Source organism: Bidens hawaiensis, unplaced genomic scaffold (assembly GCF_021521415.1).
Source record: "Bidens hawaiensis isolate Kalapana, Puna unplaced genomic scaffold, B.hawaiensis_p1.1 tig00021044_1, whole genome shotgun sequence".
Taxonomy (NCBI): Eukaryota; Viridiplantae; Streptophyta; class Magnoliopsida; order Asterales; family Asteraceae; genus Bidens; species Bidens hawaiensis.
This window is the reverse complement of record NW_027493259.1, coordinates 20,255-91,206: the sequence shown is the minus strand read 5'-3', so window position 1 is coordinate 91,206 and position 70,952 is coordinate 20,255. Positions and strand designations below refer to the sequence as shown.

Here is a 70,952-nt window from a genome sequence, read left to right as displayed (position 1 = left end):
TTTAATTGGTAGATAAGTTGGTTTTGTTGTATACAGTATGCTGCTCTTGAGAAAGGTTTGCAAGATGACGAGATTGAAGTGCTGGTGGTGAAAGGGGATCATTTTGAAGTCAATTCGTCAACGTCTTTAAAGCCTGAGCATGTTGTTATAAATCCTTTGACGGATCAGTTGCAATTGCTGGAAGAGCAACAAACTTTGTTGGATGTTGCTAAAAGTTCTGCTCAGGAGGATCTGGTAAGCTCTCTTTAACATAACTAAGTCATGAACATGCATAATAGTATTTAGTTAAGCAAAATATTTTAAGGAGGTCTATGTTAGGAACAAAAGGCACACACGAACAAGAAATCAAAGCGATAAAGAACACGAGAATTTTACGTGGTTCGGTTGCGGTGTACAACCTACGTCCACGGGGTAATTAGGTTTGTATTATTTTGGTGATATATAATAACAAGTACAAGAGACTATTTATAGACCGCATATTAGGGCTACTCCCTTGCTAAACAAGCTAGAACCCAATTGGGCCCAATAGGGTTAGGGCCGGCTAAAAAAATAACCTCCCTAACTCCTTTAATATGCAGTTGTCTAAATGTGGGTCCGGGGATACCACATCGCCCAACAATCTCCCACTTGGTGTCTTCGGACCTAGAAATGCACCATCTCTTCTGTACTTCTGTAAATGAAAATCCCTCCTGATCTTCAAACCATCCTAATTACCCTTGTCTCCTCAACATTATTCCTGGAGACCAGCTGAAGCTATGCAAAGCTTCAGCTTATCCAGCACCACACACTTGGTAAACATATCAGCTGGATTTTTAGCACCTGGGATGTTCTTCAGACTGATTGTTCCTTCACTGATCAACCCCCTCACGAAGTTATATCTCATCCCTATATGCTTTGTCTTTCCGTGATACACTGGATTCTTTGCAAGTTTAACTGCACTCTCATTGTCACAGTACAATGAGTAGTCGGGTTGTTGTTTTCCTAATTCTTTAAGAAAAGTCTTCAACCAAACTAGTTCTTTGCTGGCCTCTGCAACAACCATGTATTCTGCTTCTGTAGTTGACAGAGCCACACTTTTCTGAAGTCTAGACATCCAGCTAACTGCTGTCCCTCCCACTGTGAAAACATACCCGGTAGTGCTCTTGAACGTCCCTTTACAACCACCCAGATCAGCATCTGTGTAACCTCTGAGTATGGCATCCTTTTTTCTGAAACATAACCCCATCTTCTGAGTACCCTTCAAGTATCTAAGTATCCATTTGACAGCCTCCCAATGTTTTTCTCCTGGATCTGACATAAACCGACTAACAACCCCAACGGCATGAGCAACATCTGGTCGAGTGCAAACCATTGCATACATTAGACTCCCGACTGCTGATGCATATGGGACTTTGGTCATCTTCGATCTTTCTTCTTCAGTTTTAGGAGACTGATCTTTGGTGAGCTTCAAATGACTTCCCAATGGAGTATTCCTAGGCTTGGTTCTTTCATCATTCATCTTGAACCTTTCTAACACTTTCCCTATGTATTTTTCCTGGGATAGTGTTAGAGTACCTGCCTTCTTGTTTCTAGTGATGTTCATTCCCAGTATCTGTTTTGCTGCACCCAAGTCTTTCATTTCAAACTCTTGGGACATCTGTTTCTTCAACTTGCTTATTTCCTTCATATCAGATCCTGCAATCAACATATCATCAACATACAACAGTAATATGATATAAGAGTTGTTGAATTTCTTCAGATAACAACAATGATCCATCTGGCATCTTTTAAACCCCGACCTCTCCATGAAATTATCAAACTTCATGTACCACTGTCTAGGCGCCTGTTTCAGACCATACAAGCTCTTCTTTAGTTTGCAGACCCAATTTTCTTTCCCCACAACCCGAAACCCTTCAGGTTGCATCATATAAATGTCTTCTTCAAGATCACCGTGTAGAAATGCCGTTTTCACATCTAGTTGCTCTAGATGTAAATCTTCTGCTGCTACAAGACTTAAAACAAGTCTGATGGTAGTCATTTTCACCACGGGAGAGAAGATTTCATCATAATCAACTCCTCTCTTTTGTTGAAAACCCTTGACCACTAAACGGGCTTTATATCGTTTAGACCCATCATGTTCTTCTTTGACCCTGAAGACCCATTTATTTTGCAACGCTCTCTTATCCTGCGGAAGCTTGACTAAGTCCCATGTCTTGTTCTTTTCTAGAGAGCTCATTTCATCCTTCATAGCATTCTCCCACTGGCGAGAATCCTTCATCTTGACTGCTTCAGAGTAGCTTTCGGGTTCACCGTTTTCTGTCAAAAGAATATAGTTAACTGAAGGATTGGAATGACCGGGACTATACCTTTCTGGCTGTTTAGTAACTCTGGTGGATCTCCTGACCCAATTTTCAGTCTGGTCAGGCTGTTGTGGGATCTCCTCGTCTTCAGACTCTGAACTCCCACTGTCAGAAGTTTCTTCTGACTCATTATTTCCACCAGCTTCAAACTCAGGAACTGTGTCGACTTCAGTTTCTGTAGCGGGTTCCTGAACCGGTTCGGGGATCGGTTCAGATCTCTGGTTTTCAATTTTGAATTCAACCTGTTGCTTCTGAACCCTAGAGTTTGGATTTATCACATCTTTGTACAACTCAGCCTCATTAAATGTAGCATGTTTGCTGCGGACTACTTTTCTGCTTTTCGAGTCCCAAAGCTTGTAGCCCATCTTGTCTGACCCGTAACCAATGAAAACATACTTCTTGGCTTTTGAATTTATCTTGTCAGCATTCGGATCTAGGTCATATGCACTGCACCCAAAAACCTTTAAGTGCTCATAATTAACCGCTTTCCCCTTCCATTCTTCTTGAGGTGTTTTGTAACCCAACGGAACTGATAGACCTCGGTTGATAAGATAGGCAGCAGTTTTAACAGCGTCTGCCCAGAACATTTTAGGGAGCCCTGCATTTATCCTCATACTTCTGGCTCTTTCATTTAACGTTCTATTCATCCTTTCTGCGACTCCATTTTGCTGAGGAGTACCTGGAACTGTATTTATCATCCGAATGCCATGCTCAGCACAAAAGCTAGTGAACTCTGAGCTAATGTACTCCCCTCCATTGTCTGACTTCAAGCACTTTACCTTCAGATCAGATTCAAGTTCAACAGCAGTTTTCCATTTCTTAAAAACATCAAATACTTCAAATTTATTTTTAAGAAAGTAAACCCATACCTTGCGTGTGGCGTCGTCTATGAAAGTCACATAGAATCTCGAGCCTCCCAAGGATTCAACACGTGTTGGTCCGAAAACATCTGAATGGATAAGCTCTAATTTCTGAGCTTTAGGTGCTTTCCCTGTCTTCACAAAAGATACCCTCTTCTTTTTTCCAAAAACACATGGTTCACAGAATTCAGATTCAACCCTTTTAAGATCTGGAAGCTTTCCTCTGGCGACAAGCATCTTCATGCCCTTCTCACTCATGTGGCCGAGTCGTTGATGCCACAACTTTGATAGACTCGGTCCACTCGTTACTGCATTAGCACTACCTGCAGAAACCTCAACCATATACAAAGTACCCCGTTTCTTTCCCTTGGCAATTACCATGCTACCCTTGACGACCTTCCATTGTCCTCCCCCGAATGTTACATCATAACCCTGGTCGTCTAATTGCCCAATGGAAATTAACATTTTTTTCAATTTTGGAATTACCCTGACATCTTTCAATGTCCAAATTGTTCCAAAACTTGTTTTCAAGTCAATATCTCCCAACCCAGTAATTTCCAAGATTTGGTTATTAGCAAGACTTACAGTACCAAAATTGCCCCGTCTGAAATTCATCTTTCTCGAGCTTGAGATAGCATGAAACGACGCACCTGAGTCCATAATCCAGGACTCGACTATATCCTCAATGCAGCAGATCAATGCATCATCAGAATCTGATGCTGTTGAGGAGGCAACATTCACTTCTTTCTTGTCTCTGGGTGGTTCTGTACATTGACTTCTGAAATGACCATTCTCATTACAGTTCCAACACTTTATGTCGTTTCTTGTTTTTGAACTCCCCTTTCTGTCTCTTGATTTTGATCTTCCCCTGTTACTTACCCTCTTATCTTTCTTTCTACCTCTTCCCTCAGTACTTAGCAAAGTACTGGATGATTCACCTGCATTCTTTCTCCTGATATCCTCTCCTAGGATCAAGTCACGAATACCCTCGAACGTGAGTTTGGTGGTTCCGGCTGAACCACTAACGGCAGTGACTGTTCCTGACCAACTTTCAGGTAACGAGGACAATAATAGCAAAGCTTGCACTTCATCATCAAATTTAATATCAACAGATAATAACCGGGATATGATAGAATTGAACTCATTTATATGAGAGGTAACAGACGCACCTTCCCGCATACGCGTATTCACCAATTGTCTAATTAAGAATACCTTATTAGACGCGGAAGGTTTCTCGTACATGTTTGACAACGCGGTCATCAAACCCTTAGCAGTGGTCTCATTCACTATATTGAAAGCAACGTTCTTAGCCAACGTGCATCTGATGACTGCTAGGGCTTTCCTGTCTAGATCGGCCCATTCTTCATCCTTCATATTCTCGGGTTTTTGACCTCTCAAACATGGAAGCAAATCTTTCTGGCATAACAAGTCCTCGACTTGCATCTTCCACCATCCAAAATCCTGCCCATCAAACTTCTCGATTCTGATCTTACCGTCCTCAGTCATTATCTTTACCGAGTTTCTAACGGAAGCAACCTGCAATACTGATCAGAACTGTTTGACCTCTTCTGGTCAAAAGACAGATTGTACTGTAGCGCGCACTGTTCACACGCCGGAAACACTGTAGCGGCGGCGGTACTGTAGCGGCGGCTAGGGTTTCTGATTAGGGTTTGGTGGCGACTGGCGGCTGGGGTTTATAGTGTGATCCTTGCTCTGATACCAGTTGTTAGGAACAAAAGGCACACACGAACAAGAAATCAAAGCGATAAAGAACACGAGAATTTTACGTGGTTCGGTTGCGGTGTACAACCTACGTCCACGGGGTAATTAGGTTTGTATTATTTTGGTGATATATAATAACAAGTACAAGAGACTATTTATAGACCGCATATTAGGGCTACTCCCTTGCTAAACAAGCTAGAACCCAATTGGGCCCAATAGGGTTAGGGCCGGCTAAAAAAATAACCTCCCTAACTCCTTTAATATGCAGTTGTCTAAATGTGGGTCCGGGGATACCACATCGCCCAACAGTCTATGCATTAAATTTAAAATACAATGTAAGTGACTTTTTGACCCATTTGATTTTTTCTTTTTAAGCTATTGTTTTTACCAGTTTACACGTTAGAGATAAAAACATAACTAGATTGACTCATTATGCTTGGAGGCTTCATTTACACCCTTTTTTCGAAGTTCCATTCAAATGACGAACACTTCTATAACCGTGTACAAGAGTTCCATCATTTCATGAACAACGGATTACACCCTTGAAATGAAGCTTTAATCAATTCATGAACGATTCTTTAACTCTGTGTTGCCACCAACCAAATCTTATTATATTTATCAAGAATAATAATTTGATGTATAAAGCCCTTGAACACGTATTTCACGTAAGCTCCCTTCCAGTTGCACATTCCTTGCAAAATCATGGTCATGACAAAAATCGTCATACATTACTATACTTTTAAAACTTTTGTTTTCATCAAGTTACATCCAATCGGTCATGTTTTTGTCACCTTGAGTAACTTTAAACTCCAACTTCTCCAAATCAGTTTTTTCAATCCAAATTGATCTATTTGCCACTAGAATCATCAAATTTTGGTTTATCTTAAACCTTCCACACCAAGTTTTTAGTTTCAAAACTGTCTTAGAAAGAAGTGTATGAAACATTTTAAAACCGCAGCCAATCAAAATCATCATTTGGGTTACCTTGACGAAAATTTGTATTGTTCTCCAAAATCACAAATTACCAATTTTAATTCATTCAAAAGTCAAAACACTTTCAGCGGGGATTATAATCCATTTTAAACTTATTTTTATTCCAAACACAGTTTATCTCAAGAACCCACTCTTGGTTAATTTGAGTATTTGACCATGTGTGGCAAGAATTCTTCACACGCATCACCAAACCGGTTGCTTACTAATTTGTTGACTTTAACATGTCTTGCAACTTTAAAGTTTAACATTCCATATATCATCGCTAAGCTTTTCGAATTGTACATTTTGGTCTAGAATAAACGTTGGGCCAGTATCTACGTCTAGCAATAGTTTAGAGGATTTTTACAATAGCTTACGTGTAATTTCTCTAAAATAAAATAATAAAAATGTGGATTTGTGGGTTGTTACATGTAATTAGCAAATAGTTAGGTGATAAGGCTATTTAAGCTAAATTTTTGATAATTGTGCATGCTAAACACAAGTGAATAACAACATTCATCAACTGAAAAAGTAGTGTGGTAGATTTTACGCATTAAAAGTTCTCTTCAAGCTACTTCGAGGCGTTTGACTCACTTTTGACTTTGTTTTCAGACCCTTGCTTACAGGAAGAAGCTGTGTAGCCTGTAAACTCAGTGGACAACCAAGGAAACGAGTGGTTGGTTGGTATGTACTCTCATGAGTGTTTAATCTTTTAGTAGTTAAAAGAGATTGGTTTAAATATATTAACAATTTGTCGGCATTTTCTTATATTTACAAAAAAAGTTGGTCATGCGGTAGAAACCGGCCAGTTAACCTATACTCTATTATAGTACATTAAGATCACATTGCCATACAATGTAGTGACAGCTGATCTATCATTTATGTATCGAAATTGTTGGAGAACATACAACATAGATGAATAATGCACAAACAATGGTATGTGAAACACAGCACAAAGTTAACTAGATTTAAAAAACGGATCGTGTTCTAGTTAACAAAAGAGTAAAAAATGTACAATTTGTAAGTGCATCCATTCCTGCAACCCATTTACGACCTTATATATCTGTCATAAATTTATCACAACTCATTGGCTTGTTTAAGACTTTATTATAAGACCATGTCTTGTGTTTACACTTTTAGGGATGAGCAGAAAACCGATTTAACCGAAAAAACTGAATAGAAGCATTAACCGACGTTTTTTTTTGAAACACTTAATTTTGGTTCTAGTTCGGTTATCCATTTTTAAAAACCGAAAAAGCAGAATCGAACCAATTGACAGTGATGAAGATTGTTAAGACTGGGACTAAACTTTGAAGATGAATAAGATTATAAATGAAGATTAAGACTAATTTTTTAGTGTTTTTTGATTAAGAACTTTATTGAATTATAAGCTCTATTACTCCGATGATGCTCCTCTAGACTATTGCTCTTGGCGCCAATGAACTTGGTTGAGCAAGCATGGGGTGACATCCCCATATACAAACACAACAATCAATCTATAAAAAAAGACAATCTTTTTATCTTTAATAGTTCAATACTACATTTATATTGTAAGACCCTACGTCAAAGATGGATTAGAGCATTCACATCCCATTCCATATATTTTCCTTATAATTTAGCTAAAAAACATCATTCCATAAATTTATTTATCATTTTTCAAAATTCTCTTTTGTCTTATTATATAGTAAATGATGATTGGGAGATATGTGATATATTATATGGTATGGATAAAAAATGAGTCCCTATATTTAGGGATTTACTTTAGTTGCCATATAACTCATCCATATAATAGGGAATGGATTGGAGATGTGATTTTGATGGTTTTCTTAAACTTTACCCTAAATTATATGGATTTGACAACTTTAAAGAATGGGTTGAGAATGCTCTTAAACGGTTTAAACCCATAGATAATTAAGATTCCGCCTCAAGATTTATAAGGGGAAATATGAGCAATCTAAATAAACATATAAGACTTAAAATTTCATTATTGATTACAATTTTTAAATGAAGTCTATTATATCAAAATACATGGCCTAAATGATAAGAGTAATCATATTGTTAATTTTTCCACCTAATTTTATTATCATGTCCCAAGTTAGACTAGAATGTTTTTAGTGAATAGACTTAAAATATGACACTTTTAAATAAACCAAAATTTATAGTTTATTTGGCCATGTGAATGCCAACTGAGAATGCGATTTTTATTCTCCAAAAACCAATTTGAAGGGAATATTTTTGGATTATGAAAGTTTAGTAAACAAAAATGTATACTTTCTTCACGAGGATGACATTTTAGAAATTTTCCTATGTTTTATAAAGTTATAGGCTACCCAATAATATTAAGATAGAGAAACCCGAAATACTAAATTAATGATTTCTTTTATAGAAACACTATTTTAGTAAGTATTTTCCTCCACAACAATCATTTTAAATAAACTCAAATAGAAAAAGAAGACAAGCTCCATGCCTCCATGAATCAAAACTTTACAAAATGCAAACTATCAATTGTCAACTTGGATGACTCAAAAGTCAAAAGTTTATGACTTTCTAGCTAAGATTATTTTCCAAATTTTGGTATAAGGCTGAGGGGTGTGGGGTGTTTTAATGGGGGCTCCAACCAATAATATTATGACGTGTGGCAGAGAGAGAATCTGGATAAGGGGGGTGTTGGAGCCCCCGTTGGAGCCCCTGACCCTGGTGTGGAGGGGCTCCAGCGAATTTTTTTTTTATTTTTTTATAAATATATTCAAACAACGTATTATTAAAAAACTCATAAATTATTAAAAAAACACACATTAATAAAAAAAACACATTAATATATAAAAATAAAATAAAAATTAAAGTACTAAAAAAAACATTATTCTTATTCTTCGGCTTGGTCTTCTTCGATCAACCTCTTTCGGATACGTTCCTTTTGCTTTTCCATTAGCATTTGATCGACCGGATTTAGGTTACTGAAGTCTCTAGTAAGAAAGTCCAAATCTCTCATTCGACTTTTTTCTTTTTTGTCATTAGAGACCACCTCCATGGTTTTGTTGAATTTATTGAGGGATTCAACAAGATTGGCGATGTTTACGGCTTCCCCCTCAGCCGGTTTTTTCCCCTTGGCGTCCCTTCCCAATGGCCGCCTCCTCGGCGGTGAAGACGTTTCCTCCTCCGCAATGTTTAGGTCGAATCCAACGCGGCAATCCGACCCGGTTGAAGTGCTATACGCTCCAGACGAACTAGTTTTAGTCCGTTTCGCCCTTACTTCCGCATCAAAGTCCGGCGCCACCAGCTCAACCCACTTGGAACACCTTTTCAACCTCTCCCACAACAATAAATCGTCCCACGTCTTCACCATCCCATACCTCCGCAAACACTCTTGCTTCCACTCTTCGACCGTGAAATTGTAAACCGCCAAATCATCACTGCCACTTGGTCTCATACGACCGCTGTTCCTGTTGAAAAGATTAGTAAACAAGCCGACAAATTTTCTGATTTCGGACCACCGACCCGAAATCATATCGGCGTTCCGCTCTGTACTCCCAACGAGCATGTAGAACGTCTCCCTAACCTTTGTCCAAAAAATCTTGCTCTTTTGGTAGTCGGCTGCAAAATGAATAAATAAATTAGATTTCCATTTAACTTTTTTATTTAACCTTTTTATTAAAAATCATTTTTAAAAACGTTAAAACAATTACCGCAACGCCGATCCTCAGAAATGACTATCCAAGCCCGACACAAGGCTTCCTTCTCATCCGATGACCACGGAGTGGCTTTCCGTTTCGTCCTCGGAGTCGAAGCCGGTCCCGACCCGTCCGTTGCAACTTGTTTTTTTCCGGTGGACGCGTCTTTTTGGTCCCGTAGCTTCACCGTGTGATTCTTGTGTCTCCGAAACAACAAAGTTAGGAGACGGTTGTGTGTTGGATGGTTGAAAGCCGGATGATTCTTGCGGCTCCGAATAAAACATCGGTTGGTCCGGTGACGACCATAAATCATCGTCAAGATAATCTGAATCAAGGTTTGGGTACCAATTTCCAGCCATTTTTTTAAAAAAAGTTGAGAAGATGAATTGATTTTGGGTGAAGGTTTGAAGTTTTGGTATAAAAATGGGTGAAATGGGGTATAATTATATAGGAAAAATAAATTTTTTTTTGGGTTTGTTCGGCTCCCAACGGTCAAAAAACCCTCAAATCCCGTGCAGCCCTCTCTCTTCTCCCGCTAACCGGCTCACGCCTGCATTGTTTTTCGCGTTAGCGCCCCCGCTAGCGCCTGGTGGTGTGGTGTTAGCGCCTGGGGGCGCGAGCGGAGAGGCTCTAGCGCCCCCGTTGAAGCCCCACGCCCCTCAGTCTAACAGCCCACGTTATCTTATAATATATTTATAATATTAATTATTTTATTATTATTGTAACAAGTGGTGGTTAGTAAGTTGGTGGGCCGGCCAGACCATTTAGTTAGTGAAACGAAAATAAGAATCAGCTTCTTTAGGAAGGTCGTTAGTTTGAATCTGAGCCAAAACGAGGTTTTATGTTGCATGCGTAATGTCAGAGTGGCGCAATTGATGTCAAGTGGCATCGATCAACGGAGAAGGTTCATCGTAGGACGCGAGGAAGACCCGAGATACATGGCTTCTTTCGGAAGGTCGTTAGTTTGAATCTGAGCCAAAACGAGGTTTTATGTTGCATGCGTAATGTCAGAGTGGCACAATTGATGTCAAGTGGCATCGATCAACGGAGAAGGTTCATCGTAGGACGCGAGGAAGACCCGAGATACATGGATTGTGCACTTCGGGAGAAGTTCTCTATGGGCTCCAAATCGGGGTCTTCCGTAAAACGAATTGTGATCATCTAGATCTAGTCATACCATAGACAACTGTTGTCCTAAAAAAAGTTGGTGGGTCATTAATTATTTTCTTCTTATTGTAATGTTACACGATTACCATTTTTAGAATATTATTGATTTTATTATTATTATTATTATTATTATTATTATTATTATTTCCTTTATTATAATTGTTATCATACCTTCATATTAATTATCTTATATACCACACGTAATTAAGTACTATGCATCTCCCCAACTAGAAGGGGCCGAGACTATTAAAGTATCTTTAACTTTAAATATGCTCAAAATAAGTTTTTTTAAGGCATTATGACATCCCAACAAGAACAACATGCTTTAAGTTTTTAAGGCATACAGACATCCCAACAAGAACAACTTACAATGAATGATCTAGTCCTAAGTATGGTAATCTTTATTATTAAGAATATTAACTGATGAATCTATTGATTTTATACCATGAATAAGAAATAAATATTACCAACTTCTTTTGCTCAACACCGGGCGAGAGCCAATGAAAAAATGGATGGGGATTACCCGTTTTTCCGGTCCTCACACCCATTAAAATATCAAACCCACTGGCGTGAAAACTGCTTACAAAACCGACTTTTGTGACATAAACATAAACACAATGAATAAGAAATAAATATTACCAACTTCTTTGGCAAGGTCATGTTTTTGCTCATACAACACCGGGCGAGAGCCAATGAAAAAACGGATGGGGATTTTTAGAACAGATGTAATCTGCTTAATCAAATAATATGACATCATTATATTTGCAAACTACTTACTCAGCTCTCGCTCTCGTTATCAAGTTTAATCAGCAAAAAGCGTTGATACGAGCACATCTTGCAGAAAAACCGCTCGACCTGTCGCCTGTCTCCTTCTCTTTTCCCGCTCTTCAGAACTCAATGAAGGATCAAAACTGTGACACAGAAACACACAGTTAGAGGTTTACTTTCTTGTGACCATATCACTAAATAAAATGATTTATTAAAGTAGACTTTGGTGGCTTCTAACCCACTTAAACAAGTTCTTCTTTAGCTGCTAAACGAGCTGAAGGGGCAAATTTATATATATTATACCCTAAAAAATTCCATAATATCATATTCATCCAACAAAATTAATATAAAGAAACCCATTCAAAATACTTACATTTCATATTTACCCATTTCATAAACTACATTATAATATGACCATTATACCCTTTTACTTCCCCAAACACTCGTATCCTCACATCTAGGGGTGTAAATGAGCTGAGTTCGACTAGACCCAAGCCCGACACATTTAACTTACTAGAGCTCGAGCTTGGCTCGTTTCAAGCTATATTTCTAAAGCTCAAGTTCAGTTTGTGAATAGTTATTCGACACATAAGGAAGATTTTTGACAAGATGGCTTGCCACGTCATCAAAAAAACTAACGTTGTTAGGATTACTTTAGTATGGGATAGTTGTGAGAAACTATGTTAAAAGGTGGGACTGTCACTGAACATTTCGTTAGTTAGAATTGTTGCCGGCCAATACGCAATAGTTGGGATTATTTGAATTCAGTAAATCTTTATTATTTATTAAATAACTAATATGATTTTACACTTATTTTTTATATATAACTTAATCAACATAATATATATTATTTAGTTATTCATTTGATAGGTTTATATAATAATAATAATAATAATAATTTATTATTATTATTATTAAAATAAATATTTAATATATTACATAAAAAACCAAATATATGAAAGACTCAAGGTCAAGCTCGGCTCGATTCAACCTTTTAGCGAGCAGATCACGAGTATTTCTTGAGCGGCGTGGCTCATTTACACCCTTACTCGTATCCTAATGCAAGTTTTTAAGTGAGGGTGTAGCGTCTAAAATTTGAAAATGGGTATATTTGACATTATAACTTTTTGTTGGGCTAATATATACCAAGTTTTGAGCTTGGTTTGAAGGAAAAAAAAACCAAGCGATAGGATTAGAAGAACAAACAGCGCTAAATGAATAGTGTACCTTGATTTCCATATATGTTGAGGAGTCTTAATTGAAGTTTGATCAAGATTAGATTTATTGATTTCTTCAGCTTCAGAGCCAGGAAAGTTAAGAACCAATGATGAAAGGAAAGGATCGGATAGTGAAGCTGAGTTGGCGATATTAGATGACAACCTATAACCACCACCACTACCGCCACCATTGCCGCCAAGAAGCACTTGCAGGTGAGCCTCTCTAAGATCTCTTCCCAAAAGGGAAAGTGTCTGACTGTTGGGGACACCAACCCTACGAAGCCGACGACGTCTTTGTAATTTGAATAAGTGTCCATGTTGCAGAGTGATGTGGCTTAACATGTCTCTCGTCACTTTAATCGAACAAACCGGGCAAATCTGTAAAAAGATATTATAATAAAAATGTGAATTCATGTAGATAGAAACAATCGGTAACTAAAAAAAGCACAAGAATTTATCTACGACATTACGCACGGTTAGCAGAAATTGTTTTAACTTCCACTGAATGTCTAGATTACCCCTCAACAGCTCAACATAAGCAACTATATCAACAATTTGTAATGAATACAAGCTCAAGCTTAATATAATTTGGCTTGGCGCCTTGGCTCCGCACATTTACACCTTATTTAGAAATAATTCCAAATAAAGCTACATGGTTGAAATGGTTTTATTCTGTCATATTTAAATAAGGTAATCTTTTACAAAATATAGCATTAATTATCGTTTTACTTAGTCTTAATCTTAATTTTGAAATTTGAAACTGTTATAAGAGGGTAGGAATAATATAATATATGATATTAAAATAAAGTATAAAAAATGAAGCTTAGAGCAAAATCTGTAACAAAGTCAATAATATGATAGGAACCTTCATGTATACCCTACAAAATTGCATAAAATTCTAACCTAATCTTTTGATAAGCACAAAAAAGCCTCTTTTTTTAATAAAAGATTCTGATTTCAAGTAGAAGAAAACAAACCAAAAATCCTATGAAAATATAGTTCTAAAAATAGGAACTTGCATGAACTAAAGATAAAGCATATGATGGATGATGATTCATATTAATTACCAAACAAACATAATCTTTTACTGACTTCTTCTTAACATATAAACACAAATATTACCCAAAAAATAAAACTTTTCCCCAAACTTTGCCAAAAATAAACAAACCCAAATCAAACTTCAAATCACCCATTTAAAAAAAAATAAAATAATAATAATAATAAAATAAAATAAAAATCAAAGCTTTTTAACATCAATTTTCGAGAAACAAGAAAAGTGAAAGAAGATAATTACATACAGTGGTTCTAGATTCACAAGAGTGTTCATCTTCCAGATGAGAACACAAGGACCCGATATCAAAATCCTCATAGCAATACGGGCAAGGGAAATCGGGTCGGATCTCTTCTTCCACATCGAAATCATCAACGTTCAACCGATCTACAAAACCAATCAATAATAAAAATCAACACAAAAACAACCTTAATTGGTAAAAATGAATAATAATAATAATAATAATAATAAATGAAACCTAGGTGAGATGTCTGATGATGTTGGGTCGTGAATTGGCGTTTGGCGGTGGCGAGACGAGCGGTCCAGAAATCGGAATCCATATGGTGTAGGTTGAGAGAGAGAGAAGACGTTGAAATTAATTTTATAAGCAAAAGGAGGATGATTCCATCAGGTGGTTATAAAATGAATGGTTATAAAATGAATAATAATATTTAATTCAATGGATTCTGTAAAAAAAGATTTGAATTTACAAGCAGTTTGTTTTGTTTAGGAGAGGAAGGAGAAGAAATATATAATTTCATTTTTCATTTCTTTCTGTTTCTGTCTTATATGGTGTAGGTTACAAACTTAAATATCGTAATTATCGAATCATTACTTACAATTTTCTTTAACGGCCTAAATAATCAAGCCTGACCAACCTGAAAGGCGCAAACCAATTTTCATATACGTGTTACTTGAACTTAAGACCTCTCACTTTTTAAATTGAAATCTTAGGATGTTTCACCTTAAACACTTAAACGAAGGATTATTAATTTATTATTCATCGGCAAACGATTACTTACATAGGTGGTGATATAGTGTAAACGAGTGAGTGGTTAAAGGGACAAAATAGATATGAATTGTTTTTACGATTCTTAACTTTGAATTATTAGAGTTAGAAAAAGAAAACTTTAAATTAGTTACTTATTTTGTTAATTTTGTATTACCCGTGAAGTAGATAAAACGCATGACATATAAAATTATTTATTATTTACCTTTTAAAAACTCAACTATCCTTTATATTTTTCTATAAGTGTAATATTTTCATCAATCTTAATGTGTTACGGGGGATAGAGTGTTGGTTCTTGATCAGAGGGACTACTTGTCAAGTCACCCTCTTGGGCCGGTGGTCTCATCAATGTAGGGATGAGTAAACTGTCACACCTTGAGAAACCATTTCTCTTTGGAGGTCGTCTTAGGACAACAAAAAGGCAACCTGCAACAAAAGGGGAAGGTCGCCAACATGAGGTTGAGCACGAAAAATGGAAGGTCGTGATTTTTCTTATATTTTTTAATGTAGTTGTTTCAAATAAGAAGACACCCGAGGTTAGGGGAAGGAAAAGGGATGTCATCACTGGTTGATGTTGGCTATTATGCAAGGTATACTACATATAATATATGATCATAATCAATAAGCACTTGACTAGTGGTTGTACTTCTTATCTCTACATCTTAAGCGTAATTATTGACATGCTTTTCACTTCAAAGTGTTGCAAGAAATTGGTTTGAAGAGGGGCAAGAAAAGTCTTGTGCTTAAGGAGGAGAGAGAGAGAGAGAGAGAGAGAGAGAGAGAGAGAGGTGATGAACAAATCTAGAACACTTACAAATTACCATCCCTTGTTATTTTTAATTTGCTCTACAAATTGTTCTAATCTTATCATCCATACACCCAAAGATCACTAAGTAAAGAGAATTTTGTGAGGGTGTGTTCTTAACATTGTCGGGTGAAGAGGTATGTACCCGCCTCAACACCGAGCGAGGCGGGTCAACCCACAAGATATAGACGAGGCTTGAAATCAAGATATTATGAAGGCACAAAGCCAAAACCTATGCGCATGACGCATATAACATATGCTCACGCATATCACATATGCTCATGCGTCACATGCTCAGGCATCACATATGCTCACGCATCACATATGCTCACGCATCACATCTGCGCGTGGCGCATCCGCGCGTGGCGCATATCACATGCTTGTGCATATCACATCTGCGCATGAAACATTTGCGCGTGAGAATAAAGAGAAGACCTCGCGCATCTTCAGGATAGGCGCGCATCACACATGCACAATCAACCTCGTCCTTATCCAAATCAGGATTAGGGCAACCTTGATTGTGCACGTCAGACAACCTTCCAGAAGGTATCTTTTTAAGGAATAAGAATATGCTGATGTTGACAGCTCAGCAAAACCCATGTGCTACCACGTGATTATAACCAATGAAAAAGCACCAGGTGTCCCAAGGACACGTGGCGCAAAGCAATTGGAGGAGGCCAACAAGGCTGAGTCCAATCAGTGGAAACCCTAGCACTATAAATACCACATCAACTCCACAAGGAGGACACACTCAATTACACAGTATTCAGCTATATTAAGCAATACACTCCAATTTCCTTACTCTCATATTATTATCTTCTCCTACAAATTCTTATTCTCACACCGGAGGGTTACCCCAAAGAGGACCCCTCTGTCCCTTTCTGAGGGGTAAGTTTACGGTGCTGTTCATTTTGTAGGTGGAAGAATCCAGATTCCAGAGATCCATCGGTGAGAAAGCATAATCACACCCGAGGAAAGTAGATCGTCTACCAGTGAGTCGATTCACGTTTCTTCATCGGGCATGACCAGCATCCAAACACAAGCCTTGCTTGGTGTGGATATTCTTCAGTTGGAATCACTTGCTTCCCAAAGTTATTCTTGTTAGTACATGTTTGTGTGCCCATTGTTGCGTAAATAGACTAGATATAGTCATGTGTTGAAATGTTGAATGTGTAAGAAGTGGTGTAGCTCATACGCATGAATGTTTGTGTATGGAGCTCATATGTATGAATGACCTTCATATGCATAAATGTGTCATAAATATGACCTTCATATGCATAAATGTGTCATAAGTGTGAAGTTTGCCTATATATAGGTTGTTCACATGTACGGCTTAGTGTGTGACTTTAGAGTGTGTAGAATGTAGATGATAGGCTATCAAGGGGTGCACACCTTGGTGGATCAAGCTTAAACGCGTATGCATGGTACGTATGATAACAATAATTCAATCATGATTAATTAATCATTTGGTTATCATTACATCATACTATTTATTGGGCTCGTTTATCGTTTATATACGCACATCCATCTATTAAGCGTGCTATCAATCCTAACAACGTTTTAACAAACCTCAAAATCTTTGCTCACCTAGTAACATAAGGCCATATACTTTAACTCCTACATAGGTTAAGTGACATGACACTTTAAAGATGGATTAAACCACTCCCCACTTGTGTTAAAGTGTATTAAAAAGGCCCATGGGTTATGCTTTTAACAGGTTAAAATGAACAATATGTATTAATTATGTATTAATTACTAATTGATTTTTTATATTAATTATGCCTTAAATGGATTAAACCATTTCCTTTTCCTTTGGATGAATATAGTGAAAAAGAAAAAATTGATGATGTGGAACTTATGTGGAATTTAGATGGGTTGAAGTATACCCCATAGCCTAAGGTTAAGCTTTAACTTTTGTGTTTTAAAAATGTTTAATCTACCTACATATGGATATTGGTGGGGATTATTGTTTAAAATCTTTAAAACATAACATGCCAAAAACGCTCTTGTTACAAATTATTTTCAGAAATATTTCAGGTACTCCTTCCATACGGCCGCTTTACTACTGTTGGATTAGAAGTTGAATTTGAGCTTTGGGAAGACTTTAAAAACTTCTGTTTTGAAATGAAATGGTTAGACTAGAAATAAGTATTTTCCTTTAGTCTTGTATTACAAATTACAATATCATGCTAAGTTTATATTTTGCTGTGAATGCTTGTTATTAATCAATCAAAATCCTGTCAGGGTAGGGGTGTTCTTCGAGTTATTTTTCAAGTTAAGTTGTTTGGGTTTTGGCTAGGAAAAGGTGACATGATAAGTTGATAACCGACCCACGTAAATTCGAGTTGGTCGGGTTCAGGTTAGTTCGTTTTTTAGGTTTATATGTTAAATGAAAAAAAAATCTAATCACAAAATATCATCACGCTACTAAATAAATATCATAAAATTCAAACATTATACGATAATGTTCAAAAGCCCCAAAACTAACTATAAAACATAATATTTCAAATACTAAAGACTCCAAACCAAGATCAATCTACAAATAAAAGACAATAAATGTTAGGATTATTTTCTTCTGATATTTCAGGTCCAGTTCTAGTTTTTTGTTGTGAAAAAATGACCTGATGATAACTGACTCATTTGAATTCAAGTTAATTGGGTTTAAGTTACGGTTTTTCAGGTCTACCATAATAAATGTAATTTCAACTTTAGGGTTAAAACTAAATATATCAAAATACAAAGGGATAAACAAATGCCTCAAACTATATTCTCAAGGGGACTAAAGTATAAATTACCCCAAACCAAATGTTAATTTCTCACTCGATTTTAAGGTTAGGGTTTTGCATCCACCGACAAACAAAACCTTAGACGATGTCGGACACGGCGGCGGCGGCGGCTGGCGGAGTGGTGAAGAGGAAGCCGGTGTTTTCGAAGGTGAGTGATTTGAAGCCTGGAACCAACGGCAACAATCTGGTGGTAAAGGTCTTGTCTTCGACCACCGTTCTAGACAAGAAGCCTCGTAACACGTCGTCGTTTAATAACCGTGCCCCGACCCGAATTGCTGAGTGTCTTATTGGTGATGAAACTGGCACTATTCTGTTCACTGCACGTAACGCTCAAGGTTTGAAGTTTGATTTGTATGTTTATGTTAATCAATTGTTGTGGGTTACTAGCTAGTGGTTGATTAATCGGATTCGAATTTTATATGTTATTTTTAAACCTATGTGTTGTTAGGGTTGGAGCGGGTCAAATTCGAAAAGGGTTGTTTTTGGTTGGGCCGGGCCGGGTCGGGTCATAAATGGTTAGGGTTGGAATGGGTTAGGGTTGAAACGGGTCATATTCAAAAAGGGTTGTTTTTGGTTGGGTCGGGTCTGAACGAGCCATGGGTCAGAAATGGTTATGGTTGAAACGGGTCAAATTCAAAAAGGGTTGTTTTGGGTTGGATACTCGGGTTCGAAGGGATCCGGGTCCGGTTGGATTAATAAGTATAAAATTTTCAAATACTTAGAAGATTTTGACTGAAATTTGACCGCTTTTGACTGATTAACGATTTAGGGTTCGATTAGTTGAAAACGCATCGGCAGCCCGGAGATTAGTGAGTAATCTGCGATTAATTGCAGCCTTGAACTGATTGTTAAAATACTGAATGTTATGATTATAAGATTTGACCAGTGTTATTTGGTGCAAGTTCATTTATTGAATTTGATAAAGATGATAATGTTATACAATCCAGTGAACATGTGTTTCTTTGCATCGACTGTTGAATGGTTTCGTTCATGTTCAATTCTTGCAATATTCTGTTTATATATTGGTGTTAATGTTGATGCTGATGATAATGTGAATTCTGCAGTTGATTTGATGAAGCCTGAAACAACAGTGATTATCCGTAACGCGAAGATTGATATGTTTAAAGGGTCAATGAGACTAGCTGTTGATAAATGGGGGCTTGTTGAAGTGACTGAGCCTGCAAGTTTCACTGTGAAAGAGGACAACAACTTGTCTCTGGTGGAATATGAATTGGTTAACGTTGTTGAAGAATGATTTCATATATTGTTGGGTTTTTGCCATGCATCTATCTGTGGGTGTGTGCTGCAGGATGGGGTTAGTTTAGTATTTGGTGTTGATATTGTTTATGGTGAACAGAACCATATTTGTCTGGTGGCTTCTTTGTCAAAGGATCATGTTTTGAATTCTCTTTTGGTTTATATGCTTGGATGCCTTTTTCTTGTTTATAGTAATCTGTAAATTATTGTATGTACCTCCTTTGTTTGGTACATCGTCTCCTATGATATACATTTGTTTCAGTGAATATTCTTAGGACTGATTTTGACCGGTTTTGTGCTGTACATTCACACTAAATTTACTCAAAAACAAAACAGCCCAAAGTCATTACAAGTACAACTAGTGCTTTGCAAATGGTCCAGATTTTACTGGTGACAGAAAAACGTGTACTTCAACTGGAACGCCATGTCATTTATGTCGAGTGGTTGGAAGGTTTGGGTTTTATTAATCTTTTCCACCTATTCGTTTGTCTGGTAACAGTGAAATCCATCGTAGCAATGTGACGATAATATTTCTAGGGGCTGAAGTGTCATTTTATTCATGTTTATTTCAGTTAGTTGTACATCTATGTTAGTGGTTTAGTGGCCAAGTGTTTTTGTGGGTCAACTAGCCAATGGCTTCTTGGTCTATTGGTAAATGGTGTTTATCCTCACCAAATTATTGCAGTTTTGAGTCTCACAAAGTGAGCAATATGTGGGATTTTAAGATGTATTTCACTCAGAAAAAAGTTAACACATTCCTAATCTTTGTGTTTTATGCAATGAATCGAGTATTTGTCTCCTCTCTTTGTTGCTTTTGATATGTACTATATCTAATAAATCAACTGTATTTTAGATAGTTATATTCGATAGGCAAGTATCTAATTAAATGGGTCGTGTACGATTTGATAATTCTAACCATTTAGTTAAACATGCCAACAACCCATTTTCCAGACTGTTTATAACCCATTTACAACTTGACTACATTTTGTAAACTTGCTTGACTAATGGTGTTGGATGAATGGTTTACACATTTATGCCAACGGTTACACAATTTTAAGTGTCCAGATTAAGGTTAATGCATTTGGCACACATAAATGAGTGATGTAATGACTCGTCAACTCGATCTGAATTGATCCCTAACGTGATTAGTTATACGGTAGAAAATACAGACGAATGGCTGATCAAATGAAAAGGGAATACCAAGAATTGTAGATGGAGATCATATGGCTCTAATCATGCTTCCATTTTTTCAAGTGACCATTGATATAACTTTTTAATCAAACTTCATAAATTAATTAAAAATAAACAAGCAAAAAAAGTATAACCCACAGTCCCACACTAACAAATTCCTCCTTTTTGACCCATTAAACACTCTCAGCTACATTAAACAAATTCACCTAGTAAACAGGTATGAGACCGATGATAAAATTCAAAGTTATTTATATTTACTTTTAGTCTTCAAGAACAACTAATAGAGATGAGTTTAAATTCTACAAAACCGGTAATTTAATGACCCAAAACACTAGGGCACGGTCTCTTCACATCACATGAAGTAATACAAAATCTTGAAAGAAAAAAGAAAACTATTGAATCAGCATCGAGTTTCGTAACCAGATTCAGAAATAAAAAAAAAGCAGGAAATTACCCTACATAAATCTCTCAGAACAATCCCAGCGTTAAGAATCTGCAAAGTCAATAACCAACTTAATGAGTTTCAGCACAATATATTGTATAGGAGATTCATCTTACTAAACCAGTTACATCAAAAAACGAAAAATAATAATATGTAACTTAATTAACCAACAAGGCCCTTAAATGTATAATCTTGATCAAATCAAGCATAAATTATCAGCCTCTCATAAACCCTGTTCATTGGGTTACTATATTATTGTGTTTATGTATGCACTTGATCTAGATATTAATCCTAAAGCTAAGTTCGTGTAAGCCAAAGCCCCATAAGTTATGACCTAACAGTAACCATTTGCAACAACAAATAGACAGTTAACTTTCAATATATCTAGAAACCATAACAACATATTTGTGCAAAGGATGCAATAATACTTCACTTTTAACACGACAAAGCACATACTCGAGGTAATCTAGAGAAGTAAACTAAAGCACGGTTAGCTTCCCAAACCATCACATCGGTTTGTTGTGACAAAAAAAAAACATCACCCTTGAATGAAAAAAAACATTATATATAGAAGAGTAAGTAGCTTTGTGTGTGTTTTAAATTTCCATGAGTTACCAAAAAGTGTTCATTCTTACAAACTGTAGTTTTTATACTTGTAAAGAACACTGATTGGTTTGCAACAAAAAACCAGGTAACCGAGATTGGAATCAGTTGCATAAAACAAACAACGAAGCCATCGAAATGGCAGTTTTACTTGTATGCAATCTAATAGAATAATATGCATGATTTAAATTCTACCAAGAGTGTGTGTATGTATGTATGTATCTATGATACGACCCAAATCCAAACAATTATAAGAAATAAAAATGATCGAATTTAGCATTGAAGTTTAGAAAATATATATATATATATACCATCAATAAGCCAAGCACAAGTACAGGGAGCAGTAGAAGAAAGCATTGAAGTCATTAATGCAGAAGCAGTGGCTGTGTGAAATGGCAACAATGATTCCATAGCAAAACTACTCATCTCGACTACAGGTGACCTAATTCATTTTCATAATAAAAAGTTTGATGTTAACATTATAAAAGAAAATGATATTGTAACTTATATTAATATTCGGTGAACCAAATAATAATCAGGAGCTAATATGAATCATCAACCATATGTGAAAATTCTAAATTGCAAATATCAAGGATTACCTGAACATGCGATGAGATTGAGTGCGAATGGAGAAGGGTGAACGTGTGGCATTGGTGGAACCAGCATGTTTAATACTGCCGGAGGAGATTCTAGATGCTGATGCTCTGACGGTGGCGGAACGGAGAACGGACCTGGCTATCACGGCTGCCGCCATTAGATTCCGACGATGCCTCTATTGCAGGGTTTCGGAACCCTTCACACTTAAAACGGGATTGATTTTTCTTTTCCTTTTATTATTATTATTATTATTATTTATTTACTTAAGATAAATTTTCAATTTACAAAAAAGAAAAAAAAAACTTTCAATAACCATCAAACGAAATATCACGAATACTAAACGTGTAAATGGTTGCTTACACCATTGTGATACCAATTGTCAAGTTGCTCGAGCGAAACTTTAAGATACGAAAATATGTTCCACTGATTCTTCTGTCTCACCACAAAGTAGACAAATGATCAATGGGACATTCATGTTTCTTTTAGCTAACGACATAAAGAATGATATTATTTCCATTTATGCCCTCCGTGATAGAATGTGAACCTTTTTGGAACCCAATTATTCCTAGAAAACACGTAGCTATATCATATGTTTCTTCATTAAACAAACACCGTTGGCATGTCAAAAGAAGGTTTCTCAACTCTTCTATTTCAGCTAACGTGAATGGTGCTCGGTTCCATGCCCCTACAATCCACATGTTTCACCCCTATACATCACTAGTTGTTTTAATACCTTGCGCGTTTTCACACTCTTGAGTTGGGAGTTGGGACATAAGTGGGCAACATATGTAAAATCGGTCATCCTTGTTCCACCGTTTCGATCCAAAAGAGAGTGATCTTCCTATTCCTGACCACACTTTTAAATGACTTACTTATATCTACCTGCACTCTTCAGTTCCTGTTTTATACCAACACTTTGTTTCCACAAGTTTGGTGTCATAAAATCTTGCCATAATACTAGACCGTGATGCTAATGAGTGGTTACTAGCCCAAACAGTCTTTCTTCAGAGCCTTTTTTTCTCTCATTTTGTAACACCTCGAATTTAGGCATCTCTATATTAAAAGTTTGTATAAATAAAGTGTAAGGCGTGTAGCACCTTATTATCAAACAAGCAATTTGTTAAACCTCGTGAAAACAATTCGTAGTTTTCTTTTAAAACCGTGTGTAGCGAAGTGCGCCGTAAATTCATGGTTATGTAATAAATGAAAAGAAAAACTTAAAATATAAGTAAATGTTTAATAAAATTGATAACACATTAACTATAATAAGAAAAATGAAATAATAGTAAAAAGTGATGCCAGTGAGCTGGTGGTAAAATGGTAAGAGAGAGATTTGGTGTTTCATGTTTGACTCATGCCCCCAACATTTAGTTTCAGAGGTAGTAGGATGATGATGAGAGACTAGACGGGTATGTGGCTTTCACTAGTTGGATCATTGAACTAAACGAGCTTTGCATTTAGGCGAGTGTTAATGAGCGTTGGCTTTAGGTGAGAGTTTTTACCGAATCAAAAGATGATTATATCCCAATATGGTGAATTTAATCACTAGCTCATTCGAAAGATTCGTCGGCCGTTAAATGATGATGATAATAATAATAATAAGGGGCATTTACATATTTACCCTTCCTAACATCCTTAATTAAATATTTTCCCAAAACTAAAAAAATAATTACATATTTCTCCTTCCTAACACATATAAAAAGGGAAAATATGTAATTGATTTTCGGAGATGAGGATATATGTAATTAAGGGTATTTAGCAAAGGGAAATATGTAAAAATTCCTAATAATAATAATAATAAGTGATGGTAGAGAAGAGTAATAAGAAGCACAACAAAGGGCTAATATTGTAACTTCCTTTCACAAAACACCATCATAATCTAGGGTTTCCAACGCCTCATATCACCTCCACCATTCTCATTCTCGTCTCCATCTCCACACCCACCATCCCAAAACAATCACCAACAACCACCATGGTAGGCTTCGAAATCAACGATGTTCCGTTCAACCCCGACGGCTGGGGCCCACCCGACTCCACCGACTCCACCAACGTCCCCTTCGCACCCTTCTCCCGCTCCGACAAACTCGGCCGCATCGCCGACTGGACCCGGTCCAACCCCAACACCCGCCCCAACAACCAACGTCCCACCGACTCCGCCTTCGACTTCACCACCGACGACTCCTTCGGTGGGCCCCTTAACCCCGACGACGACGCCACCTTCCGCCTCGTCGACGGCAAACCACCACCACGCCCTAAGTTCGGCCCTAAATGGCGGTTCCAAAACAACCGCAACCAGCTTCCACAACGCCGTGACGAAGAAGTCGAGGCGAAGAAACGCGAAGCTGAAAAACAACGTGCTCGCCGTGACCGGTTGTACCACGCGAACCGGTCTGGTGGTAATAATAACCCTAGGCGTGAAGCTGCTGTTTTTAAATCATCTGTGGATATTCAACCCGAGTGGAATATGCTTGATCAGATCCCTTTTTCCACATTTACCAAATTATCCTACAATGTCCCCGAACCCGAAGATTTACTCGTCTGCGGTTCCCTCGAACCGTATGACAAAACCTACGATCGCGTTACCCCAAAGAACGAGCGTCGTCTAGAGCGTTTTAAGAATAGGAACTTTTTTAAGGTTACTACTACTGATGATCCGATTATTCGTAGGTTAGCGAATGAGGATAAGGCGACTGTGTTCGCAACTGATTCGATTTTGTCGACGCTAATGTGCGCGCCTAGGTCGGTTTACTCGTGGGACATTGTGATTCAAAGGGTTGGGAATAAGTTGTTTTTCGATAAGCGGGATGGGTCGCAGCTTGATTTGTTGTCGGTTAATGAGACTTCGCAGGAGCCGTTGCCTGAGGCGAAGGACGATATTAACTCTGCGCATTCGTTGTCGGTTGAAGCGGCGTATATTAATCAAAACTTTTCGCAGCAGGTGTTGGTTAGAGATGGGAATAAGGTGAGTTTTGATGAGCCGAATCCGTTTGCGGGTGAAGGTGAGGAAGTGGCGTCTGTTGGGTATCGTTACAGGCGGTGGAAGCTTGATAATGATACGAATTTGGTGGTGAGGTGTGAGGTTCAGAGTTATATGGATATTAATAATCAGAAGTCGTTTTTGACGTTGAATGCTTTGAATGAGTTTGACCCGAAGTACTCGGGTGTTGACTGGAGGAGGAAGTTGGATACTCAAAGGGGTGCGGTTTTGGCAACCGAGTTGAAGAACAATGCTAACAAGATAGCTAAGTGGACTGCGCAGGCGATTTTAGCTAGTGCTGATATGATGAAACTGGGGTATGTGACACGGGTTCATACTCGTGATCATTTTAATCATGTTATACTGGCGGTTGTTGGGTATAAGCCGAGGGAGTTTGCGGGGCAGATTAATTTGAATACCGCGAATATGTGGGGGATTGTGAAGTCGATTGTGGATTTGTGTATGAAGTTGAATGAAGGGAAGTATGTGTTGGTTAAGGATCCGCAGAAGCCGCAAGTGAGGATTTATGAGGTTCCGGTTGATGCGTTTGAGAATGATTATGTTGAAGAGCCGTTGCCTGAGGATGAACAGGTGCAGCCGCCTGTGGAGAATGGTGATCGGGTGGATGAAAACGGAGCGAAAGATGATGCGGAAGCTAAGGAAGTTAAAGCTGAAGCTTGAAAGGTATTACTTTTTTATGTTACTTGTTTTGGTACTGAAGTTGAGTTAGTTTCTTTTGTTATTTGTTTTTGAAGACCTATGAGATATTTTGTTTTTGATATGTAAGGGGATGGATGCGTTATACTTAATTACTTGCTGTTTGTTTATGGTTGTTTTTTTTCTATATAGTTTAGTTAATCTATTTGCATTCGCAAGTGAAAGAATGTTAAAAGTTCTGAATCCGACTCACTCAGTTTTTATTAAACTGAATTAAAACCGAACATTTAATCACATGTAATTTATATGATGTGTGTGTCGGTTTGGGGCTTGAGCTAAACCAAAACCGAAATTATGTTTTTTTTGTTGGTGTAGAAAGTTGATAGGTTTGTTTGTTTTCGGTTTATATTTAGGGTTCAAATGTTTGGGTCTAAAGAAAATTGGTTAGGTTTGTGTTTTAAAACTCTTGCTGTAATAAAATTGGCTCGTTAGGTTCTGAAAAGGGTCAATATGGTTCGGTTTCGTGGCAAGGAACCAAACCGAACAGTAGTTTTTGGTTACAAAACATAAAACTGACCTGTAGTTTGAGTTGGGCATTTTGGTTTGAAATCTTATTTCTTTCTTGTTTATTCGGTTTCAGTCTGGTTAATGGTTTCAAATCTTCCATCTTATTTACACACATGAATCAACATACATGATGGTTTATTTACACACATGAATCAGCATACATGATGCCTTTATATACAAAATCTAACATTTACAATAACAAAAGTTGTATATACAAATCATGAACTAATAAACAAAAAAAAAGCTCCATTCTCCGAATAAAAAATATAGGAGAAACAAGAAGCTAGCTTCATGAGAACCTCGGTTTAGGTGTTGGCGCGTTTATGTGTTGACGATGAATCTTTCTTTGATCTAAATTAGTCGGGTGTGGGTATCGGAAGAGATTTAAGTTTCCTTGTTGAGCAAGTAGCCTTTCAAACTCTTCTAAAACCTTCACAACCTTCATGAATTCAGGCCTCTTGCGTGGGTCCGTAGACCAACATAGCTCGATTAACGTTTTCATTGCCGGAGGACAGTCAGGAGGAATCGTCGGTCTTAGACTCTACACGAATCCAAAATACAAAATGTGTCAAGATCTATATGCGCAAAACTTGTATCTCCCTCAATGCTAGTTTGTGTTCCCTTTGGCTTTAAAACTTTTTTTTAAAAGGTAATACCAAAGTAATGCTCTTGAATAAAAAAAACCAGTTCAAACCGGTTTTTTTTTTTCGTTTTTTGAAACCATAGTTAGCGGTTTGCACCGAAATAATGTCAAACCTTATGCATGACAGCAAAAGCAGCTTGAATGGAGGTCATATCCTTATAAGGTAAAGCCCCAGCCACCATCTCCCATAGAATGAGTCCGAAGCCATAGACATCGACCTTGCGGTCATACGGCTTCTTCTTAATCATCTCAGGCGCCATCCAGCGATAAGTTCCAGGATCATCCAAAACAACATCACAACACCCCTCCTCACAACTTACACCGAAATCAGCAATTTTAAGATGGAAATCCTGGGATAATAGTATGTTTTCCGGCTTTAGATCCCTGTGAATAATACCTTGTGAGTGAACATACTCCATTCCGCGAGCAATGTCTAAAGCCATCTTAACAATCATTTCCAAAGAAAGAATCCCTTTCTCTTGTACTACATTATTATTATTATTATTGTCCTCAAGTTTATGCAGATACGCCCTCAAAGAACCCTTTGATAGATATTCAGTGATAACACAAAACACACGTGGTTGTCTACCCGCAGCTATAAACTATCATTAACAACAAAAACATATGAAATTCGGGTTATTTGATGTGAAACTTGGTCACAAATTACATACCTTAATGACATTTTGGTGGTGGAGACAAGATAAAAGAGCGACTTCCCGAACATACTGGTTTTCTATCCGGTTTCCTAGCTCTTTATTCTCGTCTTCATCTCGTACTCTAAGTAACTTAACTGCGACGGTTTCATCCTTGTACATTCCATGGTAAAGCTGACTGTGGGCCCCATGAGCGAATCTAGATCCGAGAAAAAGTTTTGAAAGATCAACGACTCGATCTTGATCTGTGTCTCCAGATGAATGTTTGCTTCTAACACGTTCTAATAACTTGGACCACGAAGGTGACCTTTTCTTAATCTTTTTGTCATGAAACTTTGTCGAGTTGAAACGTGTAGGAGGAGCACATATTGAAGGAGACCTGAAATCAAGCATTGATTTTCTACGTACCAACGGTTTTCCGTTATGTTCTTGTTCACTTACTACTCTTTGAGGTTGTGGAGTTGAGAACCGTTTTGTCTTGTGTTTTTTTACCTTGAAGTTACTAAGAACATTTGAAGTCTTTGGAGGTGGGGGTAGATCACTATGTTTGTTTGGATAAGGTTTTGTCTCAAAAACATCATTTACAAGTTGTTGGTCGGTATGATCTTCTGAAGATCTAGGTTGCATCCCTGCAATTCGATGTCAATCTATGATTAATACAACACGAAATGCCATGTGAAAAATATGCGAAGTAAATTGCACATTTGATTAATTGAGCATAAACTTAAGAACCATGTCGCATTAAATAATATTATACCGGTCAACTTGTGAATGATGATTTGTCTCAAAAGTATCATTTACAAGTTGGTATGTATAATCTTTTGAAGATTTAGGTGGCATCCATACAATTCGATGTCAATTAATGAAAATAAACGAAATGTCATGTAAAAAATGCGTAGTTGGTTGAACATTTGATCAATTGAGCATAAACTTAGGCAATATGTCTCGTTAAATCAAATTATTATTTTATAATTCTATAGAATACAGGATCGAATTCTCACCAAATCTTTCAGTTATAAAAGATGAAACTTTCTTCCATCAAAGCCTGGAAAATTCAATGAAGTTCAATCAATCATAAAGCAAGAGACTAGTTAGCCATTTTAAAAAAAATAGAACACAAATGGATAAAAAATAAGCCATACAAGACGAACAATCGGTTGGGTAACTGGTCAAAAAAGGTTCAAGTCGAACAACTAGGTTCTCAACCTCTCATGATATTATCAGTGTAATCAAATCCGTACAAATAATATTAAAATTTTAACATAAAGAGAAATTAAGAACTTACAAAAGTCGATTTCCTCTTGAGAACTTGTAACCAATCAATTATTAATTTTTCTTTTGTGGGTTGTTAAAATAAAATAACAATTCCCAATATTCATCTCAACCTCTCTTCTCATTTGAGAGAAAATAGAGGATGAGGACAGAAAAAAACTTCAATAATGCAAGCAAATTCTTGTTGTTATATCAAAATTGTTTATAAAATTATATGAAAACTAAAACAACCCACAATAAAATTTCAAAGAAATCTCTTGTGTAGATGATGATTTGAATGTTATGATGAAAGGGTTCTTGTTTGAGGGCAAAAAGAAATAAACAACCAACACGAATATATATACTATAGCTATTTTTATACAATTAATGTGTTGTCAATTGTCCATTAAAATATCAATGGATGAAAGCTAATTGGGTAAATTGTAACCAATAACTAACATGAATCTTATCCACATGTGGAGAAGCTTCTATTTTAAGAATAAAAGCTAAAGGAAATTGTTCTAGAAAATACAATTAATATAAAATATAAAATAATCTTAATAAAAACCTCTGTTAATTTTTTTAATGCCATTAGTTTAGCTGACCGGTCTTTAAAAAGAAGCTCCTACATCAACTCCCCTTAGCCGATTGCTTTCGCTAGTAAGTGGCATACACTTGTGAGAGTCACACCTAGGACCACCACGTAAAAAAAAAACTTTATTAAAACACTCTTAACCGCCAGAGCTAGCTCATGATAGTCGTAATCTCTCATCTTCAGGCCTACAGAAACATTCAATCTCTCAGGTAACTATTTTTTAGGTATAGTTTTTTCAAAAGATAATAAGATAACTAATTTGCAGTTTGATTACTAAAATAATAACACCACTCATAAATGGATAACTAATTTACAATTAGGTTACTAATGCTTTTCATTACCATATATTTAGCATCAAACCAAAACCAAATGTCTCCAATAAAACAGTTTCATAAATTCAAAATCTATAATGCTGTTGTGATCAAAATCCTTCATAACCATCATCACCATAATCATCATCACCATAACCTCCATTCATTTGTTGTTCATTATCATAGTTCCACTCAGCATCATCATTATTATTATAATTATAATCACCATCATCATCATCATTATTATTATTATCATCATCATCATCATTCACCGTTTCTTCCCCCTTCTTGTTGCTGCCATCATCCACACGATTCGGCTCCTAGAACAAAAAGTAATTTTTTTATTAAACTACCATCAAACTATCATTTTTACAAAAATCAGATAAATCAATTTTCTAAGAGAATTAAGAAACCAAGATAACATCATAACGCTTACCTCATCACCAAAGATACTATTCAATGCTTCGTGATTGATTTTATTACTCAATTTCTGAAGAAAAAGAAAATAGCCAGTTAAGAAGAAACAACCTTTTAATTAATTGGTCAAAGTCAAAGTCAAAGTCAAGCTTACCTTCTTGGTGAAGTGTTGACTAGCAGCTTCTGCAGCAGTTTGTGCAGGCTTAGCATTCTTAGCCTCCAATTCTCTCTTTCTTTTATTGCTCTAATTTCACATCATACAATGCAATTATAAACTTATTTTCCAAAATTAAAATTATTAATAAGAATATTGAAACGCGTACCTTTCTTCTGTTTGCAACTTCTTGAGCAGCTGCAGCTGCAATCGCCTGTGCTTCACGTATTTCCTCTGAAGTCCCTGTAAAACGCTTAAGCTCAGCGGCTTCAGCAGCTTCCTTAGCAGCTTGCTTAATAGCTTGTTCCTGGAAAACCGCGCCGAAGTTTTACTACTAGATAAATTTAGTAATTACCAAACTTTATGAGTTAAATAGCTTTTTAAGGTAATTATTTAGACATTAACCGTTAGAGATAAAGGAAAGAATTAATTGCATACATACTCTTACAAACTTGAAAATTTTCATATACGACCCAACCAAAACTAAAATACCATATATACCAAAATTTAGTAAATTTACTTGATTGCCATTCTACCCTTTCCATTATATTTGTTTAAACCCTAATTTTCATTTGAATTTTGATCGATACCGCGCGATAAGCAAATGAACCAAACCATCGTCTCTCCTCTTTTGTTCTCTCGACGGCAGATAATCGAACATTCAAATTTTTATGTTTGAATCAGATAATAAAAACCGGGTATAATTGCATGATAAATAAACGATAGGCTATATAATATTTTGAGAAAACTATTGTTTATAGGTAAAAAATGGTTGAGCTAACAAATGGGTAACTACAAAATTCTGAAGTTATGATGGGCATAAATGAAATTTGAAGTTCTAACAATAAAGGATAAAATGGTCATTTATTAGATTATTTTCAATGAATTGGGTATTTGGGTATATTTAATATTTTCACCACTTCATATGGGTATATATGATATTTTCCAAGTTCAAAGGGGTATATATGAAATTGCGCATAAAGGAAAACTAATGAAGTTAGTTAATGACCTGCATATACTCTTTGTTCCCCTCAAGGTTTTCCCATATTGTCTTCTTCAAACGACTCTCTTCCTCGTCAAGAAGGTAACTAATGACTTCACAATCATCAATATCGTCAAGGGTATGAGTTTCATCAACCGAAGCTGCCTTTGAGTTTTCAAAATCATCAGCATCACAAGTTTTGTCGGGGTTTTCAGAGTTGGGAGCTGATAATATTTTGTTAGTAAAGTAGAACAAATGGTAAGAATGTGAATATAATTAAAATACAACTTACCAACATGTTCAGCTTCTGTTGAAGAGCCTTTATTGATATTATCCATTTCTTTCGTGTTATTTTGGGCTCCCTACATTTGTGAATAAGTCAAGTACTTGATAGACACTAAGTTATGACAGTAAAAACTATATTATTTAAAAAACTAATATTTGAACAAAATGGTTTTTTCAGATTTAATTCTTTGGAAATACACTAGCTTGTAACCGTAACCAGTAAAAGATGGCTGTGTGTCAACTGTGTCTCATTCGAGTCAATAATAACTTTTTTTATTAGCTTTTTTAGAGCATTTATCGTTATTTATAAATATAACATTTTTGAGTAAACATTGAACGTTTTCAAACATAAACTAAACGATTTTTAGTATACAGAACTACGACTAAAAGATTTTTCTTTACTACAAATACATTTTCAAAAATGATAAATTATAATATTAATAAAAATGTTTTTACTGAAAACGTATAAATAATGATAAATGTTATACAAAAAAACTAATTTAGAATACAAAGACCATATTTTAATGACTTAACAGGGACAAAAAGGAACAAGTTTAAAAATAACCCATTACTGAATAGACCCGTTCAATAGTAAACGCGTCAAAACAGCCAGCTCTACCTCTGGTTACCATGAAACCGAAAACTATAGTCACGAATATCCATACATTTTCATAATGATCTTTGTTTTGGGGTGTTGGCGCGGTCAACCTTTTCACCGATTCCTTAGAAAATCTTTCAATTTCAGCACGTTGAAATGCTGGCGGTTCGGACCCATAAAGTCCCCCACAAAATTCCATATAACATTCCTTGCAAAGCCCAAAACCAGAAAAAGGCAAACTGGTTTTGTGTTGGCAGACCACTTCTGTTATTCCAGGCATCTTTAAATCATTGGCAATTTGTTTACACGACCGCGTTTCATTCTCGTAATCCAAGGCATTCTGAGTGAACTCTTCAATCTACAGATTCAAAATCACATAAGTGGTATTAATTATTAAAACACTAGTTCATATTACTTACTATTACTATTTATATAAATGGTAATATGTATGTACAACTAGGGGTGCAAACGAGTAGAGCCACTCACGACCTCCTCGAGCTCGGATCGATAAAGCTCAAAGCAAGCCAAGTCTTAACCGAGCACGAGCCTCACATGAGCCTCAAATAAAGCTCATTTAGTTATCAGGCCCAAGTTTGAGCGTTGTATGCGAAGATCGTTTAGGCTCGTTGAGCCTTAAAGGGCCTTGTGTTGAAGTTTTAACTACTTCGGGCTTTAATTTATTAATTTCACACTGCATAGCCAAGCTCAGGCTCGTTTACAATTTTTCTCAAAATATATATAAAATAATTAAAAATATATATATAAATTAGTAAATAATAAAGAACCGAGCTTAAGTTTGAGAAAACGACTCACAAACCGAGCTCAAACTTTAGAAAAAGAACACGAAACGAGCCAATGCTTGAGCTCAAGTTTTCATAAATCTAAACAAGCCGAGCTTGAGCCTGATCGAGTTTGGACTCGGCTCGTTTACAGCCCTAGCACCACAGTGCAAAATGGCAGTAATGTTTTCAACAAGCAGTAATGTTTTTTGGTTTGGGTTTGGTTTTTTCGATTTGGGCTTGAAGTATTTGAGCCAATTATATTGGCCCAAGCAATGAAATTGGGCCTAAATATTTTTGTTCATTAGTGATTAACTGATTATTATACATTTTGGTAAAATATTTGGGTTATGATATTTATTAAATTCTTATAAATTACGTCACATTTGAAATTAAAAGTAAACATCCATAATTTGGTTCAGTTTTTTGGGTTTTAGCTACATGCAAAACCAAAAGTCCAAAACCAAAATGAATTCAGTTTTACAGAAACATTAAACCAAACCATCAGGTTTTTGTTTGGGTTCGGTTTTTTCAGTTTTAGTACATGCAAAACCGAAACCAAACTAAAAAAAATTTCATGAAAACATAAAAGAAAAGTTTTTTTTTTTTGTTTGGTTCAGTTTTTCCAGTTACGGATTGGTTTTCTGGATTTCATGCACACCCCTAACAAGTAGCTTCACAAAACTTATAAAATATAGCAGATATAAATATAGAACTTGCTGTTAAACTCCCAGCTTCTGTGTTTTCAAACTCAATCAATCGCTTTGTCAATGTTGCTTCACATATGTGTACAGCTTTAACCTGACAATAATATTGTAAAAAAAAATAAACTTGAGATAATTAAAAGAATGCTAATTTTATCAAATAAAATTAACATATCAAAAGGTAGATAGTAAAAGCAACTATGAATATATATATGATCTTAGGGTTTGGTTAAATAAATGTTTTTGGACATAAAAAAAACCTGTTAAATGAATAAGAATAACCATTCATATTTGAATAACTAATTAAGTTTTTGAAATATACTCACATCTGATTTTGTGAAATTATATCCATGTAACACAGAAGAAACATATATAGCTGCAGCACATATACCACTCGGTTTCCTTCCCGTCTGTAAATAAATCAAGAAAAAAAGTTACTATAGAAACTCACAAAAAGAGAATAATTATAAATTATGAGTCATAACGAGTCAAACCTGAATCCAGTCTCTTTTCATGCTAACTGCAAGTTGCAATGCAGTCTTACTAAGTTTAGTATTATTACCACCTTTCAGTAGCCCTAAAACACAAAAACAATAAGGTATCAACCACACAAACAAATAATAAACAAAAAAAAAAGATTAATATTCAGATAAATAAACAATAAACGGCTCTTACCACTTGTATATCTATGCATAAAGAGACTAGGATCAGTCGGTTTCTGTATAAATTCATGATCTTGGAGGCTCAACAGCTTGCAAAGCTGTAAATACACAGTGCCCAACTCGTAGCTAAAGACATAAATTACCACATCAGAATAATATTAAACCATTTTCAGAAAATATTTAAAAATTAAGGAAGGTGATGATGGCTTACACACTAGCACCCAATTCACTGGAAAATTCTATAAGCAGAAACGGCTTCTCCTTTTCCCTGTATAACACAAAACAGAAACCATTAAAAAAGATATTTAATATTATGAAATAAATAAAATGATTATTAGAACTTTGTTGATTTGTAAGATAAATTTAGAGAAGTCAAAAAAGGGAAAAAGGGTCATTCAACCCTAAAAATCTCTAAATGCTTTTGAAACATGATATTGTGACCACTTACCGGCAAGCGACATAAACACAAGCAGCTGCAACTTGGTTTGTTCTACGTCCTCTTGTAAACCCACGCTCAACCGCCGTCTACAGCTATAAACAAATTAAAAACTACTACAATCTAAATAAACATATAGCATATGTAAGTCAATAATATAAAGAAAAAAAAACAAACAAACCTGATAATATCTAGTAGCATGTTCAACATCACTGATCCCATAGTTACTTATCAGGTCATAAATTACAACATTCCCTGCAATACAAGATAAAATTGTTGTACACAGCAGTATATACAACGACAACGACAACGACAACGACAACGACAAACAAAAACACAATGTACCTTTATTTAAGGTCCTTTCGAGTGACTCGGTAGAAGCCTGTGCTGATCTAACAATGTTGCCTGAAGCACGAGCCTGCAATTATATAGTCAATAGATATACCACCAAAATAATAAAAAAAACAAAAAGTATGTTCTGAAAACCACCGACATTTCCAGCTGAATCTTTAACAAATTCGGTATCTTCTGTGAAAACATCTTGAGTTATTACTTTTCCACACTCAACACAGCATCTGATGAAATAAAAGTAAAAGCAATTCATTCATCAGTTGAAATGAAAAATATAATACGAATTACTGGGAATGGAATACTTACACGCTTCCGGTTTGAGGATCAAAATGTGTCTGACTACGTCGGCCACAATGAATGCAAAGAATCATCTCTTTGTCCTGGAAGAATTATCTATTATCACAAAGCTTCAGTAAATACATCCAGACGGATTATTACATACATACATAATTGAACCCTAAACAATTCCTAACTAATAGAGGACTTGTACAATACTAAATCGCCATTGGATGACGACGTGGCGTTGAGCAATTGAACCAACCGATTTACGTTTCTACCCGTGAATTGAATTTTAATAGAGTCATTATCATACGGCGGCAAGTTTAATAAATTTATTATAGGTGAAGCTAACTTTGAAGTTTAGACATGTTTAGCTTGGTAATAGTGGTCAAATCAGAAGGAATATAGTATGTATAGTTTTGGGGAGCTAAATCCAAGTAAAAAGCAGGGCATATATAATAATAATAATAATAATAATAATAATAATAATAATAATAATTTTGTTGGTAGTCTGAAACGAAGGAAGTAAGGTTATACCTGAGAGGAGTCGCACCGGTGATGATGATGATTGAGTACGGTAGCTCCGGTGGCGCCCCGCCGTATGAATTAGGTTACTCTTCCTTCTTCTCAATAAAAAAAAACAAAGAAAAAGAAAGAAAACTATAACCTTATATATTTCTTAATTTATTTTATATATTTGGGCCCGCCAAGTTATAATTTATAACTACTTATTCAGCCTGTTTTCCTGAGTTGTGTTCAACTCATTGGTAACTATTTCTTCTTCTTCTTCTTATTATTATTATTTATTTATTTTTTTTTGGTTTTTAAGGGTGATAGGTAGGGTTGTTCAAAAAGCTCACAGCTCGAAGCTCGTTCGAAAAAAGCTCGGAGAAAGCTCGCTCGAAATCGGCCCGATTGTAAACGAGCCGAGCCAAGCTCGACTCGATTTCTAAACGAGCCGAGCCTGAGCTAGCCCCGGCTCGACTCGAGCTCGCTCGATAGGCTCGCTCAATTGGCTTGAACTATTTTATTTTAATTAATTATATATATTTATATACATACATGCATATAATTATCGAGCCCAATTATTTTAACACATGAGATTTCCTTTAATCCAGCTCAATTTCATTTCTCACTCCATAGTCCATATTATGGGACTTCGTAGTTCACACACTCAATAATCAGTATACGTTCCATTTTCCACTCTAACCCTAGCCACTCATATTCACCTTCGCCGCCAGCCGCCACTCATACTCACTTTCGCCATCAGCCGCCGTTCATAGATAATACTTCTCTGCTTAATTTTGTATTTGGTTTGGTTTAGACTTTTTGAACATATTTTGTTTTCGATGGTGTTATTAGACATATTTATTTAGTTTGTATTTGGTTGATGTTGATCTCAACGTCATATTTATTTAGTTTAAGTTGATGTTGCATATAATTGTTATTATTACTGGTAAACTCGAGCCAAATCGAGCCGGGCCGAGCTGGAGCTCAAATTTTTAGCTCGATTAAGAGCTCGAGCTCGAGCCGAGCCAACTCGATTGAATATCAAGCCGAGCTTGAGCTTGCCTTGGCTCGGGCTCAGTTCGGCTTGTGAACATGCCTAGTGATAGGGGTGGAGCTCGGTTTCAATTGGGTAGTCCTCGCCACATATCGGTTGCCACTCGGTAATGGATCCTATTCAAACGGTTTTATTAATCGGCTTATACAAGAGGGTAAGGGAGCCCAGAGCGGGGGTGGGAGCTCCTCAATCGTTAATCTAATGAAATAGATTCATTAAAGCCAACTAAACGAATTTTGTTTTAGATACCTATTCCACTCCAATCGGTAAGAGAAAGAGATGGGAGGAGAGAGAGAGAGAGGGAGGGAGCGAGAAGGGGGAGGGGGCGAGATAGATAGAGAGGGGGAGAGAGAGATGGAGCAAACTTTTTCAACTAATCACGTTCTTTTTTTATTTTATTTTTAATTTTTTTTCCTTCCACCATTCTCTTTTACACCCCTAAATCACTATAAATCTTCATATGCATTATTTACTTTTAAAATTACACTTTCTCATTAGTTGATTATTCTTCATAACTCTCCATAAATCACTATCCACCCTTAATATCCTTAGCTAAATCATCTTAAAGCCAATGCTCTAAAGCAAACACGAGATTTTTTTTAACTAAGAATAGAGTAAATACAATGTAGAAGAGAATGGTTATTCCACCATCATTTAAAGAGAGAGAGAGAGAGAGAGAGAGAGAGAGAGATGCTAATGGTTCTAGATGGATTATGCTCTTAGTCCACTTTGGTATTTATATCAGTTCACGCTTTATTAAGCTTATCCTAGACGAACCTGTGTTCCTTATTTAAGTCATTCGTCTTCCGTTTTCCTACTATAGGGCCTTGTTCAACTTATTATACACAAATTGGTAGGGGTGAGCAATACTGAACCGTTAACCGAAACTAACGAAACCTAACTGAAATTAATCAAAAATCGATTAATTGAAAACCGAACTAACCGAAAGTCGGCTGCGGTTTTCTTTTTCTTTATTGTGTGTGTGCACACAAAGTTAACTGAATCAATCGAACATTCATATTTTCATATACTTATAGTTTTTATACCTAATGTTTTATGCCTCTATTTCAAATATTTCTAAGCAAAAAATTACCAAGTTTGGTTTTGGTTGTCAACCGAAATTACCAACATACTAAGCGAAATAAGCAAACCAATTTCGGTTATTGGTTCCAAAAACCGGTTTTCAATTTTGATGGTGTGTAATAACCAAACATGCTAACCGAAATAACTGAAGATGTTTGTTTTAATAAAGAGAAAGGCGATATGCTTAGGCGGATCTTTAATTTTGCTCCTTGGAAGAAGCTTGGAATGTTGCTACTGTGTTTTGTTTAAATAGCAGTTTATGCTGTGGATACTTTATGTCAGCAAAGGTTTGTTTGATACTTCCATTGCAGCTTTATTTTGTACCTGCTGTTTGTTATTGTTTTAGACTGATATTTCCAATTGGGTATTATTTCTTTTAGCAAATTTTAAATTTGATTATTAGTAATTAACAGCTTGTTTATCAAATTGTGATAATTTAAGGAAACATTAGATCAAAGTGTTCTTATGAATTATGATTATTTATCAATAGAACATAAGGTATTCTTAACCTATAGAACATAAGGTACTTATAATATTTGACTCATTAAAAATTAAAGACAACCAAATCTACATATTTTTAATTATAATCGGTTAACATCTCCACTAAAACATACCCAACCTTAAAAACCATAAATTTACACTTTGGCTGCTAACATTTTTCATTACCATATATTTTGCCTCCCAAATTTCTCCAACAAAACAATTCTAGAAAAAAAACTTTAATGTTGTTGTGATCAATATTCTTCATCAAAATCATCAAGATAACCTCCATTCATTTGTTCATTCTCATAATTCCACTCATCATCATTATTATTATTACTATTATGATTATTATCATCATCTTCGTTTGCGATTTCTTTCCCCTTCTTGTTGATGTCATCGTCAACATAATTGTTTACCAGATTCGGCTCCTAGAACATAAAACAACTTTTTCTTAAACTTCCATAACAAAGGTTACAAGTCAGATTAACCCGACCCGTTTGACCATTATCATTTTAACAAATTAACAAAAAAAATCAGATAAATTAACTTTATAAGAAAATTTGGAAATCAAGATGACATCATACTGCTTACCTCATCACCAAAGAGACTCTTCAATGCATCATGATTGATTTTACTACTTAATTTCTGAAAAAAAAACAGCCAGTTAATAAGAAACATTATTTTCATTTATTTGGTCAAAGTCAAACTTACCTTCATGTTGAAATGTTGATCAGCAGCTTCTGCAGCAGTTTGTGCAGGCTTAGCATTCTTAGCCTCAAATTCTCTCTTTCTTTTATCTCTCTAATTTCACATCATACAATGCAATTATAAACTTATTTTCCAAAATTAGATTTATTAATAAGAATATTAAAACGCGCACCTTTCTTCTGTTTGCAACTTCTTGAGCAGCTGCAGCTGCAATCGCCTGTGCTTCACGTATTTCCTCTGAAGTCCCTGTATAACGCTTACGCTCAGCGGCTTCAGCAGCTTCCTTAGCAGCTTGCTTAATAGCTTGTTCCTGAAAAACCACGCCAAAGTTTTAATATTAGATAAATATAGTAATTATCAAACTTTATGAATTAAATAGCTTTTTAAGGTAATTATAAAGACATTAACCGAGAGATAAAAGAAATGATTAATTTCAAATATACTCTTACAAACTTTAAAAATTTTATATACACCCGACCAAAACCAAAAATACCATATATACCCAACTTCAATGAAATTTTGCTTAATGACCATCGAATCCCTTTCCATTGTATTTATTTATTTGGATTTTGATCGACATGGACGATAAGGTGAACCAAACTGTCATCTCTTGTTTTGTTTTCTCAACGGTAGATAATCAAACAATCTAACCTGTTTGGATAGATTTGGTGAGCATGCCCTCCACTGTAAGAAATTGCCGGGATTCAAGTATCGTCACGACTGGGTTAGAGATGTCTTATGGGATGTGCTTAGGCGTGCTGGGATCTCAGCCAAGAAAGAGGCACCTGCTAACTTTCTGACTGATCCGCGAGAGAGAAGATCTACCCTGCGTCCTGCGGACGTTCTTGTATTTGGCTGGGCAGGGGTAAGCATGCGTGTGTCGACATCACTAGGGTGTCCCCATTGGTGGGGCTGAGAGACAGTGGCTTCGTTCCGGGATATGCGGTTTTGAGGGCGGAATCTAGGAAGGTTGCTAAGCATGAGGCAGCGTGTTTGGAGAATCATCACGTGTTCATTCTATTTGCCTTCGAAACTTTTGGATCCCTAGCTCCCGAGGCGGTTCGTTTTTTGGAGCGGGTGCAGAAGGTGGTCCACAATGACTCGCAGAGCCCGAGGAACCAGGATTGATATTTAGTAGAATTGGTTTTGTGATTCAAAAGGGATAGCGGCGCAGCTTGTTGCTCGCTTACCCATTATCCAGATGTAGCTTGTAAGCTCGGTTTGTGTTTATATGTGTTTGAATTTGTTTTTAATAAAAAAAATAGAAAAAAATCAATTAATAAAACACAGGTAATTACATGCTAATGGAATGATAATATTTTGAGAAAATTATTGTTTATAGGTAAAGAAATATTTGAAGTTAAGATGGGTATATATGAAATTTTTAAGTTTTAATAAAATAAGGATAAAATGGTCATTTAGTAATGAATTGGATATATATAATATATTTAGTTTTGTATGAAAAAAGTAATGAGGTACGTACCTGCATATACTGGTTGTTCCCATCAAGGCTTTCTCATATTTTCTTCTTCAAGCGACTTTCTTCGACGTTAAGGAGGTAACCGAGAACCTCGCAATCATCAATATCATCGAGGGTGTCGGTTTCATCAACAGAGGAATTTTCAAAATCGTGACTAGGTTTGACGAGCTGATGATAATATATATTTGTTTGTTAATAAAGTAGAACAACATAAACAACATAGTAAGAGCATAATAATAAAAAAATAACTTACCAATAACTTGTGCTGGAGGGACTCGTATATTATCCATGTTACCCTACATGACATTAATTTGTGAATAATAATAATAATAATAAGTTTAATATAGCAAAAATTACATGAGGCAATGCAGAATATAATAATATGTATGAAAAGTATATTAATTATTTAAAAAAGAAAGTAATAGTAATTGAAATCAATATATATACCTGAAACGATCGATTAAGTACAGTACGGGAGGCTTGGTACGTGGATGCAGCCGTGAGACGAGGAACTGTGAAGGAAGGTGTTGGGTAATGAATTAGGTTACTAATAATTATATAACTTAAATTTCAGTTTGGGCCCCTATTTTTTAAGCCCTTTAATCAATACGATTCGAACAAACAATAAAAAATATATATATAAAAAAAACAGATTTTGAGTTAACTAACATAACTCATTTTATAAAACGGGCTTTGTTTTGTTTATAAAAAACGGATACGACTTGTTAATCTGTTTAAATAGTTAGAATTAAACTTTTATAGTTACATTTTTGTTTTTGTTGTTTTCCATTTTCCAAATATACTCTTGTAGTTTCCAATCAAATTTCATGATTTTAGTTAATTTTAAAAAATAAAAAGTTGTATTACTCATTTTTTCTACCGACTCTTAATTATATCTATTTTAATTAAAAAAACATTTAATTTATTAGTTAAATGGGTTAAGCGAGTCATTTTCGAGTCAACCCGAATTTGTTGAAATTTTTGACACAAATAATAATATGGTTCGGGTTGCACAGTTCAATCAGTCACCCCCCCCCTACCCGCAATCCGCCAACCCACTAACCTATCAACCTGGTTTGTAACAAAAGCTACACGTCAAATAAAACTCAAATAAACAATAACAACCGTACCCAGTAATATAAAATCCAAATATATACATAAAAAAATGTGCTCTTTAGCATGGGCATCCATTTTTCCTAGGCGAAACGAACCCGCTTTGTAACAAATGAATCATTTCTATTATGAGAAACAAGCGTGTCTGGCTATAATACATGCAACCCTCAGTAATTTCCACATTATTGAACCCGATTTCCTTTCTAAACCAGAGTTTTATTACTTTTTTCAATACAACAATATTGCTTGTAACCCACTAGTTTATAACATTTTAAGGGGAGACAAGTTTTTACAATAGTATATTGAGATATTTATGTGTTGTCATAATTGACGATGGTACTGCGTCATAGAACTGTACACCGACTCTATATTGCTTATGATGGTTTAACATGTTTGCCAATTTACGCATGACCTTGGGGCTTGGATCCAGACGGATGACTAGTTGTTAAAAACTACAGAAGTAATTTAGAGAGATAAGTATAGAAAAAAGATTTTTTTTCCCTTGTTGATACAATTTATTGTGATTCATGATTTGTAAGATATTCGACATTCGTCGGGGGGGGGGGTTGTCTATTTGTGTCTGTCACTGAGCAAATAGACTATGGTTAGTCTTCTGTTGAATATTATGCTCATACGCATGAAGATGCCATGCATATGATGCTCATATTATGAAATGCCTTCATACGCATGAAATGGCTTCATACTTATAAAAGTTCCGTAAGTATGTATTGTTGGTGCATGTTTTGTGTCAGTCGTTGTGCAAATAGACTAGGTTTAGTCCTGTGTTGAATAGAATGCTCATACACATAGAGATGTCATGCGTATAACGCTCATATGTATGAATCGTCTTCATATGCATGAAATGACTTCATACTTATGAAAGTTTAATAAGTATGAAGGATGACTGAGGCTTGTTCATACTTATGGATTTTTTATGTGTGTGACATTCTTAGTCTGCATTATAGGCCACAATGAGATGCACATCTTGATGAATCGAGCTTAATCGTAATCATTCGGTCACTAGTTAATGAGTCCTTCGGTTATTGTTACATCACACTATATCTTGTATTCATTTATCACACATCGTCTCAACTTTATATCAAGTGCAACTATTTATTGTTAATGATTCGATCCTTAAAACATTTTTACATTTCTTACAAATGAGGAGGAAACTCTCCTTTTATAAATGCAGAAGGCATCCATGCATGCAAGCTAGCAATAATACTGGTAATAATAAATGAAAAATGAGGTAAGTACTTGCATCACTCTAGAGTGATATTAAGTTTACAATATTATTAATCACACACTTTACACTTAACGTCAATTTTTGAGAGAAATAAATTTAAATAATAAATGAAATATTATTATACAATAAATAAGTAAAAAATGTCCATGATTTATACTGTAAGGGATAAATTAAAATTTTAAAAAAGAAGACAAGTTGTGATCGGTCAATTTAAAGTTATTTACAAATTGCTAATTTGCTATATATACACACAACATAATTCATTTTATAGCTATATTCGGACATGTAGGTGCATATATTACAAAATTATTAAAACAAAAGACCATAACATAATAGTATAAGTTGTAGCCCACCCACGACCATCCCATCCCCCCCACCCACACACTGCCGTTACGCAATTGTTTTCGCATTTTGGGATTGCCAACTTCACATCATAGGATTTGTTGTTTTTAATATATATCACACGTATTGATACGTTAATGCTGGTCATACCCACAATCAATTAAATATCACGTCAAATAACCATGATTTGATTTGGATACCATTTTACTTGATAAAATTGATTGATACCGGTGTTTTTGATGATGTTTCCTTGTAAAATCTTAGCCATCAAGAACCAAAGAACGTAGTTAGCGTTGGATGAGGATATATGTTTTGTAAGACATAGGTCACATGTTATTAAAAATTAGTAAAAGAATTATAACGACGTGTTCGTTATATAAGAGAAATACCGTAGTACAACACCATATACGTACAAAACTGAATGGGGAAAAAATATAAAGTACAATTGATATAAATATAATGATTTAAGTTGATGTCTCTGATAAAACCTTCAAGCATAATTATTCGACTTGAGTCATCCACCCGTTTAGCATCTTCACATTTGACTTAGTTTTCCTTGTGGTCATAGATTCTTGTTCTTGACCAAACTTCGTGACTGCAACAAAGGATGAACAAAGACAAAATATTAACCATTGGTTGAGGCTTGTATGGTCTCTAATAAAGAGTATTTTCTGTCTCTCAGGGTACAACAACCGAAACAATATGTGCATTGACAAAGATGACTCTCACACCCGAGATCGCACTAGGTATATCGGTGTTCTTGAAAAGGAATATGGAAGAATAAGATGGTGATAAAATCGAGTAGAGAGTACTCTTTTCTATTTATAGGTTTCTAACATATGGATTTTCAAGCGTTCTCACCTCTCAAATAGCTTTCCTTGTATATATCTACTTGTAATTTTGTCAGTCACTTTTAAATGAGGCACATAAACTACTACAACTATTATAGATACAAGAGTTAAGACTTAAGAGTAATTAAGTGAAAAGTCACACTTAATTATAGATTTGATATTTTATTAAAAACTAATCAAGTGACTCTACTAAGAGTTTCACTATATGAATTGTTATTAATAATTTCAAATACAAATTATTCTTCCAATACAAAAAAAAAAAATACAAATTATTTTCCATTCATCATATTCTTCCAACACATATTCGTTAATAAAGACTTTTGAGAGTCCTGTTCACTAAGAAAACTCGTCTGCAGGTTACAACACTCAATAGTATTTGTTGCTCAAAATGACTCTCGAGTCCAAGAAGATAGTGCATAGTGGTGTACAAAAAACCCGAACCCGGAACCGGACCCGAAACAAATACCCGGAACCGGTTTTTCTAATACCTGGGTTTTTAATACCCGAACCCGTACCCGACCCTACCCGTAGGGTACGGATAGGGTATGCATTTTGGCACTAAAACCCGAACCCGAACCGGACCCGATTTGTACCCGGTAATACCCAAAAACCTGATTTGTACCCGGTAATACCCGAACCCGGAACCGGGGTTTTTCAATACCCGAAACCGGGTATTTCAAATACCCGATGTATACCCGAAAAATACCTTAAAAATACCCGAATAATACCCATAAAAAGTGTAAACTTTTAAAAAATCCAATCTATACCAAAAAAATACCGGAAAAAAAACCCGAAAAAACCCGTAAACAGGGTTTTTTCAATACCCGATAATAGGGTATTCAAATACCCGGTTCTATACCCGACCCGAACCCGATGCATAGGGTATGGTTTTTAGAGACAATACCCTACCCGAACCCGACCCGATTATTACCAATACTCGGTCATACCCGAACCCGGTTCTATACCCAAACCCGGGTATTTAAAAAACCCGATTTGTGCACCTGTAGTAGTGCATGCATATGAACAATCATAGAGTAACACTCTTCAACGTTTGTGAAAGGTTTCAGAGTGCTCGTAGTTTTGATTGTTTTACCTATCTCTTTATTGTAATTGGATAATATATTTTAGTTAAATGAAGAATTACAAACTTTATTAAAAAAAATTGTTCTCTCTCTTGATTTGTCCATTTGCCCTCATAACTCACACTTTGTCTCTGAACATGTTGCCATTTTAACTCAAACTTAGTATCTAAACATGTTTCCTTAGTCTTTAAACAATCTTATATCGGATGGGTGCCAAGGAGCGAGTAATCACCGAGTACCCGGCCGACTTGACCGAGTTTTACAACATTGTTCCATATATACTTGCAAATATTGTAACCTCTATATAAATTAATGAGATATAAATATATGGTTCCCAACAGGTATACACAATAACCATCACATTTTGATTAATGTTATACAATCTAAGTGTGGAATGTTTTAATATAGAGTTTAAATAAATCACTAAAACAATTTGTTCTTTTGCGTACAACGGATTGGGAAAATTGTACGTCTTGCAAACTGTGGTTATCTAATTATTTGCTATTTGAATATAGTACTATTATTAATGTCCAAAAGTGTTACCATATTTCATACGTTTTATGTTGCTTAGATTTCAATGAAAGAATCTCTCTATATAAGTACCTTTTCTTTATTATAAGTGGACTCCATTCCATTGTAACGCTTCAAAGCAATCAAATCAAATGATGAATATTTTTCGCAGAAAGAAAAAACAACCAAAAAATAGTGATGTTCACAAAGGCACAGAGAACATCACCAAACAATGGAAAACTCTTAGCGGAGAAACCAACTGGAAGGGGTTATTAGACCCTCCCGGACCCGATCTCCGTAGCTACATCATCCACTATGGTGAAATGGCTCAAGCCACTTACGATGCTTTCAACTCGGTTAAGGTATCAAAGTATGCTGGAACGAGCCGCTATGCACGCAAGGATTTGTTGTCTAGGGTGGGTGTGAGTCAAGGGAGGCCACTAAACAAGTATCAAGTGACTAAATACATATATGCTGCCTCGTCTATATCGGTTCCTGACGCGTTTATTATCAAGTCATTGTCGCGTGAGGCTTGGAGCAAGGAGTCTAATTGGATGGGGTTTGTCGCGGTGGCTACAGATGATGGGAAGTTGGTGTTAGGAAGGAGGGATATTTTAGTTGCATGGAGAGGGACTATTCGGACGTTGGAGTGGGTTAATGATTTGGATTTCACGTTGGTTTCGGCTCCGGAAATATTTGGTGAAAACAACGATGATGATCCGAAAATACACCAAGGATGGTACTCTATCTACATGACAGAAGATCCACGCTCACCTTACAATAAAATGAGCGCGAGGGATCAGGTGCGTTTTACAATCCTTTTGTATCTTTGGGTGGTTTGCAAAACATGAAAACCGTAAGGAATAGCAATAAAATGTATATATTTCAAATGAAATTATTTTTTTTCAGTAACAATATACTTTTATTATGATACTAAGATAATGACATGTGATCTGACTCGACCCGAATTTTATGTTGTCTAGCTAGAAATCTTAATACCGAAAAATAACTACCCGAAGAAAAAAAAATCATGTATCCATCACAAGTCGGAAGTGAAAAGTGACTTTTAGTTTTTGAAAAAGTTCCTTTGCCATGTTGATCATATTCAGAAAGCAAGGGCATGTTCTTCTCTAGAAAATCATTATTGTTAAATTGGTATGGTAACTTCTTGATTAAAACTGAATGTAAATTACATGGAAATTAAAACCCTTTAAATAGGAAACAAACTAATCCTAATTCTACCTGAACTAAAACGCAAACAACTTTTAAAAATTAAACTAACACTTATCTAAACTAAAAAGATAAATATTAAATAATAATAAACTTATTATTATTAACGAGTTTAGTCGTCAGACTTTGATCTCCTCCATAACCTCCCCTTGAGATCAACCGAACCTCCCTCTCTATCCTTAGTTGTCCACGTTATTAAGCTCGATATTGTATATATTTTCACAATTATGCCACATGCCAATCCCAAACTATAAACACGCAAACAAAAATATAAACAATAAACATGACACAAGAATTTTGCGTGATTCAGTTTCAACGGGAGACCTACATTCACTGACTGCAACTAAGTTATTTTATTATTAAGGTGCGAATATTAAAATTACATAGCAAGAGTATATATAGATATAAAATTAGAGTTACAACTTAATTAACTAAACGTTATGGGCTCAAGCCCTTATTCTCCTTGTCACCAATTTCAACCGCAACTCAAAACCGGCACAAAGCCTTCACAAACATAACACCCATATATAAATTAAGGTGATATTTTGTCAAACCACCTAAAGATAAATATTTCTTATTTGTTTAACATTGCTACATGTTCTATATAGGTACTGACCGAGGTGAAGAGACTAGTAGAACAATACAAGAACGAAGAAATTAGCTTGACCATAACCGGGCACAGTTTAGGTTCAGCTATCGCGACAGTTAACGCAATCGACATGGTCTTGAACGGAGTCACAAAGCCGAAAAGCATGCCAAACAAGCCCTGCCTAGTGACCACATTCGCGTTCGCCAGCCCTCGTGTGGGAGACTCCAGCTTCAAGAAAATATTCACTTCACAAAAAGATCTACACGCCCTACGAATTCGCAACGCATTAGATGTGGTTCCAAATTACCCTCTAATAGGGTATTCAGATGTCGGGATGGAGTTGGTAATTGACACTACAAAATCTGATTATTTGAAAAGCCCTGGGGGTTTGTCAAGTTGGCATAGCTTGGAGGCTTATATGCATGGTGTTGCCGGGACACAAGGCAGCAAAGGCGGGTTTAAGCTGGAATTTAATCGCGATATCGCTCTTGTGAACAAGCATCTGGATTGTTTGAAGGAAGAATATGGTGTTCCTGGTTCTTGGTGGTGTGAGAAGAATAATAGTATGGTCCAGCAGGAGGATGGTTCTTGGATGTTAATGGATCATGAAGATGATGATTTTGGTCCATGAGATATATGCAGATTTTCATATCAACTCCGGATATATATTCATTTATTTGCTTTCAAATTCAATATTGACTTGTTTTAATCTATTGCTAATTGTATTGTGTTTAATTTCTTACTCTTTGGGTTTGTAATTTTAAACTATAATAACAATTACAATCTTTTCTATAATAACATTTACTTCGCGGTAAGCCATCGGGGCTACCAATCACCGATACCCATTCAAGCCCTAAGACAAAAATTTCAACTATTCATTATTAGTTTGACGTTTGATTAAAAATTTAAAACTCAATACAACCGCAATTCCGCAAAAGAAAACACTTAAGAAATACATCTGAGCTTGAACATATATTAGACCAGAGTATTGTTGGCCCGGTCTTTTGGTATTGACTATTGAGCTTCTCTAAATTTGTACCGATATATTTTTATTTTGGTTTAAAAAAAAGAAGAAGAAGAAGTGGTTTCTTCTATTTGTAGAAAGAAACTCTAGCCATGCGTTGGTTTCATTAAATGCTATCTGTTAGCTAAAATATGCATAAAAAAGCAAACGGTAGTCGTCACAAGAATATACTATCGTTTTAACTTTAAAAAGTATACTTTATTTTTATCTCAAAATATGTTTTGTACAATTTAGTTCTTTATATTAAAAGAAAAAAAAAAGCATACCATTAAATCTAGTATTTTATGTTTATTACTTTGACATGAGTTTGCCATTATTTTGAATATGATCCGTCCAACGTTTTAATATTGATTAATAAGTTTGTTTTTGTTAGGATATTATATACCGTTTGAAAAATATATTAACAGCATAAATATACAGTATACAACTTATATAAAACATTTTATAAAATTCATACATGAGATTATTTTAACACATGAGATTTCCTTTAATCCAGCTCAATTTCATTTCTCACTCCATAGTCCATATTATGGGACTTCGTAGTTCACACATTCAATAATCAGTGTACGTTCCATTTTCCACTCTAACCCTAGCCACTCATATTCACCTCCGCCGCCAGCCGCCACTCATACTCACTTTCGCCATCAGCCGCCGTTCATAGGTAATACTTCTCTGCTTAATTTTGTATTTGGTTTGGTTTAGACTTTTTGAACATATTTTGTTTTCGATGGTGTTATTAGACATATTTATTTAGTTTGTATTTGGTTGATGTTGATCTCAACGTCATATTTATTTAGTTTAAGTTGATGTTGCATATAATTGTTATTATTACCGGTAAACTCGAGCCAAATCGAGCCGGGCCGAGCTGGAGCTCAAATTTTTAGCTCGATTAAGAGCTCGAGCTCGAGCCGAGCCAGCTCGATTGAATATCGAGCCGAGCTTGAGCTTGCCTTGGCTCGGACTCAGTTCGGCTTGTGAACATGCCTAGTGATAGGGGTGGAGCTCGGTTTCAATTGGGTAGTCCTCGCCACATATCGGTTGCCACTCGGCAATGGATCCTATTCAAACGGTTTTATTAATCGGCTTATACAAGAGGGTAAGGGAGCCCAGAGTGGGGGTGGGAGCTCCTCAATCGTTAATCTAATGAAATAGATTCATTAAAGCCAACTAAACGAATTTTGTTTTAGATACCTATTCCACTCCAATCGGTAAGAGAAAGAGATGGGAGGAGAGAGAGAGAGAGGGAGGGAGCGAGAAGGGGGAGGGGGCGAGATAGATAGAGAGGGGGAGAGAGAGATGGAGCAAACTTTTTCAACTAATCACGTTCTTTTTTTATTTTATTTTTAATTTTTTTTCCTTCCACCATTCTCTTTTACACCCCTAAATCACTATAAATCTTCATATGCATTATTTGCTTTTAAAATTACACTTTCTCATTAGTTGATTATTCTTCATAACTCTCCATAAATCACTATCCACCCTTAATATCCTTAGCTAAATCATCTTAAAGCCAATGCTCTAAAGCAAACACGAGATTTTTTTTAACTAAGAATAGAGTAAATACAATGTAGAAGAGAATGGTTATTCCACCATCATTTAAAGAGAGAGAGAGAGAGAGAGATGCGAATGGTTCTAGATGGATTATGCTCTTAGTCCACTTTGGTATTTATATCAGTTGACGCTTTATTAAGCTTATCCTAGACGAACCTGTGTTCCTTATTTAAGTCATTCGTCTTCCGTTTTCCTACTATAGGGCCTTGTTCAACTTATTATACACAAATTGGTAGGGGTGAGCAATACTGAACCGTTAACCGAAACTAACGAAACCTAACTGAAATTAATCAAAAATCGATTAATTGAAAACCGAACTAACCGAAAGTCGGCTGCGGTTTTCTTTTTCTTTATTGTGTGTGTGCACACAAAGTTAACTGAATCAATCGAACATTCATATTTTCATATACTTATAGTTTTTATACCTAATGTTTTATGCCTCTATTTCAAATATTTCTAAGCAAAAAATTACCAAGTTTGGTTTTGGTTGTCAACCGAAATTACCAACATACTAAGCGAAATAAGCAAACCAATTTCGGTTATTGGTTCCAAAAACCGGTTTTCAATTTTGATGGTGTGTAATAACCAAACATGCTAACCGAAATAACTGAAGATGTTTGTTTTAATAAAGAGAAAGGCGATATGCTTAGGCGGATCTTTAATTTTGCTCCTTGGAAGAAGCTTGGAATGTTGCTACTGTGTTTTGTTTAAATAGCAGTTTATGCTGTGGATACTTTATGTCAGCAAAGGTTTGTTTGATACTTCCATTGCAGCTTTATTTTGTACCTGCTGTTTGTTATTGTTTTAGAGTGATATTTCCAATTGGGTATTATTTCTTTTAGCAAATTTTAAATTTGATTATTAGTAATTAACAGCTTGTTTATCAAATTGTGATAATTTAAGGAAACATTAGATCAAAGTGTTCTTATGAATTATGATTATTTATCAATAGAACATAAGGTATTCTTAACCTATAGAACATAAGGTACTTATAATATTTGACTCATTAAAAATTAAAGACAACCAAATCTACATATTTTTAATTATAATCGGTTAACATCTCCACTAAAACATACCCAACCTTAAAAACCATAAATTTACACTTTGGCTGCTAACATTTTTCATTACCATATATTTTGCCTCCCAAATTTCTCCAACAAAACAATTCTAGAAAAAAAACTTTAATGTTGTTGTGATCAATATTCTTCATCAAAATCATCAAGATAACCTCCATTCATTTGTTCATTCTCATAATTCCACTCATCATCATTATTATTATTACTATTATGATTATTATCATCATCTTCGTTTGCGATTTCTTTCCCCTTCTTGTTGATGTCATCATCAACATAATTGTTTACCAGATTCGGCTCCTAGAACATAAAACAACTTTTTCTTAAACTTCCATAACAAAGATTACGAGTCAGATTAACCCGACCCGTTTGACCATTATCATTTTAACAAATTAACAAAAAAAATCAGATAAATTAACTTTATAAGAAAATTTGGAAATCAAGATGACATCATACTGCTTACCTCATCACCAAAGAGACTCTTCAATGCATCATGATTGATTTTACTACTTAATTTCTGAAAAAAAAACAGCCAGTTAATAAGAAACATTATTTTCATTTATTTGGTCAAAGTCAAACTTACCTTCATGTTGAAATGTTGATCAGCAGCTTCTGCAGCAGTTTGTGCAGGCTTAGCATTCTTAGCCTCAAATTCTCTCTTTCTTTTATCTCTCTAATTTCACATCATACAATGCAATTATAAACTTATTTTCCAAAATTAGATTTATTAATAAGAATATTAAAACGCGCACCTTTCTTCTGTTTGCAACTTCTTGAGCAGCTGCAGCTGCAATCGCCTGTGCTTCACGTATTTCCTCTGAAGTCCCTGTATAACGCTTACGCTCAGCGGCTTCAGCAGCTTCCTTAGCAGCTTGCTTAATAGCTTGTTCCTGAAAAACCACGCCAAAGTTTTAATATTAGATAAATATAGTAATTATCAAACTTTATGAATTAAATAGCTTTTTAAGGTAATTATAAAGACATTAACCGAGAGATAAAAGAAATGATTAATTTCATATATACTCTTACAAACTTTAAAAATTTTATATACACCCGACCAAAACCAAAAATACCATATATACCCAACTTCAATGAAATTTTGCTTAATGACCATCGAATCCCTTTCCATTGTATTTATTTATTTGGATTTTGATCGACATGGACGATAAGGTGAACCAAACTGTCATCTCTTGTTTTGTTTTCTCAACGGTAGATAATCAAACAATCTAACCTGTTTGGATAGATTTGGTGAGCATGCCCTCCACTGTAAGAAATTGCCGGGATTCAAGTATCGTCACGACTGGGTTAGAGATGTCTTATGGGATGTGCTTAGGCGTGCTGGGATCTCAGCCAAGAAAGAGGCACCTGCTAACTTTCTGACTGATCCGCGAGAGAGAAGATCTACCCTGCGTCCTGCGGACGTTCTTGTATTTGGCTGGGCAGGGGTAAGCATGCGTGTGTCGACATCACTAGGGTGTCCCCATTGGTGGGGCTGAGAGACAGTGGCTTCGTTCCGGGATATGCGGTTTTGAGGGCGGAATCTAGGAAGGTTGCTAAGCATGAGGCAGCGTGTTTGGAGAATCATCACGTGTTCATTCTATTTGCCTTCGAAACTTTTGGATCCCTAGCTCCCGAGGCGGTTCGTTTTTTGGAGCGGGTGCAGAAGGTGGTCCACAATGACTCGCAGAGCCCGAGGAACCAGGATTGATATTTAGTAGAATTGGTTTTGTGATTCAAAAGGGATAGCGGCGCAGCTTGTTGCTCGCTTACCCATTATCCAGATGTAGCTTGTAAGCTCGGTTTGTGTTTATATGTGTTTGAATTTGTTTTTAATAAAAAAAATAGAAAAAAATCAATTAATAAAACACAGGTAATTACATGCTAATGGAATGATAATATTTTGAGAAAATTATTGTTTATAGGTAAAGAAATATTTGAAGTTAAGATGGGTATATATGAAATTTTTAAGTTTTAATAAAATAAGGATAAAATGGTCATTTAGTAATGAATTGGATATATATAATATATTTAGTTTTGTATGGGAAAAGTAATGAGGTACGTACCTGCATATACTGGTTGTTCCCATCAAGGCTTTCTCATATTTTCTTCTTCAAGCGACTTTCTTCGACGTTAAGGAGGTAACCGAGAACCTCGCAATCATCAATATCATCGAGGGTGTCGGTTTCATCAACAGAGGAATTTTCAAAATCGTGACTAGGTTTGACGAGCTGATGATAATATATATTTGTTTGTTAATAAAGTAGAACAACATAAACAACATAGTAAGAGCATAATAATAAAAAAATAACTTACCAATAACTTGTGCTGGAGGGACTCGTATATTATCCATGTTACCCTACATGACATTAATTTGTGAATAATAATAATAATAATAATAAGTTTAATATAGCAAAAATTACATGAGGCAATGCAGAATATAATAATATGTATGAAAAGTATATTAATTATTTAAAAAAGAAAGTAATAGTAATTGAAATCAATATATATACCTGAAACGATCGATTAAGTACAGTACGGGAGGCTTGGTACGTGGATGCAGCCGTGAGACGAGGAACTGTGAAGGAAGGTGTTGGGTAATGAATTAGGTTACTAATAATTATATAACTTAAATTTCAGTTTGGGCCCCTATTTTTTAAGCCCTTTAATCAATACGATTCGAACAAACAATAAAAAATATATATATAAAAAAAACAGATTTTGAGTTAACTAACATAACTCATTTTATAAAACGGGCTTTGTTTTGTTTATAAAAAACGGATACGACTTGTTAATCTGTTTAAATAGTTAGAATTAAACTTTTATAGTTACATTTTTGTTTTTGTTGTTTTCCATTTTCCAAATATACTCTTGTAGTTTCCAATCAAATTTCATGATTTTAGTTAATTTTAAAAAATAAAAAGTTGTATTACTCATTTTTTCTACCGACTCTTAATTATATCTATTTTAATTAAAAAAACATTTAATTTATTAGTTAAATGGGTTAAGCGAGTCATTTTCGAGTCAACCCGAATTTGTTGAAATTTTTGACACAAATAATAATATGGTTCGGGTTGCACAGTTCAATCAGTCACCCCCCCCCTACCCGCAATCCGCCAACCCACTAACCTATCAACCTGGTTTGTAACAAAAGCTACACGTCAAATAAAACTCAAATAAACAATAACAACCGTACCCAGTAATATAAAATCCAAATATATACATAAAAAAATGTGCTCTTTAGCATGGGCATCCATTTTTCCTAGGCGAAACGAACCCGCTTTGTAACAAATGAATCATTTCTATTATGAGAAACAAGCGTGTCTGGCTATAATACATGCAACCCTCAGTAATTTCCACATTATTGAACCCGATTTCCTTTCTAAACCAGAGTTTTATTACTTTTTTCAATACAACAATATTGCTTGTAACCCACTAGTTTATAACATTTAAGGGGAGACAAGTTTTTACAATAGTATATTGAGATATTTATGTGTTGTCATAATTGACGATGGTACTGCGTCATAGAACTGTACACCGACTCTATATTGCTTATGATGGTTTAACATGTTTGCCAATTTACGCATGACCTTGGGGCTTGGATCCAGACGGATGACTAGTTGTTAAAAACTACAGAAGTAATTTAGAGAGATAAGTATAGAAAAAAGATTTTTTTTCCCTTGTTGATACAATTTATTGTGATTCATGATTTGTAAGATATTCGACATTCGTCGGGGGGGGGGGTTGTCTATTTGTGTCTGTCACTGAGCAAATAGACTATGGTTAGTCTTCTGTTGAATATTATGCTCATACGCATGAAGATGCCATGCATATGATGCTCATATTATGAAATGCCTTCATACGCATGAAATGGCTTCATACTTATAAAAGTTCCGTAAGTATGTATTGTTGGTGCATGTTTTGTGTCAGTCGTTGTGCAAATAGACTAGGTTTAGTCCTGTGTTGAATAGAATGCTCATACACATAGAGATGTCATGCGTATAACGCTCATATGTATGAATCGTCTTCATATGCATGAAATGACTTCATACTTATGAAAGTTTAATAAGTATGAAGGATGACTGAGGCTTGTTCATACTTATGGATTTTTTATGTGTGTGACATTCTTAGTCTGCATTATAGGCCACAATGAGATGCACATCTTGATGAATCGAGCTTAATCGTAATCATTCGGTCACTAGTTAATGAGTCATTCGGTTATTGTTACATCACACTATATCTTGTATTCATTTATCACACATCGTCTCAACTTTATATCAAGTGCAACTATTTATTGTTAATGATTCGATCCTTAAAACATTTTTACATTTCTTACAAATGAGGAGGAAACTCTCCTTTTATAAATGCAGAAGGCATCCATGCATGCAAGCTAGCAATAATACTGGTAATAATAAATGAAAAATGAGGTAAGTACTTGCATCACTCTAGAGTGATATTAAGTTTACAATATTATTAATCACACACTTTACACTTAACGTCAATTTTTGAGAGAAATAAATTTAAATAATAAATGAAATATTATTATACAATAAATAAGTAAAAAATGTCCATGATTTATACTGTAAGGGATAAATTAAAATTTTAAAAAAGAAGACAAGTTGTGATCGGTCAATTTAAAGTTATTTACAAATTGCTAATTTGCTATATATACACACAACATAATTCATTTTATAGCTATATTCGGACATGTAGGTGCATATATTACAAAATTATTAAAACAAAAGACCATAACATAATAGTATAAGTTGTAGCCCACCCACGACCATCCCATCCCCCCCACCCACACACTGCCGTTACGCAATTGTTTTCGCATTTTGGGATTGCCAACTTCACATCATAGGATTTGTTGTTTTTAATATATATCACACGTATTGATACGTTAATGCTGGTCATACCCACAATCAATTAAATATCACGTCAAATAACCATGATTTGATTTGGATACCATTTTACTTGATAAAATTGATTGATACCGGTGTTTTTGATGATGTTTCCTTGTAAAATCTTAGCCATCAAGAACCAAAGAACGTAGTTAGCGTTGGATGAGGATATATGTTTTGTAAGACATAGGTCACATGTTATTAAAAATTAGTAAAAGAATTATAACGACGTGTTCGTTATATAAGAGAAATACCGTAGTACAACACCATATACGTACAAAACTGAATGGGGAAAAAATATAAAGTACAATTGATATAAATATAATGATTTAAGTTGATGTCTCTGATAAAACCTTCAAGCATAATTATTCGACTTGAGTCATCCACCCGTTTAGCATCTTCACATTTGACTTAGTTTTCCTTGTGGTCATAGATTCTTGTTCTTGACCAAACTTCGTGACTGCAACAAAGGATGAACAAAGACAAAATATTAACCATTGGTTGAGGCTTGTATGGTCTCTAATAAAGAGTATTTTCTGTCTCTCAGGGTACAACAACCGAAACAATATGTGCATTGACAAAGATGACTCTCACACCCGAGATCGCACTAGGTATATCGGTGTTCTTGAAAAGGAATATGGAAGAATAAGATGGTGATAAAATCGAGTAGAGAGTACTCTTTTCTATTTATAGGTTTCTAACATATGGATCTTCAAGCGTTCTCACCTCTCAAATAGCTTTCCTTGTATATATCTACTTGTAATTTTGTCTAGTCACTTTTAAATGAGGCACATAAACTACTACAACTATTATAGATACAAGAGTTAAGACTTAAGAGTAATTAAGTGAAAAGTCACACTTAATTATAGATTTGATATTTTATTAAAAACTAATCAAGTGACTCTACTAAGAGTTTCACTATATGAATTGTTATTAATAATTTCAAATACAAATTATTCTTCCAATACAAAAAAAAAAATACAAATTATTTTCCATTCATCATATTCTTCCAACACATATTCGTTAATAAAGACTTTTGAGAGTCCTGTTCACTAAGAAAACTCGTCTGCAGGTTACAACACTCAATAGTATTTGTTGCTCAAAATGACTCTCGAGTCCAAGAAGATAGTGCATAGTGGTGTACAAAAAACCCGAACCCCGGAACCGGACCCGAAACAAATACCCGGAACCGGTTTTTCTAATACCTGGGTTTTTAATACCCGAACCCGTACCCGACCCTACCCGTAGGGTACGGATAGGGTATGCATTTTGGCACTAAAACCCGAACCCGAACCGGACCCGATTTGTACCCGGTAATACCCAAAAACCTGATTTGTACCCGGTAATACCCGAACCCGGAACCGGGGTTTTTCAATACCCGAAACCGGGTATTTCAAATACCCGATGTATACCCGAAAAATACCTTAAAAATACCCGAATAATACCCATAAAAAGTGTAAACTTTTAAAAAATCCAATCTATACCAAAAAAATACCGGAAAAAAATCCCGAAAAAACCCGTAAACAGGGTTTTTTCAATACCCGATAATAGGGTATTCAAATACCCGGTTCTATACCCGACCCGAACCCGATGCATAGGGTATGGTTTTTAGAGACAATACCCTACCCGAACCCGACCCGATTATTACCAATACTCGGTCATACCCGAACCCGGTTCTATACCCAAACCCGGGTATTTAAAAAACCCGATTTGTGCACCTGTAGTAGTGCATGCATATGAACAATCATAGAGTAACACTCTTCAACGTTTGTGAAAGGTTTCAGAGTGCTCGTAGTTTTGATTGTTTTACCTATCTCTTTATTGTAATTGGATAATATATTTTAGTTAAATGAAGAATTACAAACTTTATTAAAAAAAATTGTTCTCTCTCTTGATTTGTCCATTTGCCCTCATAACTCACACTTTGTCTCTGAACATGTTGCCATTTTAACTCAAACTTAGTATCTAAACATGTTTCCTTAGTCTTTAAACAATCTTATATCGGATGGGTGCCAAGGAGCGAGTAATCACCGAGTACCCGGCCGACTTGACCGAGTTTTACAACATTGTTCCATATATAGTTGCAAATATTGTAACCTCTATATAAATTAATGAGATATAAATATATGGTTCCCAACAGGTATACACAATAACCATCACATTTTGATTAATGTTATACAATCTAAGTGTGGAATGTTTTAATATAGAGTTTAAATAAATCACTAAAACAATTTGTTCTTTTGCGTACAACGGATTGGGAAAATTGTACGTCTTGCAAACTGTGGTTATCTAATTATTTGCTATTTGAATATAGTACTATTATTAATGTCCAAAAGTGTTACCATATTTCATACGTTTTATGTTGCTTAGATTTCAATGAAAGAATCTCTCTATATAAGTACCTTTTCTTTATTATAAGTGGACTCCATTCCATTGTAACGCTTCAAAGCAATCAAATCAAATGATGAATATTTTTCGCAGAAAGAAAAAACAACCAAAAAATAGTGATGTTCACAAAGGCACAGAGAACATCACCAAACAATGGAAAACTCTTAGCGGAGAAACCAACTGGAAGGGGTTATTAGACCCTCCCGGACCCGATCTCCGTAGCTACATCATCCACTATGGTGAAATGGCTCAAGCCACTTACGATGCTTTCAACTCGGTTAAGGTATCAAAGTATGCTGGAACGAGCCGCTATGCACGCAAGGATTTGTTGTCTAGGGTGGGTGTGAGTCAAGGGAGGCCACTAAACAAGTATCAAGTGACTAAATACATATATGCTGCCTCGTCTATATCGGTTCCTGACGCGTTTATTATCAAGTCATTGTCGCGTGAGGCTTGGAGCAAGGAGTCTAATTGGATGGGGTTTGTCGCGGTGGCTACAGATGATGGGAAGTTGGTGTTAGGAAGGAGGGATATTTTAGTTGCATGGAGAGGGACTATTCGGACGTTGGAGTGGGTTAATGATTTGGATTTCACGTTGGTTTCGGCTCCGGAAATATTTGGTGAAAACAACGATGATGATCCGAAAATACACCAAGGATGGTACTCTATCTACATGACAGAAGATCCACGCTCACCTTACAATAAAATGAGCGCGAGGGATCAGGTGCGTTTTACAATCCTTTTGTATCTTTGGGTGGTTTGCAAAACATGAAAACCGTAAGGAATAGCAATAAAATGTATATATTTCAAATGAAATTATTTTTTTTCAGTAACAATATACTTTTATTATGATACTGAGATAATGACATGTGATCTGACTCGACCCGAATTTTATGTTGTCTAGCTAGAAATCTTAATACCGAAAAATAACTACCCGAAGAAAAAAAAATCATGTATCCATCACAAGTCGGAAGTGAAAAGTGACTTTTAGTTTTTGAAAAAGTTCCTTTGCCATGTTGATCATATTCAGAAAGCAAGGGCATGTTCTTCTCTAGAAAATCATTATTGTTAAATTGGTATGGTAACTTCTTGATTAAAACTGAATGTAAATTACATGGAAATTAAAACCCTTTAAATAGGAAACAAACTAATCCTAATTGTACCTGAACTAAAACGCAAACAACTTTTAAAAATTAAACTAACACTTATCTAAACTAAAAAGATAAATATTAAATAATAATAAACTTATTATTATTAACAAGTTTAGTCGTCAGACTTTGATCTCCTCCATAACCTCCCCTTGAGATCAACCGAACCTCCCTCTCGATCCTTACTTGTCCACGTTATTAAGCTCGATATTGTATATATTTTCACAATTATGCCACATGCCAATCCCAAACTATAAACACGCAAACAAAAATATAAACAATAAACATGACACAAGAATTTTGCGTGATTCAGTTTCAACGGGAGACCTACATTCACTGACTGCAACTAAGTTATTTTATTATTAAGGTGCGAATATTAAAATTACATAGCAAGAGTATATATAGATATAAAATTAGAGTTACAACTTAATTAACTAAACGTTATGGGCTCAAGCCCTTATTCTCCTTGTCACCAATTTCAACCGCAACTCAAAACCGGCACAAAGCCTTCACAAACATAACACCCATATATAAATTAAGGTGATATTTTGTCAAACCACCTAAAGATAAATATTTCTTATTTGTTTAACATTGCTACATGTTCTATATAGGTACTGACCGAGGTGAAGAGACTAGTAGAACAATACAAGAACGAAGAAATTAGCTTGACCATAACCGGGCACAGTTTAGGTTCAGCTATCGCGACAGTTAACGCAATCGACATGGTCTTGAACGGAGTCACAAAGCCGAAAAGCATGCCAAACAAGCCCTGCCTAGTGACCACATTCGCGTTCGCCAGCCCTCGTGTGGGAGACTCCAGCTTCAAGAAAATATTCACTTCACAAAAAGATCTACACGCCCTACGAATTCGCAACGCATTAGATGTGGTTCCAAATTACCCTCTAATAGGGTATTCAGATGTCGGGATGGAGTTGGTAATTGACACTACAAAATCTGATTATTTGAAAAGCCCTGGGGGTTTGTCAAGTTGGCATAGCTTGGAGGCTTATATGCATGGTGTTGCCGGGACACAAGGCAGCAAAGGCGGGTTTAAGCTGGAATTTAATCGCGATATCGTGCTTGTGAACAAGCATCTGGATTGTTTGAAGGAAGAATATGGTGTTCCTGGTTCTTGGTGGTGTGAGAAGAATAATAGTATGGTCCAGCAGGAGGATGGTTCTTGGATGTTAATGGATCATGAAGATGATGATTTTGGTCCATGAGTTATATGCAGATTTTCATATCAACTCCGGATATATATTCATTTATTTGCTTTCAAATTCAATATTGACTTGTTTTAATCTATTGCTAATTGTATTGTGTTTAATTTCTTACTCTTTGGGTTTGTAATTTTAAACTATAATAACAATTACAATCTTTTCTATAATAACATTTACTTCGCGGTAAGCCATCGGGGCTACCAATCACCGATACCCATTCAAGCCCTAAGACAAAATTTCAACTATTCATTATTATTTTGACGTTTGATTAAAAATTTAAAACTCAATACAACCGCAATTCCGCAAAAGAAAACACTTAAGAAATACATCTGAGCTTGAACATATATTAGACCAGAGTATTGTTGGCCCGATCTTTTGGTATTGACTATTGAGCTTCTCTAAATTTGTACCGATATATTTTTATTTTGGTTTAAAAAAAAGAAGAAGAAGAAGTGGTTTCTTCTATTTGTAGAAAGAAACTCTAGCCATGCGTTGGTTTCATTAAATGCTATCTGTTAGCTAAAATATGCATAAAAAAGCAAACGGTAGTCGTCACAAGAATATACTATCGTTTTAACTTTAAAAAGTATACTTTATTTTTATCTCAAAATATGTTTTGTACAATTTAGTTCTTTATATTAAAAGAAGAAAAAAAAGCATACCATTAAATCTAGTATTTTATGTTTATTACTTTGACATGAGTTTGCCATTATTTTGAATATGATCCGTCCAACGTTTTAATATTGATTAATAAGTTTGTTTTTGTTAGGATATTATATACCGTTTGAAAAATATATTAACAGCATAAATATACAGTATACAACTTATATAAAACATTTTATAAAATTCACAAATTATCCAAAAGAATACTGAAACTAAAAGAAGAAAATCATGGAAGATTTAGATTGCTAGAGCCTTTGAAGAGAAGTTGTTATCCTTTGATGTAGGATATATATATAGAAACACATAAAGGTATCAAACTAAGAAACAAGCTCGATCTGCTAGCCAAAACCGAATATCAAGATGATGTATTTGAAACCTTCTTCATAAGATGAAAGATGATGTATATAATTAAGCTCACAAGACCTAGTGTTTTTCTTTTCTCCCCTATATCACCAAAACCGAATTGTGCGTATATATATGTACACAGTTTACGTACACTTGCAATTTTGGTGCAACGAAATAAAAGGAGAAAAGTTTTTGTTGCCATGTAATTTATACAATCTCAAATGTAACGAATTACAATCAAGATCATAATTCAATCAACTGAGGTTATTCTAAGCTGTAACTGTAAAATAATGAAAACCCCGTTAAGTGTAATGTATTATTGACCAATTATATATAGATGTACAATTAGATAAATACAAAGAAACATACTCAAATACAATATCTTAATTATGGTAACACTATTATATTAAAACTCTAATAATATATTCTTCTATAATATTCTCTAACATTCCCCCCGCAGTCACAGCGGTAGGAAATCGGACGCTCGACTGGAGCGCAAAGCTTGTGAAGATATACGACCAGCTGTCACGTAGAGTAGAAACTCGATCGGTTGTAAGACCTAAGAAGATCAGCGACGTCTTGACCGTGGCCAGAGGACGGTAAACTTTGATGACAAGAGCTTCCACTGCAGCAACAGGAGCTATGATTGAGTCGGCCGAAGCAACGACTTAGCAACCCATGACGGCCATTTATTTCTACCGAAGAATAAAACTAAATAAATAAATAGAAACTACAAAATTTCCTCTTATCGAAACTAATGATGGGGAAAAAAACAAAAGCTACAAGAATTATGAAGGCAAAACCTTTCGTAAAAGGAAAATAAACAAAATATATAAAAGCTTTCCCCGTGGGATAAGAACTTTCACGACCAAAACAAAAATAAATAGAGAGAAAATAAAAGAATACTATAAAAATTCAAAAATTGAGCACTAAAAGACATCTGTAGTTAAACCTGGACCAAAACAAAGAGATAAAAGAAAAAGAAATAGATAGTTATAAAAATCGCAACGATAGATCGTAATCCACGTGAAAGAGACATGCCACAATCTACTGTGGATAATCCGAAAGCGGTGACGTTTTGGTAATGCTAGTAAACTATATTTGTGTGTTATAAAGCGGTGACGGTTTGGTAATGCTCTGATACCATGTAAAATAATGAAAACCCCGTTAGGTGTAATGTATTATTGACCAACTATATATAGACGTACAATTAGATAAATACAAAGAAACATACTCAAATACAATATCCTAATTATGGTAACACTATTATATTAAAACTCTAATAATATATTCTTCTATAATATTCTCTAACAGTAACTTCAATCAAATAAGAATAGTTTCTTTCATTGGTAGACTATTCCAGTAAAGTAAGGTGAAATCGAATCCGGGTCTCATATTGATTTCTTAGTTCTTATCAATTCTTTCATTTTTCCGTGTCATGCACATTATCCTAGATCAAAATTATGAAGTCTTCAAAATAGATAATAGGGCGATTCCACCTCCATCAATGGTGGTGGACAGTTTTGGAGGAAGGAAAAACACCATGCTTTAAGACGTGTACATATAATATCCATCGAAATCATTGTGTATAAACTAATTCAAAAACTATTCAGTTGGATCAACAAATAAACTATTACAATATATTTAATCTAGATTAGAATTAACTAATTATCTGATTAATGCATAAATAGTTAATTACAAAGTTAGTTACAAAAGTTAATAAATCAATATTTATGAATTCATCAAAGATATAAACAGTAATCAATTTTAATTCATGTCATTCTATTTTTTAGTTCACCAAACACTAAATATATGTTTAATCACATTAAGCATTAAGCATTTAGTTCAACAACTAGCCTTGACGAAATTTACTGTTTAATCACATTAAGCATATGTTAGATAATATTGCTTAATGCGTGACACTCAAAAGTATCATCTATTAATAGTTCCAACATAAAGTATGCACAAATAAGTTCTATTTTCATTTTTCAATCCCTGCCGAAATTTGTATAATGATTTAACTATGTAATTGAAAAATAAGTAATAATAATAATAGCACTTACAATATTATTTCACGTAAGTGGGCATGACTAACACCTGTATAGGTGTCAGTCACGTAAAGTTATTGACTCATTAATCTTTGATGTCGTGTTTCGGTAATTCATGTATATTGTTTATTGTGCATAACTACATTGGTAATAATTATATTATATTTTGTACACGTTTATTAATTTAACTAATATTTTACCCTTTTCATAGGATCATGTTGCGTAGCTAGACTACAATGTTATATCAACGTTTTATATGCCGGATGTGTCCTTTTATAGTTTTGGTGTTCCGGTTTATGTACATAGATGAACCCGTTTCGTCTAAACATACAAGTATTAGTTAATTATCTAAATTAAGCAAGTTGGGCCTAACTATTGGGCCAATTCATATCTATTCGGCAGATTATGTATATTGGGCAAGCTATACTTATGTATGGGTTTTATTATTGGGCTGAGGCCACTTATATTATCTTAAACGTTATATGTGAAAAATATTTAATAATATTATCAGACTGAAGGCAAAAGTTAATGTACGCAAGTAGAACTATAAACGTCCACCAATTGCAAAATGCACATATTTTTACCAATTTACCGTCGAATGAGCCTGTCCAAAATTAATAAATATCAGCAACGAAAGAACACACAAGGATTTGAGTGGAGTATGCACTAAATATGAGCATTAATTTACTAGAAAATGATTTAAAAAAAAGAAGAAAGAAAACTAGGCCAACTTTTTTGATCTTTCTAATTGAAATATATGGAAAATGTGGCAAACAGACAAACTAACATGACAAGAAATTGCACTAAGAATGGTCTTTAGAAGAGATGGAACCCTTGAAGGAGCTTCCTAGACAATGTATAGGGATAAGAAAGTAATTTCACATGTAGCACTAAGTTGCATTTTAGAAAGATCTACTTTTTAATTTCTTCCAAATGCTCATTGCGGGCATGTTTGGCTAAGCTTATGGAGAGGGCATTTTTGTCTTTTTACCCCTCCATAAGTCATAAGGAGCTCTCCATAAGCTTAGCCAAACATGCCCTGCATGTCTTTGCTGGACAGAACTTACTGGATTCGGTGGAATATTCATCCATAATACTGCCTTTGAGGTGAGGGATAGCTAGAAATAGAAAGACAAAAAAAGATATTAGGTCAATCAAGACCAGTGTGTTGCGTGAATAAATTGGATGAGTAGGTGTAACATCAAGTCAAAAATGTATTTAGTAATTTTTATTATTTTTTTTAACAACCAACAAAATTTTCGTATCCATCAAAACGGAAAGCAAGAAGCTATCCAACCTGGCACATATAACCACCCGTTGGTATATACATTTGTATAGAACAGTAAAGCCCCGATAAAAAAAGGATTAATTTGATATATATATTCTTACAAATATTAGAAATATCATATATATATATATACCCAAACAAAACTTAATATATCATATTTATTCTTACAAAATAATTAAAATATTATGTATGCTATTATCATATATATCATATTTATTCTATTGTATACTGTGTTTATACCATATTATATCACTTTAATTTTGATCAACTTTCTCAGCTTTGATGACAATAAAATCGTCTCTCGTCACTTTTTCAAAATTGCAAACCTTTCGAAGGTTAATCGCATCAAATGGTCTACATTGTAAACATTTTATCGCATCTAATCGAATAAGGGTAATATGATGATTTTTTTTAAAAAAATTAATGAATTGGATATATATGATATATTAACAACTATGTAAAGGCATAAATGATATTTTTAGTTTGCACGAATATATATGATATCTCCAATATTTGTAAGGGTATACATGAAACTGTCCCTAAAAAAACCACAAAACCCAACACAAACACCTTACGCGTTAAATGCTCTCCACTTCTCCCACATAATGCACTCCCTTCTCGAACGATCACGAATCCATGGAAACCCTAAAGCCTTTATACCTTCCACCAAGTGCTTCGGCTTTCCCTTGTAACACTACTAGAAAATACACCTTTAATGACGCACAATGCACGTCATTAAAGGGGTAGATGACACGCATAGTCGTGTCAAGTAAGGCCATGTCATAAAAGAAAGATGACATGTATTTGTGTGTCATCTGTTTACGACACGCATTTATGACACGCGTTTTTGACATGCATTTGTATGTCATGGTTTTAAGTATTTTAAAAAAAATATTTTTTTCATATAATTACTATTTTCACATTAAATGGCAGTTAATGTCTCATAATACAAATAATATACATATGTAGTAAAAAAATCCATTTTATACATTATTTTATAAAATACATATTACAAGCATTTCAAAGTTAACATTTCATTAATGCCGATACAAAATTTCACCGAGAAATGAAGTTTGCCACAAAAGTCGACTATTCATCACGATTTTCATCCATATCAGCATCTATGTACTCATCTTTCCTTCTCTAACCTGAGAAAAATTTGGTTTAGTGAAAACAATTATAATTAGAACTAAAGAAAAGCCTAACTACTTGATTTTAATTTTCAAGCCTCAATTCCACATCATAACATTCAGACTATTGTCAGAATTTTTCAAAATGTTTGGGTTGAAAGTTGAAACTTAACAAGTTTGACCTCTAAAGTCAAATACCACTATCTTCATATAAGTACAGTACAATAAGAGCTTTGTAGAATAAATGAGTCTATTTTGTGGACTTTTGAGGTCAAACCTACAAGATTGTTTCTAAGCTTACTTACACCTAAACCCTAAATATATTCATTTCTAATTATGCAATCAATTTAAAGAGCTCTTCAATCTTTAAAGTGGAAAACTAGTTAAATGACCTAAAAGTCAAACTAGTTATCAATTGGTGAGATAAGAGTATTTCTAACCTGTAGAAGCAACCTTAACTTTAAACTTGACTGTAGCATCAAATAACTCTGCAACTTAGACAAAATCATCCTTAAAAAATCTCATGGATGTTGATGCAAGAGTTCCTGAACCATAAAAACAAAACAAAAAAATCTTTCAAATTAATAATGAAAGATCTAAATTTTGGATATTTAAAAATGTCAAAAGGTTTTTTCCAAATGCATGCAAGATTTAGAATATACAATTGCAAATGCCACCAGGCACCATGGCAGATATGACACAGGGAACAATATTTTTGACCCAATGACCGATACCCTGTATTCGGAAAAAAAATGTCTAAGCTGCCCTCCAAGAATGGAAATATATGTGCAACTATGTTCTGCAAACATACCATGTTTCTTAAATCTACCAAGACCAAATGTTTATCAGTTCCACCAGATACAATATCATACCCGATGTCCATCAAACTCAGCAAAATCAACAAACATGAAATATGTTCTATACTGTTTAAATCATTTTTCGTTATAAAACATTTTCTTTTAAACTTTTTTGTGTTCAATAATATAAGAGATAACTCGAAGTAAAGATTACCTGATTAAGCACTTGCCGTCTCACAAATTTATGATGCTCTGGTGATCGGTTAAACTGGTCTGATAGAGCATGAAGCTAGAGAAAGAAAAATCATTTAATAGAATCTGAAAAATGCCCCATATACATGCTGCCTGCAATCACAATAAACTTCACCAAATAAAGGCAATAAATTGTCAAGAAATAGATTATAAATTATTGTATAAGGTTGTGGTTACTATATCAAAAAGAGTTAATATTAAAAGATTAGACATTACTATATAAGGTTGTGGTTACCTGTTTATCCCAATCGCAATAGAATCCTGGGTGTGCGTTTTGTATAGTCATCAAGAGGACTTGAAGCACAAAAGCAACAAACTACTTGAAGAAACATAAAAACTTATAACGGACAAGAATATATAATATACATTCAATATATTATCAGAAATACTAACCTTCATTGGACGGTATTCTGAAAAAGAAGCATGACCATGAGCCAATTCTAAGGCGGTAATTCCAAATGACCAAATTTCAGCTCTGTAAATGATGATTATGATGTTTTAATACTAAATTAGTCCTTAATGCAAAATATCAAACATGTAGATTTCAACGATAACATGTTTTTAATGAAAAGATCAGTCAGTTATCTACACTCACTTAAAATCATATCCACTTCCTGGCTGCTCACCTCTAGTAGTCTGGTGTCATCTTGTATGTAGTATTATAAACAAAAGTCGCAAGCGACCACAAGCGCATGTGAATAATGACCTTAAAATCACGGTGTATCCATGTTGGCGATTCTTCAAATCCACGATAAAATGATTCCTGCATAAAAGAAAGGGCATATTAGAATATGCGATTCTTCAAATCCACAAAATATACATCTGATGGTTTCCGAGGCACATTGTGGTTTCCGACCCGGTACACATTGTGGCCCGGATATTAAAAGAAATGAGTCCGTCGCCTTTAACAAGTTTAAACGACTTAGCCCATGATGTTATTTTAAACGCGAACAAACAAAGACAATTTTCTGCTTTTTGTAAAACACTCGAAAAAGGGTCAGATATTATTTTAGATGCTATCAAAAACCCATAGAGTCCATTTATGCAGATAAAACTGCCAGCTCAGACATGCAACGGGCCACAATGTGTAACCAACTCAGATAAGTTAAAAACCGACAAATATTTAAAAATATTTTTTCCTAAAGGAATAAGGGGAGTAATACTAAACGACAACTTTACTATACAAAACATGTAAAACTCAAAAATTTGTAAATATATCTTAGAGAGAAAAAACAAAAGTGTAACTGTTTAGAAGACTAACTAATTTCAGCTATTGAATCAGCATAGAAAACCACAAGTGCAACGTTTAGCACACAACTCAGCAGCCCGGTTCTGCTTCTGCAGGCATGCAAAGTCCCGAAAACCCACTGCAGTGCAGGTTGCAGGCCAGTAAGTCCATTGCAGTGCAGGTTGCATGCCAGTAAGTCCATTGCAGTGCAGTGCAGGCCAAAACAAATGAATATCAAACTGCTGTAGTCCGCTCTATTATAAGCCGAATCTATTGTTTAAGAACACACACCTACAAGCCACGTGACAAACTTTGTAAACGAATATAACTGTTCAAATGCAGGGTTATGTTAGTCATTCTAACAACAATCATCATCACAAAGATTTGATTTACCAAAACTTTGTGATAATTTACATTATATACATGGACATGATCAATAAAATATGAATAACATTATAACAAACAAACAATAGTATATGAATGATATAACTTTCTAACTATCAATTGGAATTTACCATAAAAAATAGAACATGTCTCATTGCTTTCTTTTTTACATCAGATCATAATTTATTAACATGCCATGCATTTGAAATAAAACTTAAGCTTTTAAATCTCTAACACATAAGTAATAAGCACGGTTCGGGCCAACTAGTTCCTTATACAGACATAATCAAGCATCGCTATAGATTATACCCACATTATTCCCTTGATATTATATCGGAAATCAACAATCAAGCTTAACAAATAGATTAGAAACATTAAACCTAACATGTCATCATATTAAACCTAACAATAAACAATCATGTCAACAGATTAAAAGCCTAACAATTATGTCAACAAATTAAACTTAACAATTTGTGCAAAATTGAAAACTAAAATTGAGATTAATCAGTTCCAATGAGTAATTATACCATAAACAGTGCGTAATCAGTTTCTGAGATCAACAATTAGCGATTAAACCTAAAAATCATGTCAACAGATTAAACCTAACAATTTATGTAAATTTGATGGCTAAAATTAATAGATTAATCAGTTCCAGTGAGTAATTATACCGTAAATCAACAATCCGATCCGTCGTAATCTGAAATCGATGATGAGAGGTGATGATGTGAACGATTGGGATGAGAGGGAACGATGAGTGTTTGAATCAGTGTGTAAATCGACGATGAACGAATGAATGATGATGAGATCTGACCGTTTTGGGATGAGAGGTGATGATGCTGATGAGTCTTCTGTAGAAATTGGGATGAACGATGATTGTTTGTTACCAGACTGTCAGCCCACACAATCAAAGTGTAGACCATATGTTTTTTTTTTAACTTTTAGTGACATAAAAACGGTGACACGCAAAAATTGTCATCATTTCTTCAAATATTGATAAAAGATGACGCTATTTAATGACACACGGATTTTTACATGTCAGTGTGTCATGATTCGCGCGTCATTAAAGATATATTTTCTACTAGTGTAATTAGTAATACTAGTCATATTTCGTAAAGTGGTCATGTTAGTAACGTTTTATATTTAACACTTATAATAATTAATGTATTAAAAACCAAGCTCGGTTCCATCGTAGTAACCAGGTTATACTAATTAAAGAGCCCAATAATATAGCAAATTAGCAAGCAATCAAAAAAATTAAAAATTAAAAAGAAAAGTAGGTAGGAAATAAAGTGAACATGTTGGTTTAAGATTTATAGGATCACAAGGAAAGTGAAAACAAACAAAAGAGATATGGATAAATGAAAAGGTGTGAAACATGACTCATGAGGTCAACTAGAGAGGTATGTGGACGAGATTGTCTCAATGTCGTATGTAGTGTGGAATGCTTTGTCGGTTGTCTCTATCCATATTGCTAGTGTC

The 70,952-nt window shown here is 35.0% G+C and overlaps 8 protein-coding genes, 2 long non-coding RNA genes and 1 pseudogene across 15 annotated transcripts in view; 5 read left to right on the top strand and 6 right to left on the bottom strand.

Annotated features, from left to right (window-relative positions):
• The window catches only part of LOC143562652 (putative E3 ubiquitin-protein ligase RING1a), an 11,458-nt gene extending 4,492 nt beyond the window's left edge, over positions 1-6,966 (top strand). Inside the window, exons 9-10 of the mRNA XM_077050396.1 lie at positions 37-234; positions 6,506-6,966. Of these exons, the coding sequence (XP_076906511.1) occupies positions 37-234; positions 6,506-6,541 (234 nt within the window). The 3' untranslated portion in view covers positions 6,542-6,966. The remainder of the gene's footprint in view (positions 1-36; positions 235-6,505) is intronic.
• A 4,371-nt stretch (positions 6,967-11,337) lies between these two features.
• LOC143562626 (protein DEHYDRATION-INDUCED 19-like) lies at positions 11,338-14,392 on the bottom strand. The gene is made up of 4 exons (XM_077050375.1): positions 14,243-14,392; positions 14,012-14,151; positions 12,724-13,091; positions 11,338-11,639 (listed from the first exon to the last, which is right to left on the bottom strand). The coding sequence occupies exons 1-4, from the start codon at positions 14,322-14,324 to the stop codon at positions 11,531-11,533; spliced, it is 699 nt and encodes a 232-aa protein (XP_076906490.1). The 5' UTR covers positions 14,325-14,392; the 3' UTR covers positions 11,338-11,530.
• Positions 14,393-18,381: 3,989 nt separating this feature from the next.
• LOC143562651 (uncharacterized protein At4g28440-like) lies at positions 18,382-19,770 on the top strand. The gene is made up of 2 exons (XM_077050395.1): positions 18,382-18,699; positions 19,429-19,770. The coding sequence occupies exons 1-2, from the start codon at positions 18,450-18,452 to the stop codon at positions 19,617-19,619; spliced, it is 441 nt and encodes a 146-aa protein (XP_076906510.1). The 5' UTR covers positions 18,382-18,449; the 3' UTR covers positions 19,620-19,770.
• Positions 19,771-21,152: 1,382 nt separating this feature from the next.
• Positions 21,153-22,624, bottom strand: LOC143562625 (uncharacterized). The gene is made up of 3 exons (XM_077050374.1): positions 22,457-22,624; positions 22,169-22,299; positions 21,153-21,305 (listed from the first exon to the last, which is right to left on the bottom strand). Exons 1-3 carry the CDS (start codon positions 22,609-22,611, stop codon positions 21,298-21,300), a joined length of 294 nt encoding a protein of 97 aa, XP_076906489.1. The 5' UTR covers positions 22,612-22,624; the 3' UTR covers positions 21,153-21,297.
• A 1,756-nt stretch (positions 22,625-24,380) lies between these two features.
• Positions 24,381-26,279, top strand: LOC143562650 (eukaryotic translation initiation factor 3 subunit D pseudogene; annotated as a pseudogene).
• Positions 26,280-26,789: 510 nt separating this feature from the next.
• Positions 26,790-29,526, bottom strand: LOC143562623 (serine/threonine/tyrosine-protein kinase HT1-like). Its single transcript, XM_077050373.1, has 5 exons — positions 29,237-29,526; positions 28,953-28,996; positions 27,970-28,580; positions 27,412-27,900; positions 26,790-27,196 (listed from the first exon to the last, which is right to left on the bottom strand). The coding sequence occupies exons 3-5, from the start codon at positions 28,576-28,578 to the stop codon at positions 26,945-26,947; spliced, it is 1,350 nt and encodes a 449-aa protein (XP_076906488.1). The 5' UTR covers positions 28,579-28,580; positions 28,953-28,996; positions 29,237-29,526; the 3' UTR covers positions 26,790-26,944.
• A 594-nt stretch (positions 29,527-30,120) lies between these two features.
• LOC143562649 (transcription factor IIIB 70 kDa subunit-like) lies at positions 30,121-36,428 on the bottom strand. Its single transcript, XM_077050394.1, has 18 exons — positions 36,293-36,428; positions 35,783-35,869; positions 35,619-35,700; positions 35,471-35,543; positions 35,307-35,380; positions 35,138-35,214; positions 34,901-34,957; positions 34,703-34,815; positions 34,522-34,604; positions 34,354-34,437; positions 34,044-34,124; positions 32,612-32,902; positions 31,954-32,023; positions 31,689-31,885; positions 30,849-30,986; positions 30,680-30,769; positions 30,545-30,598; positions 30,121-30,428 (listed from the first exon to the last, which is right to left on the bottom strand). Exons 2-18 carry the CDS (start codon positions 35,845-35,847, stop codon positions 30,219-30,221), a joined length of 1,839 nt encoding a protein of 612 aa, XP_076906509.1. The 5' UTR covers positions 35,848-35,869; positions 36,293-36,428; the 3' UTR covers positions 30,121-30,218.
• Positions 36,429-46,118: 9,690 nt separating this feature from the next.
• On the top strand, positions 46,119-48,729 carry LOC143562622 (phospholipase A1-II 1-like). Its single transcript, XM_077050372.1, has 2 exons — positions 46,119-47,020; positions 48,056-48,729. The coding sequence occupies exons 1-2, from the start codon at positions 46,370-46,372 to the stop codon at positions 48,665-48,667; spliced, it is 1,263 nt and encodes a 420-aa protein (XP_076906487.1). The 5' UTR covers positions 46,119-46,369; the 3' UTR covers positions 48,668-48,729.
• Positions 48,730-51,043: 2,314 nt separating this feature from the next.
• On the bottom strand, positions 51,044-52,734 carry LOC143562621 (uncharacterized). The gene is made up of 3 exons (XR_013140525.1): positions 52,437-52,734; positions 51,688-52,357; positions 51,044-51,397 (listed from the first exon to the last, which is right to left on the bottom strand). It is a non-coding gene; the product is annotated as an uncharacterized LOC143562621 (long non-coding RNA).
• A 6,058-nt stretch (positions 52,735-58,792) lies between these two features.
• On the top strand, positions 58,793-61,341 carry LOC143562620 (phospholipase A1-II 1-like). Its single transcript, XM_077050371.1, has 2 exons — positions 58,793-59,694; positions 60,730-61,341. The coding sequence occupies exons 1-2, from the start codon at positions 59,044-59,046 to the stop codon at positions 61,339-61,341; spliced, it is 1,263 nt and encodes a 420-aa protein (XP_076906486.1). The 5' UTR covers positions 58,793-59,043.
• A 5,326-nt stretch (positions 61,342-66,667) lies between these two features.
• LOC143562618 (uncharacterized) lies at positions 66,668-70,329 on the bottom strand. Of its 6 annotated transcripts, none has more exons than XR_013140520.1 (5): positions 70,142-70,329; positions 68,488-68,624; positions 68,097-68,336; positions 67,253-67,970; positions 66,668-66,830 (listed from the first exon to the last, which is right to left on the bottom strand). It is a non-coding gene; the product is annotated as an uncharacterized LOC143562618 (long non-coding RNA). The 6 variants fall into 6 exon arrangements; XR_013140523.1 differs by having other exon boundaries at positions 66,668-67,547; positions 67,824-67,970; XR_013140524.1 differs by having other exon boundaries at positions 66,668-67,970; positions 68,097-68,177; positions 68,255-68,336.
• Positions 70,330-70,952: the final 623 nt, after the last annotated feature.

Coding starts and splice junctions, on each gene's coding strand:
- LOC143562623 (XM_077050373.1), bottom strand. CDS start 28,578: ATGCAACCTAGATCTTCAGAAGATCATACCGACCAACAACTTGTAAAT. Junction 27,901..27,969: donor ACCACCAAAATGTCATTAAG/GTATGTAATTTG, acceptor TGTTAATGATAG/TTTATAGCTGCGGGTAGACA. Junction 27,197..27,411: donor CTTTTGCTGTCATGCATAAG/GTTTGACATTAT, acceptor GGATTCGTGTAG/AGTCTAAGACCGACGATTCC.
- LOC143562649 (XM_077050394.1), bottom strand. CDS start 35,847: ATGATTCTTTGCATTCATTGTGGCCGACGTAGTCAGACACATTTTGAT. Junction 34,958..35,137: donor TGTGTTTATGTCGCTTGCCG/GTAAGTGGTCAC, acceptor TGTGTTATACAG/GGAAAAGGAGAAGCCGTTTC. Junction 34,816..34,900: donor AGTGAATTGGGTGCTAGTGT/GTAAGCCATCAT, acceptor TTATGTCTTTAG/CTACGAGTTGGGCACTGTGT.
- LOC143562622 (XM_077050372.1), top strand. CDS start 46,370: ATGATGAATATTTTTCGCAGAAAGAAAAAACAACCAAAAAATAGTGAT. Junction 47,021..48,055: donor AAATGAGCGCGAGGGATCAG/GTGCGTTTTACA, acceptor TGTTCTATATAG/GTACTGACCGAGGTGAAGAG.
- LOC143562625 (XM_077050374.1), bottom strand. CDS start 22,611: ATGGCGGCAGCCGTGATAGCCAGGTCCGTTCTCCGTTCCGCCACCGTC. Junction 22,300..22,456: donor CAATCTCATCGCATGTTCAG/GTAATCCTTGAT, acceptor AAAATGAATTAG/GTCACCTGTAGTCGAGATGA.
- LOC143562626 (XM_077050375.1), bottom strand. CDS start 14,324: ATGGATTCCGATTTCTGGACCGCTCGTCTCGCCACCGCCAAACGCCAA. Junction 13,092..14,011: donor CTTGTGAATCTAGAACCACT/GTATGTAATTAT, acceptor ATCTTTTTACAG/ATTTGCCCGGTTTGTTCGAT. Junction 11,640..12,723: donor CAACATATATGGAAATCAAG/GTACACTATTCA, acceptor TCTGTGTCACAG/TTTTGATCCTTCATTGAGTT.
- LOC143562651 (XM_077050395.1), top strand. CDS start 18,450: ATGTCGGACACGGCGGCGGCGGCGGCTGGCGGAGTGGTGAAGAGGAAG. Junction 18,700..19,428: donor CACTGCACGTAACGCTCAAG/GTTTGAAGTTTG, acceptor TGAATTCTGCAG/TTGATTTGATGAAGCCTGAA.
- LOC143562620 (XM_077050371.1), top strand. CDS start 59,044: ATGATGAATATTTTTCGCAGAAAGAAAAAACAACCAAAAAATAGTGAT. Junction 59,695..60,729: donor AAATGAGCGCGAGGGATCAG/GTGCGTTTTACA, acceptor TGTTCTATATAG/GTACTGACCGAGGTGAAGAG.